The sequence below is a fragment of the Trematomus bernacchii genome, unplaced genomic scaffold, assembly GCF_902827165.1.
Source record: "Trematomus bernacchii unplaced genomic scaffold, fTreBer1.1, whole genome shotgun sequence".
NCBI lineage: Eukaryota > Metazoa > Chordata > Actinopteri > Perciformes > Nototheniidae > Trematomus > Trematomus bernacchii.
This window is the reverse complement of record NW_022987573.1, coordinates 784,889-856,977: the sequence shown is the minus strand read 5'-3', so window position 1 is coordinate 856,977 and position 72,089 is coordinate 784,889. Positions and strand designations below refer to the sequence as shown.

Sequence of the window (72,089 nt, the reverse complement as noted above, 5' to 3'; positions counted from 1 at the left end):
ATATACAAAGAATAGACACTGAACATGTATTGCGTGTGCCAGGTTTGATCAATGTGGGGGGATGGGCACACAAGAGTGGGAAATGTATCAAATTGTTCTGTGTGTGTGTGTTTGTGTGTGCCAGGTGTGATTCACATGGGGGGATGGGCACATACGGGGGGGGGGGGGGGGGGAAACACATCTAGTGTATGTGTGTGTGTGGGTGTTTGTGTGTGTGTTTTATCTGTGTGTTTTATCTGATCTGGATGGTTACTAATTCCATTTATTTATGGTGGTCATTTTTGACCGGGAACACCATGGGTGCTACAAAGTTGACTAAATCATCCAAAATTCAATGAAAGTGGTGATCAGCAATTTTGTATGTTCAAATGTCTACTGTGAAGGATATCATAAAGCTTCAATGCAATCGAATGTAAAACAAAAAAGTTATGATTGATGAAAGTAGTAAATCGGTCGGATTCGACCCCAACACAACAGGAGGGTTAAGACTCTTAACCTTGTTAACTTTTGGTTGCCTATAGTGTGTCCACAGTGTATGTGTGTATATTTTAACTGTAACTATTAGGCTCATTGTCTTACATGTTGATTTGAACTCACTTCTTTAGCTATTGACGGTGCAATTATTTATCAAGTATTTATTTTTACCATTTTAAAACTTGTTTCTCTCTGCATTGAGAGACCATTTACAATTAACTGTTTGAGCTCTTTATACCTTTTGAAGACTGAAAGTAAGTGGTTGGGTGTTTGGAGTTTCGTTGTGTTTGAATGACACTCCAAAGGGCTTTTCACTCGAATGGGCCAAGAACAAACTGTTGGCGCCAGTCATTGATGCTATGGAAAAGTGAAAACTATTTGTGATTCCCGGTGCATGGTCTCACTGGGAGGGTGGTTTTGTGCACCATTTCAGACGTTGATGACACTGGCACCAACTGCAGTGAACACACTACAGAAATCAGCCCTGAAAGAATGCCAAGCTTCTGCTACAACACCCGGCTGGTCTGCTCAAGAATTAAATCCCTCCATTATGATGGAGCAATGAAGGAGAAAGGGGTATGGGAGTCGGTAGGCATCTGAAGGATGGAACAGAAAGAAAGACTACTTTCTGTGTGCTATGAAAGTTGTGGATTCGTACCGTATTTTCAGACAGATGCGTGAAATTCAAGAATATTGGCAAGGAAAGGCAATGATGGCTTTAGTGATGTGAGTTTCTGAACCTCACATGAAGTGGTGACAACCCTCCAGTGTGTGTGGGAAAAACACACACTTTACTACAAATGAGGGCACACACAAACACATATCTTTACCCACCACACACAGTTGTGAGAGTGATTGACTAATTTCTGTTGTTTACACCACAGGCCACAGGAAAGAGAACAAACCTAAGAACACAAGGCTGCTATTGTGTGCTCAAGCCTCTGCCGCAGATAAGAAAAGGGAAACAGATGAAAATAACTAAAGCCTAATATGATAGATTGAATTATTTCCTTTTCAGTGTGATAACCCAATCTTGAGTAACATGGAGTTGCAGTACAGAACAGCTGTGCAGAGTTTCTGCACTACTTCTCGTACCAAACTATGAAAATAAAGAGAGAAGAAAAGGTTACGGCCGGGTCTTCTTCCAGCCCATCACCCACTTAAGCCACAGCAAAAATCCTAAACCCTCTGACCCCGAGTGGGCTAAATCATCATGTGTGTCTATTTTGCTTTTGGAGAGGTTTCAGGGGGAGTGAAAAAAAAGTAAAGACCACGTCTTTGGCACATGGAGAAAGTTATACCCGTCCACACACCCTGCAGGGCTATCACGAGACACATCAGCCTGGCGTGGTAGATTCTCTGGGAAGAAAAAAAACACACAACCTGTACAGTACATACCAGTCTGAGCCCTGGATACTGGCCGACTGACAACTAATAATATTTATCCTCACAATATAGCCAAAGATTTGCTTTTGTTGTAACCGAGAGCACTGTTTAACCTTTCTTGTTTAAAGACGGTGATTAAAATGATCACCGGCGACTTTGAATTAATGCTCTGCTGACGTTATACCCCAGAATCCATCCATCAGTGGATAAAGGAAAGCTGTAAAACGTTGTATCTTGAGGGGTCACAAACTGTTTTCTTATAACAGGGCAGAGTAAAATGAAAAATATGAACAATGAGTTCATTCAAGAAATATTGTGGGGGAGAAGAATTGCGTAGTAAGCCCAAACCTTTTCTGTTTCCTTTTTTCTTTTTCTATTTAAAGAAAAGTTGACATCATCAATATGAACTTACTCTGCATTTATATATTTTGCTGTGTTCAGCGATTCTATGTTGAGTCAACACATTAATGACTGTGACTTCACTGTAAAGATCTGTCACTCATGTAGATTTATTGTCATTGTAATGTCCATAAAGTATGAGCCTCAGACAGGGCATGCCTTGTGCTGCAATAACGTAGAGTGTTTACCTTTTGGCAACTCTGGCTAAGCTTCAATTATGTGTATTTTTGTTCATGCACTAACATGTGTGTTTATGTCTCTCCCTGTACTTGAATGCACATGTGCATGTGCTTGTGCTTGCCAGTGTGTGCATGCCCATCACTCAGCCTTCAGCTGGGCCAACCTGGAGGGTTGCGTCACAGGCAGAGAAAAGAGCAGTCCTGGCCAGTAAACTAGTCTTTAATTGCTTTGCAACTGGGAACACATTGCTGAGGAAACAAGGGGCTCATTGTGAGTGTGTGTTCAACGCAACACACCTCATATTTTCTGCAGGCCGCTGACCCCCACCGGCTCTGCTGCGTTTACAATAAAACACAAAGCCAGCAATTAAAGTACTAAGTGTTTGCATGCACAATCCTATGCTGACACATTTAACACGTGTGTCTGCGCTTCTTTATGCTGATGTATTCCTACAGCAGGCCAAGATGCTGGATGTTGTAATCTATAAACACTGGGGATTAATGTGAATCAGCCTTCTTGCTGGAGGGTGAAGAACAACATTGTGCTTCTGTGTTTCACTCCTGAAGAGCTGTGCATGATGAGGTATTAAAAATGAGTGAGATTGAAATGCGTGTGTGCGTCTCATGATAGATTTAGGTTGTGTGGTGGTGGTGGTGGTCTAGCTATGATGTAAACCAGATGTGGACGCGATGCAGACTATTGTACCCACTGGAGGGAGAATGGTGTGTGTGTGTGTGTGTGTGTGTGTGTGTGTGTGTGTGTGTGTGTGTGTGTGTGTGTGTGTGTGTGTGTGTGTGTGTGTGTGTGTGTGTGTGTGTGTGTGTGTGTGTGTGTGTGTGTGTGTGTGTGTGTGTGTGTGTGTGTGTGTGTGTGTGTGTGTGTGTGTGTGTGTGTGTGTGTGTGTGTGTGTGTGTGTGTGTGTGTGTGTGTGTGTGTGTGTGTGTGTGTGTGTGTGTGTGTGTGTGTGTGTGTGTGTGTGTGTGTGTGTGTGTGCGCGCGCGCGCGCGTGCGTGCGGAGCGCCAGCATTGATTAGAAATCCCATGTAATTTTGCGTTGCACCAACCACATTTGGCAGAGTGATCTGGCTTGTATGAGATCATGCTTCATATTACTGACCCATAAATCATATAGACTGCATACAACCAGTGAAGTTTGCAGTTTGAAAATTACTTTGGTAATTTGAAAGCCGTGTTGACCACTTTTTCAAGAAGTCCAGAAAATCTCATCTCTGAAAACTGTCTGCCTAAAATGTGATCAATTTAGCTGCTACCGGAGTACACATGCTACTTGTGTATATATTAATTATTATATGAATATAAAGTCTATACTATTGTCACGTACGGCTATTATTTGGAGTCTATTCTCTGACCTCATCACTCTTAATGAAGCTAATCTTCTCTGTGTGGCCCTTCATTATTTCGCACCTCAATCTATGAGGAAAATATACTGAATAGAGAATTCAGATATACTGTATCTATACTGGGAATCTACTGACTGATCCACAACATCTGTCTGAGATACACAAACAATGCTGCGTTTGATTATTAACTTGTTCATATTAAAGCAGTCTGTTCCTATTATGTCTCATTCAGTCTTATTCTAGCAGCGTAGTCTGTAAATTAGGAACAATAGCACATGTATATCAAATCATAACTTTGAAGGCAGGCTGTCAAATAGATGTTTCTGAGTTAAAATGTGTATTTATGAATGGATACCCGAAAAGGAAATCTGTGGAGAAAATATAAATGTCTACCCGTACTGAGTGTGACAGGGTCAGGGACCTGTTAGATTTCCAAAAATATAATATAACAATGAAAAATGTGATAATGGGCTGTGTGGAATACGAAAGTCATGTTTATATTATCATGAAACAGCAGCCTATGCTGGAGTAATACTCAACCATATAGATCAATAAACCCATGATCAATTCAGTTCACAAGAATACATCTTAGCACTCATACATAACAAAATCCAAAAGAAATACAACCTCAGCCACCAGTATTGATGGACTTGTAATGAGAAATAGCCGTGTGCCTGGCTCAACAACAGCTCACTCATACATTGTAGTACTCTAAAGGGGCCACTATAGAAAAGTATTCAATTAATGCCATTCTAAATAAGTGCACATAAGAAGATTAAACTGTCTTAAAGCAGCAGACATGTAGCAGGCCATTCTATTGGCGAGCAATAAAACATCTTAACAAATCTTAGTTATCTTAGTTGCCATTAGGTGTTATCAAAGTCCTGCAAAAATTATCCAATATTGACATTCTTGCCTGATGACATGGTTGGTGCAGAAATGTGATCAAAACTTTAAATTATGAAGAAAAACAGTCGGGTCATGATTGTAGCATGAACTGATTGACCTGATTGTAGCTACCCTGTTAGTTTAAGATCACTTTTTCCAACAAAGAGCCACAGATATTAGTAGAAAACCTCAAGCTTTCTCGTCTATCAGATGAAACCTCCAGGAAGTGTACAGGTCCTCTCCAGCTCACACTGGGACTCTGTTTCAGAAGCAACAGTTGTCACATTCTTACAGCCAGGATGCTGCTGCCACCACAGACTCAATGAGGTGCCTCTTTGTCTCACACATGCCCCCCCCCCCCTCTCTCTGTGACCCATTCGTTTTCTTTGGATCTTGTTTGAACAGACCTGGACAGTCGGTAAACTCTTGCATACCTGACATGGAGCGACAACGACATGGAGAAGTGCTTTGGGGCTTGTGTGGTTGCAAAGAGAGGAGGAAGAATGGACTGTTGTTGAGTTCAGTTGTATATTTTGAAAGGCCATTCCATTTCCAAACCTACATCTTTATGGGTTCATATCCTCGTGGTCCTATTGTGAAAAAATAAGCTGTTTCCATCACAGGAAGGCCCCTTTGACCCTCGTGAGAATCCTGTGTTTGTCCCCCTTATTTGGGGGTGTGTAACAGCTCAACCCACAATGACCACTTGATGTATTTTTCTTTTTAAACATTCTTTTTTTTAACTGCCCTCTTCAAAGCAGGGTAAATAGCATAAGGATACATACAGGAACAGACATCTTGTGATCGTGAGTTTGTATAGGTCTCATCACTCACAGTAAATCTGATGGAGAAAATGTTTTTTTCAGGGCCTTGAAGTCTAATCTGTGCTTGTGATAGTGGACTTTCTGTGCATCCCATATAAATCTTACCAACCCCATGCCAAAACGGAATACTTCCTCTCTCTGGTTAAAACAGCACCAGTGGCTCTTTAAAGCCCGGGAAGTGGAGAGAGTGGGTCATTTATCACTGTCCATCCTGAGCTGCTGGTGTCGCATGTTAACGAGCATTTTATAGTGAAAGTGATGGAGGGTCATAAACACCAAGTCGTTAACACAAGTGGTTTAATTGCAGGTTAATTTCTTTATGTTTCAGTGTTCCTAAATAAGTGTGCTAGTAAATTCCTTTTTTGCATCTTTTTATCGCATCTTTTCCGCACCAGAAGTGCCTCGCTCACTGGCTTTCCCATATCATTGACACTTCCATTTTGTACATAAGTTGACTGATTCTCCTGGTCTTACCCTGAGAATTAGAAAAATAAATGACGGCTACTTGCCTTGTCTTCAGATTGGGTCACTTCCCCGGTCACTACTGTTAGGAAGGATCAAGTGTCATCCTCATTGCCGAGCTGTTGATGTCACTAAACTGGAATCCATCAATTTTCTCTCCCTCACTATGTCTGTGCCCCCTGTCTCTTAATCTGATAAAAGTCTGTCCTGGAAGAATCCTGGAAAAGGCCGATAGCAAAATATGGACATGGTTCATGGAGAGGTTAGGGCAATGAAACTAATTGAGTGGTGTCCTGTTTCTCCAAAGTTGATTCATTAATTCTGTGTCTCTTCACTGCGGGACTGTGCGCAGAGACTCCACATACAGATGGCTCCTAGGGGCTAAAGGGAAAAACTGGACACGGGTAGTATGTCACTTGGAACATGATACAATATCCAAGTCAAAAACAATATAACGATGAGGAAATTACACAAAGTGCAGTATAACATGTTTGGTCATAGTCACTGCAGTCAGTGAAAAGCAATATATTTGCCAATGCCCAGAAGGGTATAGACTTCAAAATGTTTTTCATGAATTTCATCTCAGATTTCAGAGTATGGATTCAGTCAGGAACAGATAAGGATACTGAAACTACTCCCAGATGTAGCACCAAAGACAATGCATTATTGGCAGAATGAGCCATATATCATACATGAAACACAAGGAAATGGAATTGGGAACAGAACAAATTGAGCAAACCAGACTCATGATACACAGATAATTAATTCAAACATGAATTCAATTAAATGTGTTTTTAAAGCTGTAAATAGACCCAAACTTGCAGTGAGAGGATCACAGATATATCTCATTGCTCTCTAACATCTGGACAGTGTGCTGGGGCCGACATCTGCTTAAAATTGTGCCAGTCATTTCTGTGAAAAATGGTATTCAGTTCTGAGCTGTCTGCCAGAATAGACAAAGATTTAGAAATAGTTTCCTTTTCACCGTCTTCCTGCTTTTGCAAGGCGACAGTTTCTGGTGCGATGGGGTGAATCTTCAGCAGGAGGCTTAACACTTCAGCAGCTTTACACATTGTAGGTCTTTAAATCTTTGCAGCACAAGCAGACGAAAGGAAGCTAAATGAGTCCATACTATAGTGCATACCATGGAATAAGATGAAAGGGTCTAAAAATATATAAACTACACACTCTATCATCTTAGAGCACACTTGAGTCTGAACTATACGTATTTTGGAAAAACTCTCCCACCTGTGTGATGTGGCTCTGCATACTGTGAAACTGTGTTTTTCTTTCACACTGACTTGTAAATGAAGAGTAAATACAATGGGGTTAATGGTGTGGGCTCCACACACAGGTGTGAAGGACACTGCAAACAAATCTTCTAAACAAAGAGGCCACTTCAAACTCTGTCCTCTTCCTCCAGGTCTTCCTACTCAAGAGCCGCGTTCACACCGGAGTACTTTTCCCCGTACTTTTCGCGTTTAGTCCCGTTAGTAGTAGTACCCCTTATGTCGCGTTCACACCAAAAAGAGTACTTAGTGCCAGGAACTTTTACCCCCATTTTTAGTGCCTGCTGAGAGATGGTACTTTCCTGGGGGAAAAAAGTGCCCCAGTTCTGATTGGCTGGGCGAATTGCAAACCACGCCCCGTAAAACTCTGAAATGTTTTGTAGAGCCGCCATTTTATTATCCTCGCATTAGCATTATTAGCATTAGCATTCGCCCAGCGCACAAACGCAGAGAGACTAACGTATGGCAACACAAAATAAAACATGGGAGTCGTGGAGATGAGGAGGTGTCGGCGTTCTGGCGATTTATTCGGAAGGCTTCAGTAGAAGCTGCTGGGAGTCCCAGCAGCTTCTACTGAAGCCAGTCCCCAACTCCGGGGACTTCCGGCCGGGGACTTCGGGTGGCAGTATACGCCGTGAAGTTGTTTGCGGCCTGCCAGTAAACCCAAAGCAGAAGAAGACTAAGTGACGTCAGCGGCTCATTTGCGTAATCTTCCCTCAGGGAACTTATTCCGGTGTGAACGCGATCTGTACTAAGTGCCCTGGGGTAATAAGTGCCGGGGCACTAAGTGCCGGCACTAAGTACGGCAAAGTACTTGGTGTGAACGCGGCTCTTGGTGGATTTTAAAATCAACCGCACTCACTGAGAAGTCATGGTTCAGCAGGCCTTCTAGCTATCATACTCCTAGTGATGAGGAACTATGAGAACTAGACAAGATAACATTGTAATTGATCCGGTGCCTGTTTTGGTGTCTTGGTCAGATCAGAATTTATAAAGGCAAGATTGAAGAGGCTTTTAAGAGAAACCACTGTGTTTTTTTGTGAAATGTTGTCATATTTTTCCGACCCAAGAGTGCTCAAACTGCCATGAGACGTTAGAGCTATCAATCATCCGCGTGTGTTGGAGTCTAGTTTAATATTTTTGTTATGATTCTTTATTTTCTTTCATATTTTCTATGGTATGCACAATTGGATGAACAAACAATCCATTACTATCATTACGAAAGTAACTAATGCAATACAAAATTGACAAAATAATCTGAAAATATGTTCTATCTATACAAAGGGAAGAAAGTAAACACTTTTGTAACTATAGTTTGCTTTTGTGCTTTTAATTTCTTCTGATAAAAGAACATTGCATCTCAAAATTGAGAAAAGAAGCATCCACAAAAGATTAGGGACATTTTATAGGGCTCAACAAACCTCAATTGAGACACTGATCAGCCACTGACGCTCTCTTATTAAACTGAATTAGGAAACTGAATTGATTTGAGTTATTCCCAGGGAAAACCTCCTGAAAGACACAGGAGGCAGTTATGCATGAATTCAAGAACAACATGGAAGTGGGGAAAGACATAAGCAGGGGGTCGGGGTGTGGATCGCAACTGAAGCTGTGGCTGGGATTTTTAATGACTGACCGCGGTGAGAGCAAGGAGGAGGTCCATTGTGTCCGGATCTGCAGCGTCTGAGCCGGCTGCATGGCACTGCACACCGGGGCTGAACTTTGATGTCCAACTACTCCCAGAGCAGATGGAGTAAGAAAAGGAGAGGGAAAAGGAATAAAATGTATCAGGAATTAACGAGAAAGAAAAACGTATATTGTTGGAGATTGAAGAGAAAGGGGTACGGAGCGGGAGATGTGATGGCAAATGGAGCTAAATCAGAATTAAGAAATAGACCAAGTGTTGTTTGTGTGAGTGTGTGTAAGAAATACAGAGATGGCAAAAGTACACACAACCTTTACTCAAGTAGAAGTACAGATACTCGTGTTTAAAAATACTCTGGTGAAAGTAGAAGTACTGACTAAACTTCTTTACTCGAGTAAAAGTAAATAAATATGGGCTTCAAAATGTACTTAAGTAAAAATTACCCATAACTGCCAACTGTTTTAGTAACTGGACCTCACTTAATAGAACAATAATGTCATTGTTAGCTAATGAATGCTTCGATGCTGAACAACGGCAAAATGACAACGTTTTCATTGGTCCCTCTTCTTTAGAGAAGACCAGGAAATGATGGATACACGGATCGTGTTCAAATCAATAGGCACGCAATGACTCTAAATAATAATGATCATGCCACCAAACACAGATTAAAACTAAAGTAACGAACCTGTTTTGAAAATGTAAGAAGTAGAAAGTATATCTATTTGTGTTAAAAATGTAAGAAGTAAAAGTAAAAAGTCGTCAGAAAAACAAGTAGTGGAGTAAAGTACTGATACCAGAAAAATGTACTTAAAGGTCCCCTATTTTACACATTTTCAACGATATATTATAGGTCTCAGATATATATAAAACATGTCTCTGAAGTGTTTGCCTCGAAATATCAAACAGATCATCCCATAATCCCCTCTGTTTCAGCCCTGTTCCAAAAGTGCCAATTCTGTGTCTGTTACTTTAGATGAAAATAAGGAGCCACTCCCCACGCCCCTCTGAGAGATATTTGGTAGAAAAAAAACACAAAGGTGCTCTAGGAGGAGATTCAGGTGATAAGGGGGGGGGGGGTTACCTTGGTTGGTGATTGGCTAATGGTTAAGCCTCTTACACACCGAGCCGATGTCGGGCCGTCGATGAGCGTCGTGTCGCCCTACTCAGATTGGTGTGTACTGCACCGTTGTGTCTTTTCGGCCGTGCCGACACCTTCCGCCGCCGATTCGGTAGGCCTTTGGCCTTTGACATGTCGACATTTCGACATATCAAAGAAATCACTCTGATTGGCTGTTCAGCTTAGCGAATCAGTGCATGAGAAGCGAAATGGAAGTGAGGGACCCAAACAAACTATTAAGAAGGCAAATCTGAGATTTCATTTAACTCCAGCTCTCGACACAGGTTTGGGAAAGCCCCATGAGCTTCTCGATGTAGAGGGAAAATGGAACGGACGCGCTATTTGTTGTTTGTTTATATCACGCAGTCTGTTCTTCTTCTCTCTATAAAAGAAAAAAAAAAGTGGATTTTGCATAATAGGTGTCCTTTAAGTAACACAGTATTTGTACTCCACTACTTCCCACCTCTGAAGAAACAGTAAAAGGGAGAGCCACCAACTCATATTAGCTGTCAGTCCCCCTCTTGTGCAGAGCAGCGAGGTTGGGGTGGGATATGCAAATAGAGGCTGTCTGCCGGCCCCTTCAGAGGCAGAGAGCGCTGCTGCTTGCACACAGCCTCTCTCCTGCAGAGTGCAGAGGACTCGGAGGCTCCAGCCTAGTCAGCAGGTCCCACCAGTTGCATGTGTATGTATATGGAGCTGAAACTTTCCTAGAGACACTCTCTTCCCTCCTCCTTTCCTCTGTCCTGCTCTCCTCTTTCTCTTTACCCCTCCTCCAGCACACCTTTGTGTTGTTTTCCTTGCCCCTCTTCCTCTCCCCTCCCTCTTCAGCCTCACTAGTTTTCCCTCTGCTCTGTCCGATGTGCTCAGACTGTGGTTAGTGTGTGAAGTGAAGGCGTGCGGCGTGAGATGCTGCTGATGCTACAGCTGTTTGGGCTCCATGTCTCCTTCAGGGCCCGCTGAGAAAGACAACACTGCACGTGAGCCGGGGAACTTCAACCCAACACTCTGAGGAAGCTACAACTATCACTTTTTACAACTTTTTCCTCACCAGCCAGTTCAAGACTGTGGGATAAGTTGTGCTTTTAAAAAGTCTCAAAGAAGAAACATGGAGAAAACAATGAGGACCAAGTTGTGTCATCTGGTTGCAAAGCTCTTTCTCTTAGGAGTGTGGCTATCTGTGGCGGACAGTAAAGGAACTTTCTATGGAGGCCATGTCAGTCCTTTCTATGGGAACAGATTCAACCTGTACAAGGCTGGACTCAACCCTCACCATTCCCCAAACAAGCCCATGACCCGTCACAAGTAAGTGCTCCTTTTTGGACATGTCAGAGGCGCTAGTGCAGGTTTTATTTCCCTTCCCACACTGCAGGGTATTGAATTCAAAGAGGCATTCCAAGTAGCTAGAGTGCTTCAAGCAGGACCCACCTCATACTGTATTCCCCCTGAGAAACACATATCACCAGCGAGTATGCAGAAATATGGTTTTAGTTAGGGCATCGTCTTGGTAACAGATCCCTGAATTGACTCTCTGTTTCTCCCTTACTCACCACCCGCCCTTTTCTGTGGTTCACACCTAAAACCATCTGTGATTAACAATATAGAGAAACAAGTACATGCTGCATTATGAAAACAGCTGTCTTTATTGCATTTATGATTTAGTGAAGGGGGTGATGAGTTGATGACAAGAGTATTGATCACTAATTCAGCCAGTGTATGTATCAGTGTGGTTGGAAAGGGGGTTCATAAAGAGACAAGTCTACAGTGCAGCTGGACACCCGCTGACAGAGGGGAGTGGTACCTCTTATCTCCAATCAATACTTGACACAGTCTCAACAGAGTGCATTGAGATTACTGTTGAAAGCTTGATTTTGATCTATTAATTTTTTTCTTTCATTTTCTTCTTTCTTCTGTCAAACTCTTCCAAAATCAACAAGTAGAGGTAAAAGGATATTTTCAGTTTGTATTCAGTGATCTGTGATGTATGTCAAAACATTGGAATCATATCGTCAGAACAGTCAAACTACATGAGCAGTGAGGAAAACCAATCCTAAGCAACGCATAATGCACTTTAAAGCCATGAAGCTGTGCGATGAAACGGAGTCTTGTGGATATATTTTGCCTGGATGGCTGATTTTTGGACTGTGGGGCTCTTTCACTCGGTCCTCCCTTTCCCGTCTCTTTTGCTTGGCTTCCCCCGAGAGCTGTTATGTCTTTGGACAGCTCCCCAGCTACCTGCTGCTTCACTCAAACTGCCACTGAACACTGCTGATTGCCCAGCCCTGCTCCGTCTGCCATGTGCACACACCTCACCAGAAACAGGCTCTTCAGCATCCCTCACCCCGAATGCAACACTAATTTTTGGTCTTTAACCTAACAAAATAACTCTTATCTATCTCCTTACCTTCATTTCTAGTTATCGTGTCATCATATGGTTACAATTGCCAAAATGCACTTCTTCTCTTATTGCCTCTACTGCATGCAATACATCTTATTATTCCTTATATTTAATATTTCAAACTTTGCTGTTCATGTCTTGTTGAAGAACTGCATGCTTATGGCAGTAGCATCCAGTTATTTTTTTACAATGACACCAGAGAGGTCTATTTATATTCACGCATGCCAATTAATGCCAAATAAATGTCCAAGCCTGAAGCCCAAGAATGATTGATAGACCAATAGATTAATTGTTGTTTTAGATTGTTCTATTTTAAAGTAGCTGACCAGTCATTGCAAATGGTCAGTATTTGCTGGTAGCTGGTCATATTTCCCCACATGTGTCTGCTGCTCCAACTATAGTGTTTATACAGGAGTTGCTGACCCACCTTGGACACAGTGGGCCCCGGGGACGGGTCAGTGTCAGACCACCACCACAGATATACGAGCAAAGCTGTTTTAGTCCTGGACTGGCCACTGGAAATAGACACTTAAAAATAACACATGTGTGCTCTAACATGGGTGTGTGTGTGTCTGTGTGTGTTAAGTGTGTGTCCATGTATGTAAGGTGGAAAGTTTGTTTGTGTGTATTTTTGTGAAGGATTACACTGGTATGCTTTCACAGCTTGTAAATACGAACTCTTGTGTCTTACCGACTGCAGTCACAAGGAGATACTAAAACAATTCTCAGCTGTTGGAGCCTTTTTTACTTCGTGTTGAATTATCTATGTTATGGCAGCAGAGCGAGTTATTTGATTTCACACTCTTTCCTTTTACTCAGTGCAACTGTTGCTTTATTGATACAAATATACGGCCCTGTAGTCACCGACTGTGACATTTTAGAAAGTTACAATACTGTACCTGTCACAGCTTTATTGCAAATAAGCCTACACGGGCTATGGCTAAAACTGTCCAGGCTTAGCTCAGATTTTCCAGATTGTAATATTCTTCCGAGGCTTTGGCAAGGTTGCAAAGTTTCATGATGCTCATGTTTTTTACATTATATACCATTATTTTCCAAGAGCAAATAAATGTATCTCTGGTTTTATTATTATTAACTGGTTAGGTTTGGCAAGTCCAAAAAACAGATCTACTTCTATTTGTTATTCTGTGTATCAAATTCCTTGCATAGTTTTAATAATAATAAAGGAAACAAGCTAACTAAAATTGTGTATAGCATCACATATAATATTTCTCACCATGTTACCATGTAACTACCACTATAACAGAAAATATCAAAACAACAGGTGAAACATAAACACTGGGACATTAGTATAAATCAATTAGGATCCCAGCAGATGCCACATGCCTTCACTGATCAGATTAGAGAGATATCCCAGGGCTTTTTGATGATAAATTGGACAGAGATCAAGGGGGTAAAGGTCAGTGAGTTGGCAGAGGTTAGAGGTTGCTGTTGTAAGTTTGTGTTGAGTGTCCAGTGGAGGACAAGACTGGAGCCAGCCTCCTGCTAAGGGTCACAGAGGCTGGGCAGTGAACTACAGAGCTCATCACCAACATGCATCTGACTGGCTTTCACTGACCTGTTGAAATTGAAAGTGAAATGCGAAAGTGAAATCCCAGTTCACCATCTACTAGGCTAATGCATTCACAATATTACATTTTCCTTATAACTGTGATGATTCAATATCAACGTTAACATGTTTTAATATAATTATGATCATATGATGTCATAGATGGACCAAAATCTGTTGTCTATCTCCACATTGCCCATCAAAATGTAGACACATTCCTATTTAAACTATAGAAATGAATAGCTTGACATTTAGTTAATTAATCTTTAGTAAAGAATGAGAAAAAGGTAATCATGTTTGAGCTTTAAAAGGGTTGACCTGGTTTGCCTTTGGAGAGAGTCAGGCTAGATGTCTCCTCCTTCTTATAATCTTTATAATTAAGTGGCAATCCTTAAGATTTTAGTCCTGGTTGATTCGGAAACCTGCTGGCTTAAGCTTCAGCTAACAAACAGGAGTCGTATTGATCTTCTTGTCACATCCTCTGCAAGAAAGCAAACGGGAGCAATTTCTCACAATTCCTTCACATGTGTGAAAATATCAAAAGTTGGATTTGGCAGCTTAAATTCAGGCATTGTACCAGACCATTGTGGTGAAGAAAGAGCTGAGCCGTGTGGCAAAGCTGTCGATCTACAATCCATCTGTGGCCATGAGCTTAGAGTTTTAACCAACAGAATGAGTTCTCTTCCTTGTGGTGGCTGGGCTCACCCTTAGAACTAGCTTAAGGAGCTCAGACATCTGTAGAGAGATTGAAGTAGAACCACGGCCCCTTGGCCACTTAGTCAAGTCCTGACATTTAACCCGGCAAGGTCTAGCAAAATGGTGTTAAATTAACAAAGTTTAAACATTTGAAATTAGGTTTTTTAGCTCTCTTTGAATAATAAATGGGTCCTATCAGTCCGAAAATGTGTCCTTTTGGTTTGCACAGCAGCTCTGTGTAACACATTGCTTTTGATTAATTCCCAGACATATTCAGTGCAATGAACCTTACAATTCCTTTTAAAAACCCTATTATTTCAAGAACACTGAGCGCTATTCTTACACAAAGAAGATTATGTGCTTTGGGAAATGCCTGAGGATAAGTTATATATGTGTTTTTTCACTACCGGTGTTTGAGCCTCTTAAAGTACTCCAAGAGAGAAACAGAACATAACAACTTAAAAAAGTATAGGACTGTCCATTAAAGCAAGCGCAAAATGATCTATAATGAATAGAAACTAACAGCTACAAGTTGTAAACATATTTGGATGGTTTCATAGCTGTCGTGAGAATTAGAGGCAGAGTGCCAAAAGTAAGCACATGTGAAAGTAATGGTCTGCCTTAAGGCTATAATAACTAGAGCTGGCATTGGAGCTGACTCTTTCTTTGCATGTCAGAGTGATCCCATTGGTTCTACAGCTGGGAGTATCACGTCTTTCCTTTAACCTTAATCAGTAGCCACAAGAGCAACGTCAATCAACCCTGCACCATGGGGCCTTCAAGTCCTGCCAGTTGGCTAGAAATAGGTTTCATTAAAAGTGTATACGGAAAGAGATGGGCCCTGGAGGAGAGCGGTTAGCCTATAGACACGGTTGTTAAAGGTGCTATTAAAGTGTGCATGGTTTTCTATCTGGCCTTCTCCAGTCATAAATCTGTCCGAGTGAACAGCAGTGGCCTGGGTTCAAACAGTCAGGAACCCTTCAGGTGAAAGAGCGGTCAGTCAAAGCAACGAGGGAAAAGTGGCAACTTTAGAAAGCCGGGGATTTCAGGATCATGAGGCAACACAGAGGGGCTTCTGGAACAATCTTAAGAAAGTAAAAACGAAAAAGGCAGACATATTAGAAACAGAGAAAGGAGCGGGACTGGTATGCTTATAAAAGTAAACAGAGATAACCTGCACTTTGCAGATTTTTCTGGAAAAATGTAGAGGGAGATTTTGAAAAAAAAAGGGGGATAGAAAGGTGAGTTGTTTTGGGCCCAGCAGCGGGTGGAGGTCTAGCAGCAATAATATTGACCAAAACGCTCCCCATGAGAAACTGAGATGGGAATTCTGCTTTTCCCATAGGGGGATCTGAAACGATTTAGGAACTGTAATGCTATACTGGAAATATTTACAGTGGGACCAGATTTGCAGTCAAAAAATGACACGCTCTAATGACAGAAAAAAGACAATATTGTGGTGTTAAAATGGGGAAGTGTATTAGGAGTGGGGCAAGAGAAACAGTAAGGGTGGCTTTTGATATTTATTGAGACGTATGTCAGATAAAGGTGAGAGGAGAAAAAGAGAGTTTAATACACAGATGAATTTGAAACTATGTAGAGTCAATTGGGGTTGGGTGGTTCAGTGAGGGTGTGGATCAATTGGAGACTTGTTTTCCTTCGATTTTGGGTGTTTTTCTTGATGTTTTCTGTGGAATTCTACTTGTTTCCCTTAACAAAAAATTGTTTGAAATATGTTCATATTATCAGAAATCTCTCAAATACCATTTACTGTAGTTTTAGATCATACAAAAGAAACCAATGAGCATTTTTTGAATATGTACAGTGAACTAGTTAATAGGCAATAAGTAACGCTTGACTCAGACCTGGCTCAACATTCTTCAAGGCATAATTCAGTCTTAAACTGCATACCAGACGAGTGGAATATAATCACATTAGATGCATTACATGAGGTTGGTAAATTCAGTCAAGAAAAGCATACTAATCAACTGCTACTACAAACTGTTAGCCGTGTTAAGCGTCATTTGTTAGCCTGCTTACACACTGAGACGGTGAACATGTAAAACATGACATTATACCATCAGCATTTTAACAATGTCATTGTGAGCATTTTAGCATGCTGGCATTAGCATTTAGCTCAAAGAATCACTGTGGAATCTGGCATTGTATAAACTGTAAGGATTTACAAACATATGTTGACGTCTTTCTTTACCTCTCACTTTACACTATTATTTTTCTAGCTCTGGTCCTCCGTCCAGATGCTTTTGTCTGTCCTTGGGGCAACGTTACATTTTAAGGCTCATCATGTCTGAGCTGTTTCTGCCCTAAAGCCAAGGAAAAGTTCACCTGCCCTCAGTTGACATCTTTAAATCATGTTTGAACACTAATTTGTCACTGACTCATAAATCAGATTGAGCTCTAACCATGATGCCTTAAAAAATGTAAAACATGTAGATGTATGTTGTGTTTTTATTAAAACTGTTGATGCTAATTATCTTTTGCATGGGTATGGTATGTTGCCCAATGTTATTTGAGTTATTTGAGTCGTAAATAATGTTGTTTCAAACTACGCAGCTTTTACGGTCTAGCACTTACTGGGTTATCTTGTGTGGTCAACCGCTCCCATCTGTCACTATTGAGTGCTAAACATTGGAAAGTATATATACGCTTTGAACCAGTATCTCTCTGCCACTGGCTGAGAGATGAGGCGTGAAAATAGACCAGAGGAGGCTCCTTTTTCTCGTTCCTTTCCATAATCCTCGGATGTTAGATCATAATAGATGAGAACTTCTCATCCCTTTATCCTCAAAGTGTCCCGATTAGTGCTGTCATCTCCAGACTGGAGATCATCCAGACATGCATTAGCAGACAAAACAAATGTCTCACCTACCTGGCAACATTTCAGACGGCCTGTTTCTTCTCACATATGACCACTTGCTCATTATGGTTCGTATTTCTCTCGATAAAGCTCATGTAATCCTTATCCTGAAAAGCTGTGTGTTCTCTGTGGATATGAGATAAAAGGGCCATGCGGTGTGTATTATATGTGCACATGTGTTAGAGGATATCAGTGTCGGTGCAGCTGACATACACTATCACGATCTCTCAATTGGAGCCTCAACTTTCATCCAGTAAAGATTCGTTTTTACACAGCAAAAGTAGTGACCTTCAGTTGCACTGGTCGACACTGCGGTGCAGAGGGACAGGACTTATCTCGGCGCTTGACTTTGATTCTCACAAATGCCAGAACCCCTCTGTCTGCAAGACACTGAGGATAAAATATCACTCTTGAACCTAAATGACATTGACAGATCTGTTAAAACAGGCAAAAAGCAGACTGGGGAGAGAAAGGCAGAAACAGACACTAGGAGAAAGTCTTTTTTCAACCCATGTACATCTGGATTCCTGAACTATTCGGGCATTGTAAGTAGTTTGAAAGCCATTGTCCACCCCCCCCCCCCCCCACCCTGATGTGCACCTGACAACCAAATATGGTGATCATTTTTCACTCCACTGATTTGCTCGGCCTATAACGGAGAAGGGGTCCCGTACTTACTGTATTGAATACACAGACATATTTGTGTACTGCTCTCCATCAACGGTCATAAGTCCTTGTATGCTTGTAAACGTTTTTCTAATTCTCACATTCATAAAAACAAAGTCATAAAGATTCGTGTTGCATTCAATACATCTGTCATTTATGAGGAGGAAGCCATTTATTTTAGATAATATTACGATTTTACAATATAAAACTCAGAGCTTTTTAAGCTACTTGTGTTTAAACTTCTCTGGATGAAGTGTCATCAGATTTTCTTAATCCAGGAATCCCTTTTACTGTCACCACCTAAATGTGATTGTCAACATATGTATTTTTCATATGTTAGAAATGAATTTATGACGTTTATTTTGGCACAAAGGCTCTGTGTAGCAGCAAATGAGAGCAGAGGGAGTGATCAGTGTTGACCCACCTCCAGGGGTCGTAAAGAAAAGAGCCTGCAGTTGGGGTTGTGCAACATAAAAGCATGAAAGCAAATTGTTTGCAGCATTGTAACAGCGGCAATACACGACTGGGCGGGGAAATACCACGTGAGTTTGTTATGAGTTTTAGTGAGAGAGAAATTGTGCCAGCAATGATGATGCAGTGTTGGGCTTATGGTCTTCATTTCATTTACTTAAGCACCACCTGATACATAAAATAACGTTCTAACCTTGTGTCTTTAGCTAAACTGCAGCAGCCAGTAAATTGCCTGTGTGGGTTTAAAGTTGTTTAAGAGCTCCCGTCATACCACATCAGTTCAGGTCATAACTGCCACTTCCTTAACAACCCATGACCTGGCAGCAGGTTGTCCGGCTGGTATGAAAGGAGCTCTGTCATTTTGACTCCTGCCCTTTTCCTTCCACCGCTATTAACATATGTCAACACGCAGAGAGTGTGACACACACACACAGACACACACAAATGCTGTCAACACAGTCAATGATTTGTATAAAGCAGCAGCAGTGCAGCGGTTTCTCACAGTTTCTGACAGGCCGCCTGTAAGCCCTCTGAACCTGTTAACTTGGCATGCAGAAGCTCCTCAGCCCCCGCCCCGCTCCCTGCTCCTCCAAAAACCTCTATTTGTCCCGAAACAGCTGTGGAGCAAACGTAAAGTACTGCATGTGTTGCTAAACGTTCCCCTCTGAATGTAAGAAATGCTTCACATGTGAGTCTAAAGAGTGCAGATCATCGTTTCCTGTGTTGCGCAGCGGCCAGGGGAACATTTAGCAGTTGCTATAGCTGCACTGGCAATGAAGAAGGAGAAGAAGAGAGAAGGTCCAGCTCCAGCATGATGCAATAACTACTCAGTTATTGTGAAGTTATTATGTGTTGGATAATGGACATATCTGAGAACTCCTGGGGATGAAAACAGTCTGGCTAATATTCCATGTCTTTAAAAATGATGTTGGCTCAAATAACTAAATATGTCAATAATAAATGTGTTTTGAATTGCTAAATCACCATTTTTAACTAAAAGGAAACATAAGAACCATTCAGGCAAAGCTCAGCAGAAATCTTCTTTCATCACGCTGATTAATGCCACAGGGATCCATAAATATGAGACTTTTTAAATAAAACAGTGGAAGATCACTTACATTTATGAAGCTCTTCTTTGAAAACTACTCCATAGCTTGTAAGTTCTGGTTATAATTTGCCCCTAAAAAAGGCAATTTGAAATTGATATTATTAAAATGTTAGATAGACAAGTTGTGTTTATGAAACACTAGGGTGGTGATGAAAAGGGAGGCTTCATATCTGAATGACGTATTTGTCAGTAAGGAATAATCTCATCACCCAGCTGGAGGGGGAGTAGCAGCAGTGCTTTGTAGGGACATATTACAGGACACAGTTATTTAAACAAATACTTGTTTGCTTAAAGTGAGACATTTTTGAAAGAAGAAATTACATATTCTTATGTCAAAAGTGTAAATGATAAGCAATAAAACAGTCTAACTTTTTCGGCAAAGGCTAATAGCATTAATACACATAATTTGACAGGTATGGAGCCGAAAAAGTCCCTTTTCATCTTTTATATGAGAGAGAGGGGTATTGCCAGTTGATATGTCAGTGCTGAAACTAATTATGATGTCACTCTACTGTGTCCACAGAAACCACTGTGCCTTCGTGGTCCAGAAGAACATCACATGCATCATGCAGGATGGAGTGTCCACCTACGTGAAGGCCGAGTACACCACCAAGTGCGTCTGGGGTCAGAAGTGTTCTGTTGTCATGTAGGTTTTCCAAAAATATGTATCACAAAATGCAATACAGGAGACGGTTAAAGTTACACCAGAAACCTTTTTAAGTTTAAGATGTAGGAGTTTTGTTAAACTGCAGCATGTGGAACATTGGAGAATATAATCTATATCAATGCTGCCCTCTGGTGTTCATATCATGTGATGTCAGTATGACTGCAGGTCTTCAGCTGCATGAACATCTGTGTTATTAAGAGTTATGTTATCATGCCAATAGGGGCTAAATACTTATATAATAGTCAAATGTATGTACGGTCCTACAAAATGAGGTCTGGAATAATACTTTAACTAGACTTTAACTTTATCCACTGCAGATTTACGAGTGTGTTTCTGCATGTGTGTGGGTCCATGTAGACATACTCATTAAGCTTCTAGATGTGACTTAAAATATCCAATACACAGGAAATTAAAGGGGGGCTTTTCCCTTTTCAAAAAAGTGTGGATGTTGGTGTGTGTGAGCGAGAGAGAGAGAAAGTTGGTTCAATCCTCTGATGCCGCATCATTTAAATGACTTTGTCGTAATCTCATAATCTCCCTCTAATCTGTATTTGATCCCATAAACAACAACCTTCATCCCTTTATCTCTGATCTGCACCTCACACCCTCTGACCTGGCTCTGTGATCCTAATTAGGAAAAACAAATGCTTCACTTCTGATATCATTCAATCATTGTTCTGTCCCCTTCAGGTACAGGACATTCTACAAGCCAACGTACAAGGTGGGTTATAAAACAGTGAGTGAGCTGGAGTGGAGATGTTGTCCCGGCTACTCAGGAGAAAACTGCTATGATGGACCCACGTCGTTGCCTGACGTCATGATGCCACCTTTTAAGGGTGGGGGTTTGCCCCACCGGCCAGGAACGAAAGGCTTCCCCCACGGCCCTAGACCCCCTGTGGACCACAGGCCTGGAGGAGGCCAGCTGGAACCTGGTAGACCCTTCCCCGGTGTGCCTGACCTCAGACCAATACCCTCAGGACACCTTCCTACTGGTAATGGAAGACCAAACTATGGTGAGAACATAAAACAATGTATTGTAAAGCCTGGGGCATATCGTTTTTTTTCTTTATTTAAAAAGAAAATCCTCCATTGTCCTTTCTGTTTTATCCCTGGAAATACAGGAAACAGATTTGGGATTTCAGGAGTGACTGGTGAACGTTTGGACCGTATGGAGCAGGATCTGCGGCGCCTCACACAGGGTCTGGACACTCTCAACGGGGTGGTGGTCGGCCTCGAGGAGCGCCTGCGCACATCTCTTCGGGAAGATACAAACAAAGTGTTGCTGTCCCTGCTACCAAACGCTCCCCGGCTGCCTGACTCTACAGTGGGATTCGGAGTGATCCCAGATGGGACTCCTGACGGACTTGAAGGAGAAAGCTTCAATGGATTTGGAGACTTGGCAGGGAGGGTGACGGAAGTGAAGGATGAGCTGCGAGCCAAAACTCACATTTTAGAGGAGATTCAGGTACTGGTACCATTTTGTATGTCCAAAGATGATGGAAACAGATCTCTACAGATGGTTCAGGTCTCAGTTCACCTTCACCCTCCTTTATTAAATCCAACTTGTCTTCCCTTCTCCCCTGTTTCTCCTTAGGGGATGGTGCTGGGTCATGATGGCCAGCTGAAGAGGCTGTTAGGCGGAGCTGGAGGCAGGCCTATCTCTGGCTCCTCTTTTAATGTGGAACAGATCCTGGACGCCAAGCTGGCTGGCGTACGAGCTGAGATCCTTGATGGATTTGAGCTCCGTCTGACCAACCTGGAGACCCACTGTGACGAGAGGATTGGGGCGGTGAAGAACCAGTGCCATAGGGAGCACATGGACGGCCAGGAGCAGATGCAGCAGTCTCTAGATGGACGAGAGACCGGGATCAGGGAGGAGTTGGGCACTTTGCAGGCTCAGATCCAGGGCCTCACTCTCACTGAGAGCTGCTGTGGACAGGTATGACATTGATGTGATCACCAATTCGTCAAGTAAATAGTCCATAAATAAATATACTTGTTAGTTTTTAGTATAGATACATTTTTTGGCCAGAATGCTTGATTGATTTCTTACCATTTCTCAATCGTCTCTACAGATAAGGTCTAATTTAAATTGTATTGGTTTGTTAATGAACTAATAAATGATTGTTTTTGCAGGTAAACAGTTTGTCCCAGCGTGTGCTGCTGCTGGAGGAGTCTGTGAAAGGTTTGACAGAATCTCAGAGACAGCTCCAGACTGCTCTCACTGACCAGAGCATTCATGTGGAGACACTGATCGAGACCCGTCTGCTGGACATAGAGGTACGCCTTAATTCTACAGAGGGTGGATTTGATGGTGGGCTGCCCGGTGGTCTGGACGGCTTCAAGAGCATATTGGAGGACAAGCTGAAGACCCTGGAGGAGAGAGTGTTTGTCGCCGTGGAGGGGCTGAGTAATGCCACTGCTCCGGCCCTCCTGGAGGGTCAGGTGGTCCCAGCACTGGAGACGGAGATCGAGTCTGTGAGGAGGAGAGTGGAGGGAGACCTGGATGGCATTCAGAAACAATTAATAGATCTGGAGCTTCTCTGCACCTCCTCTTGCGCGCCCTCCAACCAGCCAGCAGGGGGTGTCAGTGTCACTGAAGTAGAGGAGGTGTGTGAAGGGATGGAGAAGAAGATGACTGACCGTCTTGATACACATTCCAACCAGCTAGACCGCCTTAACAGAACCCTGCAGAACATGCTCTTCCACATCGCACAGGCGGAATCAGAGGACAACGTCCATGGAGAGATCACCCTGCTGAAGGTCAACATCAACTCTGTGAACCGCACTCTGAAGGGCCTGAAGGACTCTATCAGATTCATTGCAAGTGAAGTGGGCAGCGCGAACGCCTCCTGGGAGCAGAGAGAGCACCAGATAGTCAATCAGGTGCAAGGAATCACCAGACTGGTGGGCCACCAAGCCTCACTCCTGGGGTCCGGGGAGAGGAGGTTGGCCCAGCTGAAGGGAGAGTTGGTTTCCCTAAAGAGACGGCTGTCTGGGGAGCTGCAGGGCTGCCGGAGCACAGCCATAGAAGTGCAAAAGGAGGTGAAGGACGTTGACAGCAGGGTGAGCCAGGTGGAGGGGCAGTGCAGCAGCCTGAGTGAGCTGGCAGAGCACCTGGAGAGGATCAGGGCAGAGCTCGAGAGACACTCAGACTCCTATCTGTCCGAGGTGAATGGCACCCTGGCCGCCCATTCAGAACAGCTAGCGGAATTGAAAGGGGAGGTCAAAGACTGCCAAAAGTAGACAGCCAACCAAAAAGGAGACCAGTAGCATCTGAGCTACAGAATATTTTCAAAAAGAGACTTGTGTGCGATCGAGTGACTTCCTCTGTTTCTCTCCTCTGCACAGATGCAAATGAGCTGAACCGGGGAAAATCCTTTGCCAAAAGTTCCCCCACCCCCTCCCGAGGTTCTGGGTGTTTAGTTCAATGAAGTGAGGAGAGGAAGTCACACAATACAAAGACACACTTATGGTTGTATAGCTGGGCAATATGTTCCCTTGAGATTGTATTCTATAGGGCATTTGATTTTTTCTCTAATCATGATTGTTTTGTTTTACATTCTATCTTTTTTAACTTATATAAAGTGACTGCATTGTTCTAATGTCAAACTGTTGGTATTAGAGAAAAGGTACAACAAAGTGGATGAAATGGGACTAATACGCTGCTACGGGTTTCTACTGACAAGCCCACTTGACATCCTGTGTGTGGACACTTGTTTGGTCTTTTTTTCATACTGTATGTCCATTTGGTGCTATTTACGTTTTTGTAAACTTCCCTGTTACACATTTAAAATGATATGTATTTCTGCTTTGACAGTTGTGTTTGTGTGTATATGCCGCAGTGCTTCAAGTTGCATGGAAATTCCAAAACTCACCTTTAGGGGACAGTGACAACACATTATATGGCATGGTAAAGATTACAATAAATACAATTTAAAACACTTCCTGGTGGCAGTGTTTTTAAGACACAGTGAGGCAAAGTGGGATTTTTCGTAAATTATGTTGCCAATTATACTTAAATAAAAAGACAACTTTATCTCAGTAAGAGGAATTGTTACAATTATAATTTATTTTATTTGTGAATTTTTCCACATATATATATTTTTATTTATTAATGGTCGATATTATCTCTATAATATCAACCCATTTATAAATAATCAACTGACAAATATGAGAAAATAGAAAAAACAAAACAATATGTGTGACCAGATTCTGTCACACAATTAGGATTTTATGACTTTTTGGATTTATTCTGCAGTATATTACACTGCAAACCTTCTTAACATCACTGTCAATACCTGCATTTGTGACCCTACCTTAGTACTGTGGAGGCGCCATGTTTGGTAACAGCTATTCAAATAGGCCTGTGACTAAGTATCATAAAAATATCTGCCATAGCGAGCTGAAATTCCTAATAAGGTAAAAGAATCTGACTAACATTCATATCATTTACTTTCTAGAGGCAGATGCATATCAACGTCCTATGAGCAGTAATTCAAATGAACTTGCTAAGATGTGGTTTGGTGGGTTAAATATGCTACTTGATTTACTTAAAGAACTCCTTCTGTTTCAAACAAATACTCTTTAAACAGATCCTTAAATGATTGCCAAGGCTGTTTCTGTCCTTACCCAACCAGCAAATGTAAGAAAGCAATCTATGTTCAAAAACTACACCTGCTAATGGCCTCACGTTGAAGCCCAAATGACTAATGAGAAGACAAAGGTGTTAACCTGAAATAATGAACTTCTTAAGGGGTTTATAAAAAGCTCCAGTGCATTTATTCCTCTAAATATCAGACTCATGACAGCAAACAGATTTTGAATTATGACTACGCCTGCATTCAGGTTGCACTGTCGGCAGGTTTCACAGAATTTCAGCGAATAGTTCAGGACAGCAACATCTCTCACTGATTAACTGGCTGTCGGCTTGTAATGTGGACCAAAAATGGTATTATTAATATCTGCTGTGCAGCATATTGGGTGGATGAATCTGAGGTGTGACTCCACAGAGTAAGCAGTTTTCTATGAGGGATTCATTTTTGTACAACATCCCTGACTTTACCAAATGGATTCATTCATGGATTCTGTGCTCATTGGTAAAAACGTAATTGAAACAGAGTGGGTACATCAAACCAGAGTTGCAGATCCACACCAGCTCACAAGACTGTGGTCACATGAAGCGGTCAGATGATAAGGTGAGGTCATTAGGTGAAAGTGAGGAGGATATGTCTGTGTTAGTGTAGCCGGGGGGGGGGGTTAGAGTTCGACTCAATGATAATGAATGAAGCTTAGTGAAATGAGCTGTAAAAAATGAGTTGACCTTGCACCACTGGGGCCCCGTCAGCAGGTCTTCTGCACAGCATCAGCACATAGTTTTTTGAAGACAACATATCTTAGTAACCAGAACAGGGTGGAGCAATCATAGCATAATGAAAACCAGAGGCTACATATAAAACTAAGAATGCTTGAGGGCTAATACATGGCAAATGGAGAGGGTGGAGGTCACAGGCAAAGTATGCTCTATTGGGAGATCAGAACTGGTTGAGGGAGGATGTTGAGATGATCAAAAAGCATGTGGATAGAGAATGGATGTAATGACTAGTTTGTATTAAAAGATAGTACAGTGAGCAGATGAGTAGGGCAGTGTAGGGAAGAGGCAAGCTGAGAGGACAAACCTGGCTCTACTGAGGAGAAAATGCAAGCTGATAGACAGCGATGTGACAAGGGCAGAGCAAGCAGGAGAGCAGAGGATGGACCGTGAGTCAGAGAGCACGGCCGTGTCAAAGAGGATAAGGAATGTGAGAATGGGAAGCAGATGTGTGTACAAGCTCCTCATCCTTCGCCTGCATCCTGACAGGGAAGCAGGCAGGAGTCACAACATGAGCTGGGGGGAAAACATGCCTGCTCTGATGCACAGGCGCATACTAAAACACAAACGCTAAGCAACAAAAGGGCAAACGGCAGCAGAGGAGTTTAAACCCCTGGGCTAGACAGCAGATGAACGCTTGGCCGTCCCTCGGGAAGCTGCACTACACACAGGACTGTCCCATTGGTAACTTATAGAATATACACAGGAGGGGAGCTCGGCGAGAGAAAATTGAATAAAGGAGAAGGAGGAGGAGGAGGAGGAGGAGGGAGCAGGTTGCTGCAACGCTGGGTAATGCTCCTACCAACCTGAGACCATGATAAAGAGTTATGTAACACCAAGCAATGTTACAGATTCATTTGACGTTTGAACATGTGCACTAGTGGTTTTTCCTCTGCTTTTTTCATTTTTTGCATATGCATGAGATGGCACACACGACACCACACACACACACACACACACACACACACACACACACACACACACACACACACACACACACACACACACACACACACACACACACACACACACACACACACTATCCCATAAGGCACTGTCTTTCTCCATAACTCAGACATCTGATTTAACCAGATATGAAAGCATGGGATGTAATGCATGATGTCAGTATGTTACATATCGAAGAGAACACACAAAGCGAAAAGTTGTGCAAAGCTATAGGGCATGTCTCTCTGGTTGATTCCCAGTGATGAGCCTGTGTGTAGAGGAGGCAGAGAAAAACACATACATGTACTATATAAAGACAGGAGCATAGAGGAAGTGTGGATGAACAGTGTAACATGAGCGGATCGACTGAGAGCCACACATTTGGTTATTCAGCTATTTCCTGATGCAGATTCCAGTTTGAGATACTCCTCTGTAGGGAGGAGTGCACTGACATTGACACACAAGCAGCATACAAAGGCAAAGAGGCAACAAATGACATCAAAGCCTTTGAGTGGCACAACACTCAAGGGGTTGCGTGTGAATGAATTAATATCCGATGTGTGTGTGTGTGTGCATGCTGGCGTGTGTTGTATACACATCAAGAGACGGCTCTTGAGATGTTAAGAGCTGCCCTCTGTGAGTGTCTGACAGCCAAGTGACACTGGTGTCAGCATACCAAAGCCTTGTGTTTCCCGGGCTCCATTAAGATGTGGCTACTCCAGCCGGGCTCTGTGTCTCTGCCAAGTTTCTCACACACACTGCAACTACTGTTACACAGCAGGAGAGAAAGCAGCGGCATTTTCAGTGAGGATGAATGGAGTTGCACGCTGAAAAGCAGTGCATTGCATGAAACACTCTCATAGTCATAATTCCCCTTACGTTTTGCTGAGGATAACCAGTGTGGGAAGTGGTGCTCAAATTGTCTGGAATACATTTAAAACCCCATCTAGATTTCTCATCCCGGCTGCCACTTAGCATTTCTTTTCCTGGCAGCATAATTAAATGATCAGCTGTCACTTCAGTTAACTAGCAGAGATGCAGAGTTAATGTGCTAAATGCCACAGGGCTGGAGCTGCTCTGATTCAATGAATCTTAAGTGTCCTCTCGTCAAACCGTTTCATTCTACTCTCTGTTTTTGTTCTCTGGGTGACAGGCTGCACAATCCCAACAATAATTATCGTTGTCTCAGGCACCGGATATGTACATGCACACACACTTACAAACTGTCAGAGGGATAAGAGAGACTATTTAAAGACGTGTACAAAAAACTGAGGAATCTGGTCCCCTTTTGGGATTTTGTTTTTGACTGTGGATCACAAGAGCCCACACACAATAATCCTGTGTGTGAAAGTGTTTAAGAGGGGGCATGATGCTGTCTATATTCCTACTTACAGTGTAGAGCCCCTCCTCTCCTCTGCTCATGCAGCCATTCAGGCTTCAGAAAACTTTGTTAAAGGGGACCTATCATGCAAAATGCACTTTTGTACGTCTTTTATACATGAATATGTGTCCCCGGTGTTCCAGGGAATTCACCAAGTGTCACAAAACACAACCCTCTCTATTTTCCTCCATACCCAAATCTCTAAAAAAGGGGCTGCAACGGATCTGATAAAAACTGATCCAGATTTGAACACTTTACTGACGTCAGGACAGTGGCGCTACGGCTATTGGGCCAACTCCACCAATCAGGAGGAGACAGCCACGGCCATTGCCGTTCGAAAGCGCTGGAGACGCTGTAGTACATATGCCAGGCCTGTAGGTGGTGCTGTTCTCACAGAATCAGCCCTTGCAAAAACAGGGCTAAAAAAAGTGCAAATTGAGCGAAATGAGGCATGGCTAAAATGCATGATCTGTTTGGTATTTTGTAAAAAAAAAAGTATAAATATGCCTTATATAGGTATGGTCCTACACTATATTATTAAAATATAGCATGATAGGTCCACTTTAAGGTTATATATTTTTAGAGCAGATTCTCTTCTTATATACAGCCCATAAGAGAATATCCTGACATTATTTCCCATAGTTATAACCTCCTACAGGCTGTGCAGAACACTTTGAAACTAAAGTATAATACTCCCTGCAGAGCCCTTTCACTGGCAGCTCCGTCAATGTCTCTTCACAGTAAGCATGATTGTCTTCACGTTTGCATAATTTGGTATATGCAGTACAACCACATTATTATTCTGAATATTTAAAGTAGCACCATGACAACACTGTGAGAAAAGTTTGTGAAAAGGCAGCAGTTCCAGGCACACACACTAAAAGTAGATAGACTTTACGCAGAACAAAAACACAGGCAGGGACATGATACCGTATCTTTACAAGTTTCATTTTATTGGTGTACTTTGACAATAACATTGATGGTATAAAAGAAAAATCTCCATCATACAAATTTCAATAATCAAAAGATAATATGCCGATACACAAACAGATCCACATAAGGCTGACATCAAGTTTTGACAAGTGGCTTCAAATGGCTTCAATTCAAGGAGAAATGCTCTCCTGACAATCAGAGAAGATATATATGTTTAATTTAGCAATCTGTATTTATTTTTCTTATAATTAGCTTTCATACAAAATGATGAGTATGCAGATTTTGGAGTGGATTGTGTTGCTGGTTCGGGTGCCTGTGTTGCATTGCATTGTAAGCATATGGTGTTTATGGCAGACACATCTCTATTCTGCAGTGCTTTCCTCAGACCTGCACCTTACCCCGACTGCTTTCACTATCAAAGAGACATCACACAGAAACAAACAGACTTAACTTCAAGTGATGCCTATATGCGTGCTGTGATATGTCTCTTCTACTGCTACAGCATGTTAGGTAAAGTGAGGCCTGTAGATCACCTCAGAGATTGTGAGAGAATCTGAAATTCATGGAGTGAGGACATTTTAAGTTTGAATTAAAGACAAGGCTGTATCCCGGGGAGCATGGATGAAAAACATTGATGTCACTGTGTAAGCTTCATTAGCACTTAAATGGCACCAGATAAACCCGCAGCCAAATCCCTCCAAAGCCTTGTTCTTTATGCTAGCATTTGTAGTGATTTAAGACCTTATAGAATTTCTAAAACACTACACACAACTATATTTACAATGATCATTTTTATTGATATGCACTTTTTTAATTTAAATATTTTTGCTTATAAAAAAACTCAAGTGAAAAAACACTGCAATAAATTAAGAAGCTTTAAGGCTGCCAGTCTTGTCAGATGCCCAAAATATGGTTTCTTCATTCAAACTGGTACAGAATGGATCAGAGCAAGTGAGATTATGGTACAAAGTAGCCTCATTAGTGAGCAGCACGCTTGGTCTTGGTCTGGACTGAGACCATGTACAGTAAATATATATATATATATATATATATATATATATATATATATATATATATATATATATATATATATATAACAGGGACAAGGTAAGCCAGCATGCTCTTATCACAACCTGAAAACCATTATTTTCTTTTTTTTTTTAAATAAAAAGCAAGAGAGCGCCGACTGATTTGCCCGTGTTACTTCATAATGGACAAAGATGTTTAGAAGTCAGAAAACCCATCTTGTTGATTATGGTGTTGGCTGATGAAGCTACTCATTCTGCATTGTGGAGTAAAGAGCCTTGACTCTAAGAATATCTGAGTCATCCAGAGGTGCTCTTGATATTTAGAGGTCTGAATCTTCACCTGAACACTCAAACTAAATTTGGCTTTTGCTATATCTCCATCTAGCTTTTAATTTAAAGCAAAGACATAATATAATATAATATACAGTGTATCATGTTTGTGTCAAGAACTTTAAAAAAAAAAGGAACCTGCGAGTTGTTCACAACCGGGTCACTATAAATCATTTTCATATCAGTGCTGAAAAACAAAATAAAAAACAATACATCTGAACATTTAGATGGATGACAGTTAGACCTCTGAAAGGTTTAGCCATTTCAATCAAACACACGTGGAAAAGTCAAACTTAACACAAACGCTGCTACTGTTCATGACTTCCACTGGGCACATCCCGAGTGATTGGCTCGGAGGTAAACACGTACGTCTCTTTTGGGCGATTAACCAGTGCAACAAAAACACCATTTTGTTTCACCTGGCAGGATGAGAACAGAGGCAGGCAGAACGTGTGGGTGTAAAGATACTGAATATTTACGCCACCTATAGGCAGGATTAAGGGGTGATTTTTCCTGGCGATATTAGTCTTTATGATGTTAAGATTGGTTTCAGTAATCACATAGAGAGAGACTCCCACAAAAGGAGCTCTGGTCGGTCAGCACCATTGATTATCAATAAATATAAAAGGAGGTGCCCAGTGAAAGGCAACGACTAATAGCATTTTCTGATTAGGTGTCTTGCTCTTCCTGTGGTTGTCACACAAAATGGCCTCTTCAAACCTGTCTGTCTAGCAGATTAATACACACCAGGCCACAGGTCCTGTTCTATCTCACCAGCTATTCATTTCTGGAGAGTAAATCTGCATCTAAATGAAATGGAACATCTCCCCTTTTACACAGACCTGTGCCTCACAATCCCACATAAATACACATAACTGCAAGTTTCAGTGCATCTAACACAGTCTGTCTTTTGTCACCTACTAAATCATCACATCAACCGCAAGAAAAAAAAAAAAAACAATTACAGAAAATAATCCATAAAAGATCAAATAAATAAAATGAGGTCCAGCCTCTTTACTTCTTATTTCATTGTGGAAACACAGTTTGTCAATTAACCACATTTTCCCCAAAAGATACATCTTAAGAAATGCATACAAGGCGATTTGTGTGAAATGAAGTAGCTGCATGACCAGAGGACAGACAGTGAGTAGAGTGTCTGCATGTTTTTTTTTTTCTTTGTTTATTTTAAAAGGAACTACGTTTACAGTATTGGGATATTTTACTCAAAATCAACACTGTCAAACTAACAAATTAGAGAAGCAACATTTTAGCAACTGCTATGTACTGCCAGAGTGCTGTAAGTCTGTCTCAATGCACAGTGTTAGGCTGCATGCTACCAACTGGAAAACTTGACTTAAAACCAACATCCTGAAGTTTGATTTACTTACAATCACACTGGCCAGAGCCTGACTCAAAGCAAACAAAGCTAATGAGTGGTTTATCACGTGACGTCCAACATAAGCAGATCTGCTCTTCTATAGCCACGTCTAGAAAAGTGAATTGAAGTATTAGTTAAAAAAATAAAGGCAGCCATAGATTAGTTGTTGAAGAGATACAGTTCTCACAGCACCCAAAGTGAAGGAGGGCTGGCTAACAGTATAACAAACACTAGACAATCTGAAAAATAACAAAAGCGAAAGCCTCTGTAAACACAAGTGACAGTGACAGCAATCAAGTATTCTCTACCTCCAATTCTCTTTTGTAAAAGAAAGAAGGTGAGTCAACATCAAGGATGTGGGATCTAAAAATAACAACTGTTTATCTCTCCCTGGCTTGGACTAGCACTTAGCACACAAAGTGAGGTCTAATGTCAGTCAGTCACAGTTTCAGGGGTGAAGCCTCCTGGAGGTCACCCTGAAGACCTTACACTGACAATAGGAAACATACAGGCCATTTGCATAGCTCTCCCTACCCTATAAACACGTACAAACAAGCACACTGACAAGGGTGGCATGTTTGCTTAGGCAAAGATGTTGTGAATGTGAAGTCTGCATACACAGCCACTCCTTTTCTATCGTCCAATAAGGGCATGCTAGCATCCGTGCTATTGCATCTGTATCAGGAGGAAGTCAGGTGTAAATTCTGCTGTCTGATATTACAGCTTATTGCTAACAGGCTGAACATACAGCCACTTGCAGGCAGCCAGAACATCCAATGCAACTATGCAAACACTAACGTCACAGTCTTCAAATGGTACGTTCACAGGACAAAATTAAATTCATGAGAGATGATAAAGGTATTCATATTCTTGAAAGTTAGGTTAAACTATTTCACATACAGTTTACATGACTGAAAACACTTACGCTTAATATAAGTTTCTTTTCAGATTTGGCAAACCTTCTGCAGTACCAGCTGCAGGAGTCCACTCGGATTGAAAGTTGATGTGTGGTCGTGTGTGCATGCAAATGCTTTCACAGGCTTACTTTATTTCTGAAAATAAGTAGTGCAAGAGCAAAGAAAAAAGAAAAGCCTCAGGGACCAGTCAGCACGTTTAAGTGTTGCGTGAGTATGTGTGTGTGTATCATGGCCTATTATGATAAACAAGCACAATAATGTAGGGCTGAGCTCATAGTTGACTGAAAAAGATATGAATGAATGAATGGATGCTGAAGGCCAAAATGGTGCAAAAGGCATGTGGAGACTGAAGACTAGATAAGCCGAGATGAGAGGAGTGATGGACTGTGGCACAAGCAAGTGCAGCATTTATCCTTAATTCTGTATATAATTTATCCAACATACTTATTTGAGTCTCCTTTTTTTTTTGCATACAAACAAAGAAATAAAGCAAAGAATCAATCAACTTAAAAGTCCTAAGCAGTGCTGCAACTGGTGAGATATGGCTGATGTCCCGGAGGACTTTGATTCCCAGGTGTTTTGCAGTCCAGCTGATCCTAGATCAGTAGTCAGCTATGGGTGCAAGCTTTCTGCTCAAGCTGACCGTGATGTTGGTGAAGAGAGGCCTCCTGGACACTATGGGGGAGTAGTTTAAGTTGTTAAGACCATCCACTTTCTGTCTCTCCTTTGAGTGGCGAAGTAAACTATATCTGCAAGAACAAACAATCAAAATGTCAACAAGGTGTGGAGAGGAGAGATAAAAACATTATGCAACCCACTGCAATACAAAGAAGTTCAAGGTTCTGGTTAGACAAGTTACAATGAGTGTTAGACAAGACTTAATTAAACAAAAGGTGTGAATTGTAGAAGAACAGGTGTTATCATCCTACACACTGTTAGTAGGTACATTGAAATAAAAGCCTCATTGTCTGTGGATTAGTCAGGAAAGTGACAGTTTGCTTTTTATTCTCATGCGATGATCAAGTTGTGAACATAAATAGACTCCATTAGAGTCGTATAAGATTAACATAGGCACATTTATTTTGGAGAAAATATTTGGAGTATCTACTAAATATCTTATTAACAAATGAAAGAAACATTTATTCTTCGGCCTATTTGAAGTTACTCAGGAGGTGAATAGAAAGAGCCTGATTGGAATTCCAGCCCTGAAGCATACAAGCAAATCACATGCAAAGTCTTTAAAAGAGTTAGAATTATCTTAAAGTCAGCGCTCTGGACTTTCATGTGACTGGCTTACACCACATGAGCCTAAGCCTTATTCAAATGATCACCCTCCCCTTTTAACCAAAGTGTGTGTGGGTGTGTGTGTGTTTTTGTGTGTGTGTGTGTGCGTGCGTGTGTGTGCGTGCGTGTAAACACTCACCTTCCTAGAAACTGGACTTCTCCACGATGGTGATGTGGAATTGACTTATAGCGTCCCTGGTCTCCATGCGGTCTACTTACTGAGTAGTTGGCAAACCGCACCCTAAACAAACATATTTAAGGATCATTTATCCAAAGTGTACACAGCCGGGCAGAACAAGCAGTGCAGTTATGGCCTTTATCGTCATATTACCACAGAAAGAATTGTCATACTATCTTATTAACAGTACGAGTAACATGATATAGGTATGTAAACAATACAAGAGGAAAAGGTTATACAACATTCTCACAAAAGGGATCATTACATACTGAAACAATCAGAATTGTTTCAGTGTATACAGAGAGGCTTAAGTGTGTACAGCTGCCTGTGAGCTGTGTGGGTGGGGGGGGAGGATCAACAACGCCAAATTGCAAAGGCAAATGAAAGGAAAAAAAAAAAAAACGATTACAAAAGCCTGTTGTATGCAAACTGACCATCCCATAGCTTGATCATACCTAAAGTCAATGATACTGAAAGCCCTAGCTGCAGCTGTGTGTGTGTGTACTGAAAAGCTCATGCTGCAGCCGTGTGTGTGTTTGTGCATGCGTGTGTGTTCCCCTTACCTGTTCCAGAGGTCATCGTCCTCTCCTCCCCAGCCCCAGAATGCATTAGGAAATCCATTAATCTTTTTGAACTGCTCCACCGTCAGGCCACTGACACCACCATAGAATTCATTATACGGAAGCCTAAGAGGGAAATTACACTCAATTAACTCAGAATAAGGAAAGAAGACATTTACTGTATATGCCCATGGAGACTGACTCAGGACTCACATGTAGGAGTACTTGTCAAGTTTGACAGCAAAGTGTCGGGGCATGTCTGTGCACCCATAGTAGTTTCTGTCATTCTCCATGAGGTGGTCCACATCGTGGAAGACAAGACAGTCCCAGTCCAGGTCCTTCATGGCCTCTTTGTAGCCCACGTTGAACAACATGGCTCGGTTAAATGGCTCTGTGCCCTCCTAAAGAACAAAAAGAGACACTACTTTTGTAGGCTGGTGTGCAAAAGATTGTTAAATGTAACCATTTCAACCCTCTATCTAGTGTAAATCACAAACATTTCACCACCTGAGTGCAGTTATTTGGACTTAGTTTACACAGGAGAATCTGTCAATCCCTGCCAATGACTGTGAATAGGTGTGTGCATACCTGTTCTATGAAATAAAAGGCAAACTGGAGTCTCTGTTTTTTCAGCACTGGCACCAGGTGTCGCAGAAGAATGGGTAAGTGTTCATGTCGGTTCCTGAATGGGACTAGGATGGCCACCTAAGGGACACAAAAATGGATTATAATACAATATATACAGGATGAAATGAAATTTTTAAGACATGTTAAAAAAACACAAAGATGTTTATAAATGTATTGGGACACGGAGATAGTACGCTGCCTGGTCTGCTCAACATAGTTAACTATGGCACAACATGTTTTTGAGAGCTATAATTGGTAAGGGCAAAGACAGCACCAAAAACCACCATTTGCCATGAATACTCTCATTTCCACAGTGAGAGCTGGCATGCATCAAGCAGAGAAGCACTAAGGAGCTGTGTGACCGAAAAAAATTGTTTTCATGTTGCATGATGTTTACTTCCTAGCTGTGACAGTTCCTGTATTTAAGTTTCTTTTGAAGTTCACTAAAAATCAAACTGTCACAGGAAGCAACACAATACAAGGGAAATGGAAAACAATGAGTGGCTAAGAGAGGAACTAAGGAGAGATTGCTGGCTAATAAAAGAGAGGGACGGAGAGAGAGAGCGATAGAGAGAGAAAGAGGGTCAGTCACAGCCCCTCAGGGCAAGTGAATGTGAGACAGACACACAGATGGCAGGAAAGCTTGCTCTGTTGGGCAGAGAAAGAGCACATAGTAGGGTGCAAGAATGAAACAGTACTGCAAAGCACATAGAAATGGTTGGATTCATTTTGCCTGCTTCTTGTTCTTACTTAGTGGGTATTTCAGTCAATATGTGTATTATTGTATTTAAAGCTCCCCTATTATACTGATTTTCATCAATATATTATAGGTCTCAGATATATACTAAACATGTCTCTGAGGTGTTTGGATGAAATACCAAACAGATCGTGCATTGTAGCATCCCATAATCCCCTCTGTTTCAAAAGTGCCGATTCTCTGTCTGTTACTTTAGATGAAAATAAGGAGCCACTCCCCACGACCCTCTGAGAGATATTTGGTTAAAAAGAACACAATGGTGCTCTAGGAGGAGATTCAGGTGATATCATTATGACATCATAAAGTGTCCAAAATCTGTTCAGGCAGGTTTTTATATAAATGGATCAGAAGAGAGCGAATCTTTTTTCCTGAAACACAGAGGGGACACATGTTGATGTATAAAAGACATGAAAAAGTGGATTTTGCATAATAGGTGACGTTTAAATATCAGATAGATAAACCCTTTATCCTGACGTTAGATGTTGGATTGGTTTGTCATACTAAATCAAGTCATGACCCATCATGCCCTGTATGAGGGAATCTGCAGTGTGCTCCCCTCTCCCCCCGTGTGTGTATACAACAGTGCTTTTCTGTTATCAGATCCTGTATCACATCCACACTTACCTTCCAGCGAGGTACACAGTCTTTGGGCTTCCAGTAGCCTCCTGAGGCCATCTGAGGCTCTCCCTGCAGCAAGAGCCTCTCCACATCCTCCAAAGACACTTCACTCATATTCACCTCTAGCCTGCCCTCTGTGTGAGGGGGGGGGGGGGGGGGGAGAGAGAGAGAGAAAAAGAGAGGCACATTTTATGAGTCGGAGAAAACAATAATGGTGAGGAATAGACAAAGTGAAATCCATGGTGTGAATGTGAACAGGATGAACTAGTACAGATGGAATGAGGAAGAGGATAAGATAAGGGAAATGTTAAAGACAATGGAAACAAGTTAAAAGATGGAGAGTGAAAGGAACAAGACTAGAGGGAAGGGGACAAGACTTGTCAAAGGCATTCACAGTTGAGCAATCTGGCAGATTGAATTATCGAGTGAAGCTATTCTGTGCCATTACAAGATATTTGCACGCATCGACTCTCAAAGCTGAAACAAAATGCGAGGTCTCTCAACCAATTCACTACTTATTTTTAGAACACATATTCATGGCAGCACAGTAAAGTTCACTTAAGGGAATATTTTGGCCAAGAATACAGCTTTTTTTACGAAAAGGTCAACCTAGGATAATGACTGACATTTTTTCCTATTTGGTACCATACATAACCAGCCAAATGAAAACATTCCATCATATAATTTACAGTGAACTTACTCATGGAGGACAGCCTCTCAGGGCAAACCTGAGAAGGGAGGTAGGTGAAGCCCTCTGGGAGGTATGTGGGGGGAGGACCGTCACTCTCACTGATGTTGAAGTCATAGACATAATCTGGAGTCACACACATACAATAGACACAATCACAAATCACAATCAGAAGCGTATAAATCAAGTCTTTATCAGCAGTTGTCTAACTGGGTGGTCTATCCTTTTTGTTTGAATGCTTTCTTACATTGTTTTGCATAAGCTATATACACGATTAAAAGTAAGGCTAGAACAGCTACTTTTCTTTCCCCTCTTTATTTAAGCATACATATCATAAATAAATAGCAAGCATATTAATTACCAGTGTATGAATTTGTGTATATTTGTACCTGTGCCATTGTTGCTGTAAGCCCCTCTCACCACCTGCTCTAGAACCTGAGCCCCGATGTTCTTCACGTTCTCTCTGATCTGGATCCCTCTGGCTTGGACCATGAACACATACTCATTCACTGCGGAAACACAGGACAAAGGACAGAAAGTTAAGTTAATGTAGTCTTCGACACATTGTTATGGTCCCAATATTGTTTTTAAACAACACACTTGGGAAGATTTTAGAAATACAAATGAAAGCATGGAGGGAACACAGCTCAGAAATACATCATCAGTTATAATAACCAAGATAATTCAGCAGAAATTCAGACAAATCGTTGAACTCATGACCAACAACTTCTTAATTTCATTCCAGCTCCTTTTTAGGAAACAAAATAGAGCATGTTAGAGGAAGATAAATATGTAACACATGAAAGTTAAGTGTTAGCATACTCTTCCACCTGATCTGGCCCAAACTGATTACGTGCCATGGTGACTTAATGAAGGGGGTTTCCCTGCCACACATCAAAGGGCTTTCATCCCAAAGGAGCCATATATTAGAGTGTTAATCTGTGCTGAAGGGGGAGGACAAGGGAGGAAGACACCACTTATATAGAAAGGAGGAAACTTGAGATAATGAATTTGAAATGGTTGGTTGCTTTCTGCCATTCTTTGTAATAATTGCAATGTTGTTATAATGCCGTATTATGCTGCACTCATTATCTATTGCACTGTTAGTCATGCAATGTCATTTTTTTATGATGCATTTGTTAGTCTAACAAGAGGGCACACAATGAGTGGGAGTGCAACAGACAGCTAATAAGTCATCTAAAGAGGAAGCCCCAAGTTTCTGGATATTTCTGTGTGTCTGCAAAACGCCACAATGACTAATTGTCCTAAGAGGATGCCGTGGTGTACATCTCAAGGAGGACTAGCAACATCATTCAATGAAGCAAGAGACCTCACGCCATCATTGCTGCATATCATGTGGGAAATCTCTCTTTTTTTAAACTGTTGAGTAGATTTGTATGATACACTAGATGCTGTTGTGAACTTTACCAGAGAAGCTTAGTGCCACTTCTGCTCTGTGAAGGTTGACCTAAATTAAACCAAACAGGGGCAATAGACTGGAACAAATAGAGGGGATGTGGTCTAACTGTTACCTGAGCCCACGTCATACACATTCAAGTCACGGATGTGCACTTGCATTAGGGTATGTAGTAAATGGCTGTGTTCCTGATCTGCTCCAAGACTCAGGAACAGATTATTTGTCCAAAACTCAGGAAGTAACATGCGGAATAGTGGTTTGCATGCCAGCACAATGCTGCAAAATGGATGGACCCCTTCCTCAGTGAATCTGTATTCAACTGCATCATTTCTTCCCATCAATCCAATCAGCATTTATCTTAAAGTAATCCTAATATGATCCACATCCTCCTGTGGATGCTGAACTGTCTGTGTATGTGCTGGTGTGTGCATGTGTAATATTGCTGAGCTAGAAGTCCAGGGAATGTGATTTGTCATTAGTAATTGTATTACAGTTTCCATCACATTCATCTTGTTTTATACAAACTGCCTGGCTTGCAGGACTAGAGACTAGCGGCAACTGAAATCAATGTTCTGGTTTTACTTCTGCAAATCAGCAAAGGATAACATTAATAAAAAGGAAAATATGACACTGACTTGATCCTGTTCACTCTCACTGTAATACATGCACACACGCATACACACACTAACACACTTACTGATGCCCCTCTGAGGCACCATATGATGGAAAAAAGCTAAGAGGCTTCTTGAGTGTGATGCAGTCCTGCAGGCACCAACATATTTTGACACGTTGGCATCTCCTCCTCATTTCTACCAGACATATGGAGATATATTATCTATGCATATATTTACAAGGACACATCTGAACACATGCACTGTACATATAAATATATACACTGAACTGCTTCAGCTTGTACAGAAAAGCAAACCAGAGCCTCAGCTCATCTTAGCTGTAAAATATCAACCGTGAACATTTGTGGCTTTAAAAACAAGAGTTGTTTGGTTCTTCCATAGGTCAGCAAAAGTATTTAAGCACAGAGATGGAGGATGTTAACACTTGATCTACTGTACACAAAGCAGTGGGCGTACACTTCTGCACTCGCCAAACCTGCATTCTTAATACTGTGACAAATGCTATTAGGTAGAAGAGACCTGGAGTTTAGAGGAAGCAAACGAGGTAGGCTATGAAACAAGGCCATTAGCACTTGATATGTAAGCAAGGGAATGCATGTGAACACACACAGCCTTCTGATGTGTCACTGGCAAGGGGCATTGCATGCATACATACACAACTATATGATATGCAGAGCAGAAGGACCCCATACACCCACCCCCACCATAACCCATGAAGCATAACAGGAGACCTTGAAAGACCTTGTCCTCTATAGCTCTCACAGAACACGCTGTCCGCATGCCAAGCCCAGCCCACCTCTCTCTTTCTCTTTCTCTGTCTCTATCCGTTCCTCTTTCCACTTATCTGTCCTTCCCTCTATCGCCCCTCTCCATCTCTCTGTGATGCTGTCTCTGTGTAATGTGGTTTGTATCAGTTGCTGTCAAGTTCGTTTGTTCCTATCGTTTAAGTAAATAATCTGAATGATGGATTGCAGTCTGATGGGGACAATTCCAGTCACTGCACCATAATGTATTGTAACTTGGGTTGATGGAAAAAGAAAAGCTAACAAACAAGCAGGGAAGGAAATGCACACACAATCCCCCACAACCCATCCAGCTTTGCCTCTGAAAGGCAATTAACTCCACATTGATAGCTCAGCAGTGGGAGGTGATCGGCCCCGTTGTGGTTGCTCCCTGATAAGAGCTGAAAGGATGGTTTTTTTTCCTCCTCGCAGCAGAAATGGTTTCTGCATGCTCACACACAGTGACACACCCATACACTCGTAGCTTACAGGGTTTAAAGCTGTCACTCTCAGAAAGGGTCATTTTCACTACCACTGCGTATCATTGACACCCACATGCATACATATACCCAGGAAGTAGGGCACTATAGGCACAGATATCTCAGTGAATGCTGAATGTGTCTTATGCCTGTGTGAAAGCTGGATTAATGACACTATTGGGAATGTAACAGTCTTAATGAACCAAAAAGGATTTACACAATCCAATATCTAATTGTTAAGTAAACATTCCATTACTCATTGCATTAGCACTAAATCCCTCACATTTAACGAGAACAACCACCGCAATTTGTGTAGATTGACCTGAGGATGTATAGGATTGGCATGATGCTAAGAAAATAGATTTCTGATTGAATATGGATTTCTTAAACACTTATGCAGGGATTTCTTTAACACATAAAGCATGCATGTTCTTTTCTAGCCATTATTGGACAAGCGTGTTATTAGCCTCCTTTGATCCTTTGTAAGTGATGCCGAGAAACCCTGAGGCTGTGTTAGATCAATAAACACACACAGCCTTTCAGTCAACACACACGCACAAACACACTGGGCAAAGCCGTGTGTTACCATATAGGGAAATTATATTTACATTTTTTTCATTTCTCCTCAACAACCACTAAACTACGAGTTTCAAAATTATTCTAAATGTCAATCTCATCTGCACAAACAAACAACTGGTGAAGTGAATCCTGTCTGTAATCTGGGTTTTTTCCATGCTTCCTTTGATTTCACATTCTGCTTATAAACAACCAGTGTTGCAATACAGAGACAACTCACAATGTGTTTTCTTCTTGTCAATCAGACTCACAGAGATAACTAAACTCACTTCCTGCTTGCCGCCCACCCCCAACAAGTTCAAAACCTCTCTGTCTAACACAAATACATGCAAATGCACACACTCACAACCACACAGCCCTTCAAGATCAACTTATACTTCCTCTTATTCTTTGTGTGACTCATTTTATGCTATTTAAATCTACGAACACATATGTTGTGAATTACGAGAAGAGTCAGTTCCTTTGAATTTTTGAACAAACACAATCAGAAGCCAACTTCTTATGAAAGTATTTTGTTACAAAACTGAGCAAAACCTCAGTGAATACTATCCTGCTTTGCAGAGAGTTTTACTACATGAGTATAATGACTAAAGTACAGCTGGTGTTGTGCGTGAATCCAATTATTTTTAGTAGATTCTTCTGATGTTGTGCCATGGCAAACACAGTGAGACTGAGGCTGTTACACATCTGTAAACTTGTAAACAATGCTTTGTTTTTTATACATTTCTGAGTTTCTGTTTGGAGGGCATTTTTTAAGCAACTTTTGTGCTGCTGACATTGGTAAATCTTAGTTGTGTAATTTGTGTTAACATGGAAGAGAATGAACTACCTCAAACAAACTTAATTAATCTTATCTTACACTTTCTAATGGAAGAAACACTGCTCTCTAATGGCGCAGTTCCACTGCAGCGCGGAGCTCGCTTTAAGCGTGCCGTGTCGTGCCGTCCCCTTTTTTGGTTGTGCTTCCACTAGGCCTAGTTCCGGCGCGGCACGGCGCGGGGCCACTTTTTCACCTCTTTTCTGGCCCTAGAAAATTGTGGTTCTATCGGGGCCAACAAACAGGGCTGAGTCGGGCTGAGTATGCTAAACTAGAGAGAGGAGCGCTGGCAAGAGGGCTAGAACTACAACAAGATGGACATATTTGACCGTGATTTAATTGTAATACACGTTTCAAAATGATGCCGAAGTAACAACATACTGATACCGGTTAGTAAAAACCATGAATTAATGCTTTGTCAAGTCTGCAGACAGACGGCAGGCGAAAAACCTTTTAAAATGCGTGTTTTTCTAGATGGAGATTGGCTAAGCTAACGCAGTATATGCTTTGACCGTCCACACTCACAACAACGGCCTATACAGACATAAATAAAGCAGCGACTGTATTCACCATGACACAGGCAGTCTGTGGTTTGTACTTGTTTAACTTTTGTCGAGTTTCTGAACATATATAAGGAGCTGTGAGCTCTGAGTGCTAACAGCTAACGGCTGTGTTGTGTTTCTGGAGTTCTCAATGAAGATGACGTCACGGCTCCGCCTACACTGCGTTACTATAGTAACTACCCCAGTTCCTAAACTGTAATGGAAGCGCAGCATGAAGTGAGTCGGCCCTGTTAAGGCCCAACGCGGCCAGTGGCCGAGGCCGACCGTGTAGTGGAAATGCGCCATAAGGTAAACTGTTTCACATCCTTTTTCATTTATCTGTGGTCGGTCTCACTCACTGTCTTTTGTCTCCCCAGTAGTTATTTATCTTTCCTATATATCTGGCTATGTCCTACCTAGGGTTGCAAAATTCCGGGAATTTTCAAAGATGGAAACTTTCCATGGGAATAAACGGGAATTTATGGGAATAAACTGGGAATTTTCTAAATTGAAGGTTGGGTCTTCATAGGGAACTTAAATATAGTTGGGGAAAGTATATTTTAGCATAATCTTGACTAAAACAAACAGATGCCATTCAAGTACACTTGAATATCCATGCCATAGCACACTGCTTACTGCATGGCTATTGAGACCACACAAAGGTTCGCAACAGGCTCACAAATGTGAGAGTGGAAAAACTGGTTGGCATTCGGGCAAACCAGAGCTATCCTCAACAAGGCTGGACAGTGACACTGAAGAGGAAGACTCAGAGTTGGATGTTGATGAGGCCCAGGAAGAGCCCGTTGACTGAAAGGGTTTAGCAAAAATGCAGAGGATTGCTTGAAGGAAGATGTGCATGTTTAATGGGACTTTTTGGAGGGAGAAGGGCTATTTTCATTTAACATTTTGAATGGGACTTTGTGGGGATCTTTGGATGGGGGGTGCATTTTTCTTCATTTTTTAATGAGTGGGGTTGGGGGGGATGAGTAATATTTAACTCAACACTCCTGTTTTCGTTCTTCAATGAAACAAATAATTGTTCAATAAAATAATTAAAACTTGTTCCGTTCTACTTAAAAAGAAAGAAAATGTCATGTTTTTTGTTTAATTTTGCATCGAATATTTCCAAAATTCCCCAGCTTAACTTACCATGGAAACTTTCCGGAAATTTACCGGAAATGTTCCGCTCCTTTGCAACCCTAGTCCTACCCAGACCCCTCCCCGAGCATCCATTCCCGTCATGGGTAACCTAAGGTTATGTAAGCAGTCATGTGCAATGTTTTCCTCAGTGTCAACACCTCAAGCGACATATAAAAGGACGGATAAAGTTGCTGCAACCTCTTGGTAAAAAGTACAAACCAGTGTGAGGTAAAGGTGCTGCAACATGCCCCTAAGGTCATATACTGTCACACAGAGCTCGCTTTTGTTTTCTTACAATTTAAATGCATGTTAATAAAACAATTGGATTAATTGAATCTTGCTTCGGGCCCACAGTTCTTAGAAGAGAAGGATCAAAATGGCCAGTTGTCGCAGATGTCAACTCTTCCTCTATGTTAGTGAATAGGACGACAACAACCCACTTATTGAGGATTATTGCATAAATGTTCTTGTCATTGAATATTTTTTGTACATGTTTGTTATTTATGGGGAGAAAAACCAAATGGTATTTTATATATAAAGATATGCAGAAGAGAATAACAACCCTTATGCAAAAAGATTGCAACCTAACAGTTAGCAAATGTTTTTCTTTACGTTTCTTAATAAAATTGCGATGAATTATTTTCTTCAGTTTGCAATCATTTCAACCTTTGTTTCTCATTTCTCATTTCATTACTCAGCTCACTACAGGGAGAAAGAAGAGGAGGTTAAAGTCCAACATAAGCCAGGGGATGGATGTATTGGTGCTGACATTCTGTCTAAAGGCAGAGGGAGGTTTGGGGTAAGTATATAGCAAATAAAAATGTAATTTTGCTCTGTTAATTGGTTTATTCAATCATGGAAGCAAACTCACATGAGCATGCAGCTGCGGCTGATAATAAGGACAACATTAGTTCAGTGCTAGTTATGGTCATAAGGCACTCAGTCATAAGTGGATCATGAGGCTTCCTCCAAACCTACAGCTGCCCTGCAGACACACACACACACACACACGCACACCCACAGCCCCTTTCACACCACACCCGAAGCTCCGGAAAATAACTCTGTGTGTAGAACTACAATGACAGGAAAACCATTATGGCTCCATTAACCAGAACCTTCGTCATGCGCAAAGGAATTCAAATTTTTTTACAAAAACTGCATTTTCCCGTCAGACTAAAGGACATGAACAGATTGGCAGACATGTAACAGGAGATAGAGAAACCAAGAGTCCATGACAGCAAAAAAAAAGCAGGGAAGACGAGACTCTCAGAGCAGATGTCTCTTTGACGGGATGAGTACTCTTCATTTCCCGCAGTAAAAATGACGTCAGCACTTATTACAGTCTCTGGCACCCTGTCCGCATCCTGAGAGCATGCTTGCATTCCCCTCTCCTATGCTTCCCACTTCCTCCCGGCCAGTCAATTCCTTTTATTCATTCACTTGTCAGCGTTTCTTTCCTAAATCTATGGTTAAACATCTGCCTGTAAAGAACATTCTTTAAATATCCTCATCAAGACATTAATATATGGAAGTCATTTAAAAAAAATATTAAATCAGAAAGCCTTTATTCCACATTTTATTATTGGGAAAACAAAGTATTATGTAAAAGCTGCCATTCAGATAGTCAGACGAATGCGGGCAAAGCTACTGTAGTAGATCGTGATAGAATATTCATTCACTTTAAATATTAACCACAACATATATTTTAAAGACGGAAGTGATACATGTACGTACTACGTAGGTTGTTATATTGGTTCTGCTATTCAACCTTGAGCACAGTAAGGTGTGTGAACATGCATTATACTAAACTGTACTTCACCTATTTATTCTGTGCTATGGTTACAGCAGCTTCTGTATTTAAAAAAAGGAAGAGGGCCTAAATACTCATATCATTTCCCGCACTTTTTACGGTTAACAGTATTTCGTAAGTGTCAAACTTTTACAGAGATTTCTTTCTTTTTTAATCTCTCAGCTTTAGGGCTGTTGTGAACTCCCCCGGTTAATCAATGACACTAATCGATTGATTAACCTCCAGATAGAGAGGAACCAGCACTGCTGTCAGAGCTGATAAATGCAGCAGGGCACGTCACAGTAAGAAATGTTGAACTGTTTCCACTGATACACCTAAATACCTAGATACAGAAGGAGTGGCACTGATGACATACATGTAGAAGATATGTTGTAATGTATCATTATGTGAGGTGCAATAAGAAACTATGTGTAATGGAAAAGGTGTGGTAAAAGATAACCTCTTTAGAAAAACATATCACATACCATGCCAGCTGGGACAGCATGGGGTCTAGTTTGAGTTCATTTTTTGTCTTGCACTAGCCACTCTGCCCATCCATCTGCTTTGGTGTGTATGTTTTATTTATTTATATATATATATATATATATATATATATATATATATATATATATATATATATATATATGTATGTGTGTGTGTGTGTGTGTGTGTGTGTGTGTGACCCTCCCCTGAGTCCCTGTGTCTGCCGAGCCACTACATGGCAGAGAAACACAAGGACCAGACGCGGCGAGGAGAATTACATAAACGACACAATGGTGCCAGGACCCCTTGTTTTCAGTCTGCTGCAAGCACATACTGGGAAACAGATCTGAAGAAGGGAAAGTGAGGGATGGATAGTGGGAGAGGGACACTCTTTTCCTGGCACACTGTCAAACCCCTCATCTTCTTCTCTCTCTCTACTGCGGCCTGTATTCTTTTATTGGTGGCTAACAGAATATGCAGCTAAGCTTTGAACCGTTCACGACAGTTGGAAATCCCAGTATATCGTAGGTCCTATAGCTTTGGTCCGGTCAGTGCATAGATGGGAATATAGATCAAGGAGGAAAGAATGTTGTGGCAGTTGGATTCTGAATTTGAGGGAGGCAATGCCAGTGTGTAAAAAAGAAGAAGATATTAACAAGAGTGTGAAGTTATGGGTATGAAAAGTGCCTTTATCTTGCACCAACAGTGGTTGAAAAAAAACAGAACATCTTATTGGCTGAGGTATTGGCTGAGGTGTCATCAGGGTGTCATCTCCAGCAGTACACCATCATCCTGTGAACTGCCAACATTTATAAATGTGAACTGTTACAGTTCCAGATTTAGCACATGTACAATCAATATTTTTAAAACTGTAAACGCCTACAGCAGTTCAGCAGGACTATGTATCATTCACTTCCTGTTTCGTATTGTAGGAAGTTGTCAGTTCTCTCTGGATCTAACAACTGGGCTACGTTGAAAGCAAATCTTGAGTTCAAAAATGTAAATGACTGGGGGTCAGAGTTTCTCTTTCAAAAATCCCCTGGAATTGGAAAAATAATCTAATGTTAAGTATTAAAACTGTACATGCAGGACTTTTAAACAAGATTAGGTGATCAGTGGCAGAGCTGGGGGGTGGCTGAATCCTGGCCACCCCAAACACCCTCACCACGGGGGCCCAAACAATTTTAGAACATTAAGAAAAAAATGTTTAAGTTCATCATTCATCAATAATTAACATTAATAGAACGTTATATTGATAATGTACTCACTAAACTTACAATTCATTTAACTTATTTTCTTCCAAAAGTTAATTATCCAAAGCCTCTGTACAACCCCTTCTATTTACATGTAATGGTTTGGTCCCGCCTCCGCCTCCAAACGGCACTTTCTAGCAGAGAGTGAGAGCATGTGAGGAGCAGGGATGCTAGTACTTACGTGTGTACCATGTCTCAACGACTAACAAAGTCAGGCTTTCAAAAAGAAAAGAAAGGAGAGAAAGAAAAGAGAGAGGGACTAAAGGGCGACAGTATGTCACCCAGTTTTTCAAGAGAAAAGGTGGGTGTGGTCCATGAGTGGTGGAAATTAGTCTGTTAGCTAAGCGTAGTCCATTTTAAATAATAATTGTTATGTTTTTTTTTTACTAAGCTGACATTAAGTACTGTTAATATCTATACAGGTTTTTAATTTCACTGCTCTTTTAGCTGACATTTAATACATGCAGGTACATTTTTAGCAGCTATTCATACTAAATCAGTTGTCCCTCCCCCTGGTGCCAGGACCAACAGATCCATCCTTAGGCTCAGCAGCCCTGTCCCCCCATAATGCTGAACCTGAACCAGCTTTTCTCCCAACTGAAGGAGGTGAGCAGCATTGTGTTGAATGACATGCCACTTAACGAAGGGTGACTGGAATACAAAATATATATATATATATATATATATCAACACAAAAAGCTAACATCTAATTTCAATTATACATTTCAAACACAGTATTTTCCCACATATTTAAGTTATATTTATTTGGATTTATGCATTCATGTTGAATGTTCCATTCAAAAATGTTATTATTAAAAAGGCATTTACACCATAAAAGATGACTATTGAGATCTATTGTCAGGAATGTTAGTCTTATATCAAATAGTGAATTCTACTGCAGCAGAATGTTGCACGTCTGCACAGTGTTATATTTTCACAGCTCAGTGTCAGTACATATTGTGCGGTTAGTATTGGACTACAAGATAGATGCAAGCCTGTACAGGTAGAGTTATTTTAAGCATAAATGAGTCGGTTGGGTTCTGGAGGTGTGGTTACAGCAATTGTGCTCGGTTGGCGTGGCCTGTGCCTGGCGATGGGGCCCAATGTGATATATTTTCATGGGGCCCAAAATCCCTGGCGGCGCCCCTGGTTGTGTGGCAAGAAGGCAGGACCTATAAAACACATTTACTACCCAATAGCATTGTGAGGCTGAACAAAAGGACCTTTTGACTTTGTAAATGTAGTCTTTAAAAAAACAAAAACATTTACTGACTTTTTTGGATAGTAATGTTTTAAAATTACAACCGGGGGCCTTACAGGGTTAAGGTCTATTGTTTATTGTTATTTACTTTAAGATGTTTATTCTTAACCAATAATTTAATTTAAAAACTCTTATTTAAATGATGTGTGTGTGTCTCTGTATTCCTGATGATACACTGAGAGAATGAGCTCATAGGGCTGCTGATCACCATAAGCTAAACAGTCTGTACAGTATATTGCACTACATTTGTATAATGTAAGCTTCGTTGTTACTTTGGCATGTTGGAATAAGAACAAAATAGTTAGATATACTGAATCTTATTTGATCTATTCCACCACTAGCTTAATCCCAAATAATGTAGAGGTGTGTTGTAGGTGCCTTACTGTAAATAACCCCTTATTTTCTAGTGAGATGTCTTTTTATGTTCATATAATAGTGATTTCAATGCCAACCCAAAATGATCACTGGTTCCATCCTGGCCACCCCACTGAAAATGTCCTGGCTCCGCCACTGTAGGTGATTGTCTGACCTATGTTGTTTTCCAGTTTCTATAAGTGGCTGAGGCAAGTGTGCCTCCAGGTGGTGATAACCCTTCCCAACCTCTCTGCTCTCCTGTCCCCTGTCCACTGCTGCTCTCCATGCCCCTTTAACAATTGTTTCTCGTCTACGGAGAAGTATTTAAAACTGCAGGATTCATCACCTTTAAACTCCTGCCTCTTGCCAAATGCAACTACACTGCAGGTCATTAAATCAACTCAAGATGCATTTCAGTGTCTTCCCCTCATGAGCCCTGTGCGCTTCCTATCTCGACACAGCGTTTCAGTGTTTCTCTTGCCAAAGAACTCATACAATTACCCAGACTAGGTGCATCCTTTCACAATCTCTGATTTCAGAGCATTGACGGTTTATTGCTTAATTAATGTTGACTTGTGCTTGTTTGATCTCGAAACAGGTTATCCCCCTAGCACTATGTAGCAAGTACACACTATGACACAACTTCCTGTCCCAATCTTTGGGTTTACAGTAAATTGGATGCCAGCCCATTTCCGCCTACTTTTAAATTTGGCAGCTTACCAGAACATTCTTGTGTTATTGCAGTGGCTCAGTGTGCAGTGTCTGATGAGGAAATACACAGACAGACAGGTACACACATCTCACACAGACATACATAGGCACCTAATAACATACACACACACCCACACAAACTCACAACAATGCCTCTGCCTATTTTTCTCCTGCTTACTCTATTTTTCAACCCCCACCCCCCTCCCCCAGGCAGAAAGATGAGGTCTCCTCACAGCTGGAGGTTACTCCTGTTGACTGAACAAATGGGCCAGAGCAGGCAGCTAGCGCACCACGCTGTCACAGTTGCTACATACTGTACAGTTGAGCCAGATGCAGGAAAACCCCACATGCCCTTCCCCATGTATTTCTTCATCTTAATATCTGAAGGACCTATATGGCTGCCTGTATGCGTATTTCAATGTGGTCTGATAGACAACTAAAATCCCTAAGACACAAGGCAAACTGGCTAATCTAATTTAACACCAATGCTAAATTAAAATCTGTCAAAAAAAGCTGTCAAGTGACTGTCCTTGAGAAAAGATTAGTTTATAGTATAGGCTAAATAGAATAAGTCACAATACTGCATTTTAACTACATGTGTTGAATATTAATTCACTGGGAACATTAGGGAATTGCCCAGGCTTGGTAGCTGCAGTTGGCGCAGTTAATATTTCATCATGAGAAAGATCAAATGTATCGCTTGAATGCACTAAGTGTTGGGTAAACAACTCAATTGGTAGTAAACTGATGAATTATTTTCAGATTTAAGCTATAAAACCAATTATTTTACGACAACATTAATAATACAGGTCATAACACAGACTCAGTTGATACTCTGTAGAAAAATGTGTTTTACAAGACTAGCTTGTAGCAGATCGTGGTAGATATGCTGTGCGTTCAGGAAAAGATGTGAAGCCGGTTTTGACGAACAGATTCAAATATAGATGCCGGCGTCTAGATGAATTGATAAAAGCTAGTCTAAAGAGGAAGTTCTGTTCCAGTAAAAAATAATAATGAGAACAACTTTTTATCTTGTTTAATTACTCCCCGCTCTGAACTATTAAGTTAAAAACTACATTTTGTGCAGAGGTAACTTAACTTGAGAATCAATTAAACGTTGTCTCTGCTGGCCACTAGGACCTATTCGTAGAGGCCTCACCAAAGTAGAATATAAAAGCAGCTGGTAATTTGGACTATTATCACAGAGTGGACATAAATCCGCTCTGCCCGCAGCTATGGTTTGTTAATCAACTAAGCTGCCCTCCTGAGGTTTTATTAGAGGAGCCTTATAATGAAGCTCCTACGTAGTTTCTTTGCTAACTGTTTGCTGCCATGGCCAACCTAAGATGTTGATCTGGATACCCAAGAAAACACAAGACAGGTGCATGTTAGAAGGCAGCATCATGATATCTAAATTGACAGCTTTGTGTTTAGAGACTGACAATAGCTGTGCATCAAATTACCTTGCCTCCTTGTTTTAACGGGACTAATTTATGGTACAGTGGGGATGCGTCACAGAGGGGTTAGCTCAAAGACACAGTGTAAAGTACATAAGCGCAGTGCAATGTCATTCTCCAACATGTTAAAGTACATTCGCCAAACAAATATGTGCAAGCCCAAATACAGACTGAGTAGCATTGTGCTAGAGAAGCCACTTTGATAACTTTGCAGAGATGAGAAATCCTGTCTCAAAGGATAGATGTCATTGTCAAAGCGACACCTGTAGCAACACACCCAACACCACTGAAGCCTAGGGATGGGTACTGAGCCCCGGGGCTGAATTTTACACACACACACACACACACACACACACACACACACACACACACACACACACACACACACACACACACACACACACACACACACACACACACACACACACACACACACACACACACACACACACACACACACACACACACACACACACACACACACACACACACACACACCACACACACACACACACACACACACACACACACACACACACACACACACACACACACACACACACACACACACACACACACACACACACACACACACACACACCACACACACCCACACACACACACACACACACACACACACACACACACACACACACACACACACACACACACACACACACACACACACACACACACACTTTAGCATGTGAAGGCGGTAAAATGAGCAATTTGTCTAAACATTTAGCAAAAGTGCTCCACATTCAGACGGAGAAATGCACCTTTTTCGACTGTCTTTCTAGTAGCTCTGTAGCCCCATCCACGAGTAACGTTTCCACGTCAGGTATATTATGTATGCTAGCAGCAACACAGAGTTAACTCAATTATTCAAACATGGGTTAATGATTAGAGGTAACTGAGTTATTTATTTTGTTAAAGTTTCAGCTATTCTGTCTACAGTTCTGTCATCACATTATTTAATTCGATTTGTTGAAACACTGTTATTTCTTTTGATGTAAAATATTATTTATTTAATTTAAATAAAAAGCAATGTTCATTTTGTTTACAATTTGTTTAGTTAATTTACCTTTTTTTTTTTCTTCCAAAAGAACCGATAAGAGTACCGTTAAAAGACCGGATCGATAAGCGGTATCGATAGAAGTAGTAGTACCGTTAAAACCTTAACGGTACCCATCCCAAGCCACACATATTTGTAAGCAAATGTTAGTGTCACCTCTTGATTTGGCTAAAGCAGACTCCTGACCCTAATATCAGCTTTGACAACATTTAAAAATGTGTGTGTTTAACTTCCACAACAACTGCCGATTGTCTAATCCTTCACTTTCATTAAAATCACATATTGAAGGGATCTCTTCACAGTCACTCAGTATGGCCAGGAAAATACTTTTTTTTATTTGTAACCCAATATTACAAAAGATATATTTTTACAATCTGTACGGGATGCGACCCACTATGTTATTTAACCTCAATTGGAGGAGGGATTTCTTTCCCCCCTGACTGATAGACTTCTTTAAGATTCCGTAAGATAGCAATAGGCTTACTTTTTTTGCACTTGACACCATTGATTTGGTGTTCATCCCAAGAATCCAGGTGAGTCCAAAGAGATCAATTGCAGATGTGTTTCAATCTATTCGAGCATCATTTGAAACCTTGACATGTACATTACTTAAAGGTAGGGTAGGTAATTCACTTCAGAAACACTTTTTGTTATATTCCATGGAATGCTCTTAACATCCCGATAGCAATGAATACATTAAATGTTTTGACAATAAATACATAAAAAAATGTCATCTGTGGAAGCTGTGGCGCTGTAAAAAGCACGACCAATTATCTGAGCCAGCCCGGGTCAGATAATTGGATGGCCTACCTGCCTGTCAGCCTTCCATCTCGTGCCCTCATTGGTCATGTGCGCGTTCGTGTGTGTTAGAGGAGGGGCTCTGTAAGGAAGTCTGAAGGAAGGGGCAGATTTTTTTCGGCTGCGTACTTTCATATTCTAGCGCACTCAAGTTTCTCCATTCTTACCTACCCTACCTTTAAGCAAGGTGATTCATTTAGAAAGGATTACTAGGAAAATGTATTATATGTCCACTCCTTGTAAATACAATCCCTGGCTGTCCACATCTAGGTGATTCATTAATTATTTTGACAAGGAAAGAATAATAGGTGTAATATTTATGCTTTTAAATATATAATCTTTGTATGGGGTGTGTTTGTAACACAAATACTGCCTGTCCCAAAGTAAAGTTTAGACAGAGTATATTTGCTCTAATCAAAGGCTTATTGTGGGCAAACTTTAGAAACGGGTACAGTCATCACATTATCCCAGCCACCAGCAGAATTACCCCAGTCATCAACATTGTTATCAACATTTGTGTCGTAACATGATGGTTACTCAGCAGTCACCTGCTAACCCTAACCAGCTCATCACAAGTTACAGTTTGACTGCCCTCTAAACACATCCAAAGTAACCATGGTAACAGTCTCAATAACAAAGAGAGGCCTAGACCAGGTCAACAAAGACTGGGATTCTCCTCAGGGTGATTAGGTTACATAAATGATTAGTGGCTCAACACAAGACATTCAGGCTGCCTCAGTAAAATGGCTCACAACTCTCCATCTCAACATTGGTACACCTCCACCTTCCCCTCGCCCCTCTGCACTCAGCTCCACCATCTGTCTGTGGTCAAATATCCAGTGTGTTGGACATGGGTCATCTTACAGAAAACAGAACAAGACATAAGACTTGTGCATATAATATGTGTGTAGTGTTCACCAATGAATACTTTGCCTCTTGTGTCTTTCTAAACCTGAACCAAACGGGAAGTTACAGGATCAGGAACTTAGGATTCTGTGTCCAATAAATTAAACTGAAAGGGGAAGTGGATCTCACCAGTCAGAGACATGTGCCTGGATTGTACCATTTCGAATATATTTAACATTTAATTTTTGTAATTGACTATCCCAACGTAAAGAACTTTACATACACGGATCTCATGAAAGGGAAGGAAAAATCCAATGGTATTCAAATGTGCATAAAAACAAAGCTGCTCACAACGTTTTATTGAGTATGATTAGATCATTCTTTTCTGTGGAGATGATAAAATGTAAATCCCTTCACTTAAACATGAGACTCATGATGATTTCTTTATTATACCCAAATAAATATGCAGCTTTGACCCATCTCTTCCAAATAGAGCCTCAATAAATCTGTGCATAGCATGTTTTCGCCCTTTAGGTCAGACTAATCTCTTGTTTCCTATTGGCCCTGGCAGAATTATGACAATCCACAAACATAAACCAAATTGTCTTGAAAACACTAGATGAAGTGATTTCCTCTAAAACCTGGGTGTTAAGATAAAAGCAAGGCCTTAGTGTGTATTTTGTTCTGCAATCATAGGACATCTTTTATTGTATTTTACAGTGTCAAAGTAGTTATGCAATCTGTGTCCTTTCCAGGTTAGCACCCCTATACCTACATATTCTTCTTAACCATATTTGGAGTGTACAAAGGGTGTGTGTGTGTGTGTGTGTGTGTGTGTGTGTGTGTGTGTGTGTGTGTGTGTGTGTGTGTGTGTGTGTGTGTGTGTGTGTGTAATGAGGGATAGCGGGTAGGGTATCACACGGTCAATGAAAGGCTTTAAGAGGATTGCTCATGCCTCTGACTGACTCACAAGGTGCAATGAACTCCCACTCTATTGATGTTTAACTAAATTCCTTTGTTAATAGAGTATTTAGAGTCACATGTCCTTGGACTGTGCACACACATTTCAACACAGGAATGTGGCAAACTACCACAGCAGATCTAAGTGTTAAAAGTCTAGACGGAATCAGAAATAACCATTTTGACGTTTTATATAAATAATGGCTAAAGTGTTGTTCTGAGCTGTCAGAGGTAAGGAGCAAGAACAGTTTGCCATTATTTGAAGTTATTTACACTAGTTGTAATGACTTTTATTGAATGGTCTCCTCTGTAGTGTACAGAAGTCCCAGACAAAAAGACGGTCCATGGCTCTGTCCCAGATAACTGTAATGACTGTATCCTTGGGGATTTATTGTCACCCCAATCATCATGGGAACAAAGAGGGCATGTTTCTGTGGTTGCCGTGACGATAAAAATGAGTCAGTCCTGGATGGGAACAAGCCCTCTGGGAACCATGGCAACAGTGAAAATGTCAAACGCCAGATCTTAAGTGCTCCAGCCGGAGGAATTTCAGTGATTGAACTGCTGTGTATCCAGCTTTCTCTGTTTTCCTTTGATGCTGAGTTCTTAAATGTTCATATTGTTTTATAAACTAGAGATGTTTTTAATGTTTAAATTGCTGAATACATTTCAGAAGTTAAATAGAGAAGGTGAATAATTTATTCCAATGCAGTTTGATTGTTCATTCACAATGGAATCTATCTGAGACAGCTTGGCACCAAGTTAATATTTCACCAAGGCTATCCCTAGCCTCTGGAAATTAGCCTGAAGAGGATGGCTGGATTGAGGGAAATGAACGGATCAATTAAGCAGCAGAAGGTGGTGTGGAGGTGGGGTGGGGGAAGCGTTACAGTGGGGGACTAGAGATGGGTGGTTTTAAAGTGCCAGAGAGGCACTACCGCATTAATCAAAGTGGGGCATTAGAGTAGCAATAACACACATCGGCAGAACCAAGCCAGACACTGTATTTTCCTACACCTACTGTAAATACAAACAAACTCATTCACCACTGCATTGCATAAAGACAGACACCATTATTACTACAGCCAAAGGATTTGTGTCTGACTGGTAAATTCACAGCAGAGAGCACTATGGTTACTACAAACAATGCTATAAATTATGCTGATGCCTACAAACTTAAGACTAGAGAGGCAATTAAACTAGCGAGTTTCTTTGGCATCCATATATTCAAATTAATCTCATCTATGAATGATGAACACATTTAACCACCATGTCTTGCTGCTCCTCAAAAAAAGATGTAACCACATTAATTCAACCAGGTTAACGGGTTAGCATCAAAAACAATGCTGCCAAAAAGCCATGGTAATCTAGGCTAAAGCTAGCAACATGTCCATTTTTTTAATTTCCTTTAATGCAAAGCACCATACTTCCTAGCACGAAATACAATGTGTCTGGTGTTTACAAGCTTCTTCCTTCTTCAGTACTGCTTCACCTAATGTGCCAGTGTTTACCCAAAATAGGATTAAAATGTTCCTGGGGAATGGCAACTCGCTGTTACAATGTAAAGTCTGCTATGCAGGAAGTGGCTGCAAACATACAGACATAGCAGTGGATGGACAATCTATATGTGCAGACTGACACACAGCTTGGAGGGTGTGACCAGAGGAAATGTAAAAAAGTGCTTTGGAAAAAAACAGGGAGAGACCTGCATTATCAATAGCAGTGAGGAGTGGGGGTGCTGACAGCGTCAAAGGACATCCATTACAGCGAATACAGCGCACAAGGCAGGCTTAAACCAAAGGCATGGTCCTCAGCAAGTCTCCAAAAATCAAGCGTTTAAATAACTTGAGGGTTGGAAGAGTGGGATTAAAGATAAGACATTTAAATACACGTATAACAGCATGAAAAAACATGACATAATTTTGTCAACTATAGTCATAGACTCACAATAGGCTGAAAAGCTAGTAAGTTCAATGTAAATGTATTGCTATACTGGTGCTAGTGTATTTTAAATGTCACACAATAGACTACATTGCGATAATTTGTCCCATCCCTGATTTATCACACTTTTGTTTAATAAAGTCTTCATTAAGCATATTTTACAGTTTAAAGAAAAATACATAAAACAACATATAAACAATATGTTTTTGTAATAGCAAGCTGTAAAAGCAGTTTAATGTTTTGTCTGCAGCTGAAAGCCTGAGGTTTCTCGGGTAGTTTACGCATTACTTAAAGTTCCCATGTCATGGCCATTTCCACTGATCATAATTCCATTGTTGAAGTCTACTAGAATAGATTTATATTGTGCAATTTTCCAAACTCACATTGGTTTCTCATACAGCATCTCTGTAAACTACGTGTATTCACTGAATTTCACTCTCTGCCTTTAACGGCTCGTTGGAGCTCCAATAGCTCCAGCCCCCACCCTCCCTGTGAGCCCAGTGTGCTTTGATTGGTCGGGACGTTGTGAATCGCGCTGTGCTCCGTGGAGGTGTGGTTTCCTTGTTTATATATATATATAGCGATACACAGCGAAACACAGCCAAAGTCATCCTGAGCACACACAAACTCACAGCCGAAGTAAAAACAATAAGTGTGGCTTGATATTGAGTAAGAAAAAGGTTGATAAACGCTGTGAGAATGGGTCTGCAGAGAGAATTTCCAACTGTATGTTATCAGCCTGCAGCCAGGGAAGAGAAATCAGCAGAGCTGCCTGCACTGAGTGTGTGTGTGTGTGAGGAAGTCCGTGGATTGGTCAATTTGGACCAATCAGCGGGGGCTTAACGTAACGGCTCCACGGATTGGTCCATTTGGTTCCGGGTACCGCATGACCGTATCGCGTCATAGCTCTGGGCGTGGCTACTGGGTATCCAGACGTCACGATGCCCAGGAAGAACATGAGAAATCTCCAACGAGGCGTTTTGGGGAGGTCTTTTCTGTGTTAGAGTTTTACTCGCTACAGGGTGTACTTTGAGGGTTTTTGACTCTGCAGACCGTTTACATGCATAAAAACCTTCATAACACACAAGGGGACGGGTAATAACCGGAAAAGCATGACATGGGACCTTTAAGAAAGCCAAGTTATTTTTATTGGAAAAAAAATTACATTCGCAATTTTCTATTTTGTGATATTCATTTTCTGATAACATATTCTGCAAACCAATTAATTGATGACTGAATTTGCACGAGGCTTATCTTTTTTATATTTACAATTAGAGTCTCTCAAAACCCAACAAACTTGCTCTGGCCAGTGGACTGCAGGTGTGAAGTTATTGTGTGGCTGTTAAAGCAGAAGGTTTATTTAAATGGTAAGGCTTTGGCTACTTTCTTCGTGTACTTACTGGTGGTGTGCAAGCTTGCTAGAATAGAGGAAAGGATGACAGGTAGATAAGGAATGTCAATAAACTGAGAAGAAGCTACAAAGGTAAGGTCACTTCAATTGTGTAATCATTAAGCACATAAAAACATGTATATATTGCGGTTAGCAAATTAGTTGTAGCCTTAAGGCCCCTACACACCAGGCCGATATCGGCCGTCTTGCGTTGTTTGGCGACAACGGGTTCCTTGTCGCCCAAAGTCAATTTGGTGTGTCCCGAACCCTCGGCCGTGACACGCCTTATTTGGCCTTTCACGGTCGACACCCGGCCGATTCTACATGTTGAATCGGCCGGGTGTCGGACACAAGCTATCGGGCCAAGAAACCACTCTGATCAGCTGTTCAGCTAGCAAATGAGAAGCGAAACGGAAGTGAGGGACGTAAACAAACGATTTAAGGCACAGGACAGCAGCTAAACACCAGCAGGTGATACTTAAAGACATCAAACATAGCCCTTAAATGTCCTCTCTTACCTCCCACACATAGCAGGGACATCTCTGATATCGGCGGGAGCGTCCCCGGCTGTCCTCTGCTGAGAGCTCCGTGATTTGTTTGGTCAAGTCCGGTTTTTCATCTCATCGTAAATTTAGCAAGAAGTGGCCATTATTACATTGCTGACTCAATAAACTACACACCCGCCAGAACACTGCGATCATCAGGTGCAAGTCTATTAACTGTGATTTTATAGTATGTCTGCACTTTATGTGCTCATTTCATCATTCATGTATTTTTATATTCTAAAACATGTTTTCGATGGACGAGAGTGAAAATGGAACGCACACGCTATTTGTTTGTTTATATCAGTCTGTTCTTCTTCTCTGTCTTCCGGTTGTTGCCTATTTTGAATGACGAATACACACTACCGCCGCCTGCTGGTAAGGAGAGTTATTGCCACTCACGCATGCGCAGTTCGTACGTGCTCGGCTGAAGTCTTTGCGGTGATTTCCAGTGCGACACACGGCCAATACGCAGGAGAACTCGTCGATGGAACTGTCGGTGTTTGGTGTCGGCGAGTTCTCTTGTGACTGCCTGGTGTGTCAGGGCCTTTACAGTTACCTCACCTTTGTATTGCTTCATATTTATACCTGAGGCTCTGAAGCAACTCTTAAATCCCCCTGATTAACTTGTACAGTACTTGCCAACTGTCTGACTGCATTGCTTCACAAGAAACATACGACACACACACACACACACACACACACACACACACACACACACACACACACACACACACACACACACACACACACACACACACACACACACACACACACACACACACACACACACACACACACACACACACACACACACACACACACACACACACACACACACACACACACACACACACACACACACACACACACACACACACACACACACACACACACACACACACACACACACACACACACACACACACACACACACACACACACACACACACACACACACACACACACACACACACACACACACACACACACACACACACACACACACACACACACACACACACACACACACACACACACACACACACACACACACACACACACACACACACACCATCTGTATACTAAACGTATAAATAGCCTGTCTCGTCCCAGCCTAGTCAGTGTCCATGCTGGGGGGCAACATAGAGGCTGGGGTGTTGATGCATATGAGTACATAGAGACAGAGAAACCAAGAGTGAGACAGAGGCAGATGGGAAGAGAGAGTGTGAAAGTCTGAGAAAAGACTTAGCTGTGAAATTGGGGCATTCTGCACTGAAGCCACCTGGGTATCATAGGAAGCCCTGCTCAGGTGTTATGAATGGGTTCCCCGATGTGCAAACCAGCAGAAGGAAGAGAGCTAGGCTCATGCCTTTCATCCTTCCTTCTCTATTTCTTGCCCTTTCCATCTTTAGGTTACCACTTCTTGCTCAGTTGTTCTGCTAATTATTTGCAGTGTCCCATCTTATATGATCCCTTTAGCAAATCTTCAAAGTGTGGGTGCCATCATGCAATATTATATTTAACACATTATTGGCAAAAAAAAGATGTAATCCAATGCTAAAAAAGACATCAAATGGGAGAATGTGTTGTTAACTTTCATCTTCACATGATGCATAAAGATAAGAAGGGCAATAGGGAAACCTAGAATAATACAATACACTCTTGCTTGGATTATAGAGAATGTAGCTGCAACAGTAAAGGGAAATAATGTGAAGGCTTCTTTGGCATCTCTGAGGCCCACTATAGAGCGGATTTTAAGACATACAGTATGATGGTTTACATTTATTTTAGGAAGTTATATTGGTGCATAAGATAAGCTTAGGCTGTGATCAAGACGTCCCGGTGCGGCTGTTTTTTGTCAGATAAAAATTAAGGGTAGCCAACAAAGGACTCACACAAAAACAGTACCCAACACCCGATGCTTGATTTGTCTATCAAATTGACAGTATCTGCATCAAGGAAGTATTTTATTTGTCAAATAGGTCTGATAGGAAATGCTATATTCAAATTATGTATACTGTTGGTGATTGTTAAATCGAATGCTAATGCGCTGCGGTTCAAAATGTTTCTGTGGCAACATTTGCTGCTGTCTGTCTTTGTCTCACAGGCTGCAGCCCACTTGTGCATCTCTGACCACAGCATCTGACACATTAGCTCATGCCCCTGCATCAATATCACTAAAAGAAAAACACACCAACTTTTGTCAAAGAAATTAGAACTATTTATTTTACGCACCATCATCCTACGCCCACCTGGTGTGCCCGTTTTGGCCTGCTGCTCCACTAGGCAACCTAAGTGTAAAAGACTAAATTGTAGCTTTTAGTAACAGCAGCAGAAGCTGGCTTGCTTCTGGTAACCATCTATAATTAATGGACTTGTGCTGCTGGTCCTTGTTCTGTTTCTGAACTAACCCTTAGTAAACCACGTGGGCATTACAGCCCTACAATAGTCAACACCAGGACAGATATGGCCAAGAGCAGCTCCCGGTCAGTCACCAGACACCATCACAGGAAAAATAGTGAACAAGTGAAAGAAGGATTGTGTTTTAACTGGCAGCTCAATGATTCATTTGTTTATTTGTTTCACATTTCGAGAAATCATTGCTCACTATTACTGGGACTTACACAGGTTATTCCTGACAGTAATGTGTCCTCCACATGAGAATTGATTCAATTATTGATTAAGTTGTCCACAGCAGGTAAAAAGCGTGAATGGGTCAATAACCATTTTGATGAGAAAGAGCAACCAGCTCTCATTTATGTTTTAGAAAGGCTGCACTTGTAAACACAATGGCTGCACACATAAACACAATTTCATTTATACATACATTCCCCACTCCATTAATGTCAGGATCTGATGTTTGACAGAGAAAAGCCCTTAAATGCTGATTCCAAATGTGTGGAAAAGTGAAAGGATTTATCTCTTGTCTATAACATTGGTCTATCATTTTGTGAGGGCTCAAATGATTAAAGCTACTTTGGATTTGTATGGATTGGATTGTTTTTCATAAATGTTTCAAGGAAGCCCCACCTTACCAAGCTGTCTGTTAAGCAAGCACAACAGGATATGTAGGCTAAAGTAGTGAATAGGAAAAGGTACCAGAAGCCAACTTTTACTGCACCCTATGTTTCCAGAAATTGTTCCTTTTGAACTTTACCTACAGTTAAAGAGAATAGGTAACCATGTTATTGTTACTAGTTTGCACTTTCTTCAAGTTTACACCCACTCAGTGGAAAGTTAAACAATAGCAGAATTGGTTGGAACAGAGTCAAGGACAAAGTTAGTTGAAAGTCCAAATGTTACAATAAGTGCTATGGATCATGATAAGCATGGTCAATTAAGCTACGATAAGTGACTGATGTTTGGGCATCACATGGGTGATAATGGCTAAAAATAGCAAGCATGAAGGCCCTACATATCGAGCCAGATAGGATAAGTGGACCACTACCCTGAGCTAAAAGGTCTTTAAGAAAACATGGGTGAGACCACAGATAATAAAGAAAGACTGAGGTGACACATGTCCGCACACACTTTCAATAAATAAGAGGGGATGGGATGGTGATGAGACACATAATGAGTTAATGATATCAGGGATTCAAGACATGTGATTTTGCACAACAGCATGAGACTTACAGGTAATAATGATGATGAGGGATGTTTGTCGCTGATTTCTATGCAAATGTCATTTAGGCCTATGATTCCATGACTCATAACGTGACCTTTGCCCCCACCAAAAACAGACAGGGGGAGGATACTGAAATCAACACAACTTTGACTATTATATGGATGCCAACGATAAACCTAAAATCAAAGGCAAAATGCCACATTTCTCCTGTATCCATAGTCGTTAGTAAAAGCACATAATCATAGCTGTTAGGCCTGCTAACACCAGCATAATAACACCAGCCATGATGCTCACCAGTGGCCCTATTATTATCATGGTCAGGTACATGAATATTATAGGATAGAGTTCCAGCATCCAGTTGAGTCTCATCATCGATTGGAAAAGATCCAGGCTCAGCAGAGAGGCGCATGGCCCCTCTGCCTGTCTACACTCCCAAGCTGTCACACATGACCTCACAGCCCATACAAACACCCTCACTTCATCCTAACGTTTTTAAGTGTTTAATATAATAGCATCAGCGTGTTTTCACTTACCGATTCCGGGGGCGGAGTAGATGAAGTACAATGCGGAGGTGGACAGCGAAAATAGGAATAAAAGCCCAAGGAATGACCTTTTCCGGAATCGTAAATGTGTCGGCATTATACAGGCAAAAAAACCCGCACACAGGCACGTTCCCGTATCTTCAACGACGACAGACCCGTTTCGATGTGTCCAGATGCCGAAGCCAGTGGTCCGCGGACAGCCTGTGTTAAATGAGCCGAGTAGAGTGGCCGGTCTGCGGCAGCGATGAGGATACAGGCGACAAGGAAGTCAGTCTATTTCCGCGGCAGGTCGAGCACAGGAGAGTACCTCCAGTATTCAATCAAGACATTCAAATCTCATTTCTGCTTACGATTTTGGTTGGGGTGTGTCCGATTTCGGGAACGGCTTCCAATGATAGCGCAGTTTTCAACCTGGCCTGGTATTTTCAGTGAGAGAACATCATCTGTCTCACACACTACGTCGATGATGGTATTTTGGCCGCTCCTGCGGTTTGCCTGCCTGCTTTCTAGCCCTATGAGTGGGGCAGCCGCCTCTCCGCAAAATGAGCAATATCTAAAGTGGGCGTTAACGGTACCGGACAAAACAAGTACGTGCCCACAACGTTGAGAACGTAACCTTAGGAACGTTACTTTTCCAACCGTTGCGACGTCTAACGTTGTGTGGCCTGATCATAAACTAGCTAATTAGCATTACAGGATAACATGGGGTAAGATATAATATGTGACCCGCTCTATCGAAATCAGTCGGAAGTAGCAACGGCTCATTTCAAAATAAACGTGGATTTGGATTTTTTTCTGGGTTTGGGTGTTTTGTTTGATTTTAAATAAACAAAGTCTTGGCTTTCAGAATATGAAACTTTTATTTCCAAAATCACACTATAAATACATATTTGAAGCTTGTAAAGGGAAGATGACAGGCACCTCTCACTCGCCACTCTGCTCTTCCTCAGCGCCGCCCCCCTCCCTCCGGCTGAAATTATGAATGTAAACGTATAGTAATCATAGTCTATGATTGAAAACAAACTGTAACAGACCCTGCCGTGTTATCTATCACGGCAGGGTCCGTTACAGTTTGTTTTCATCTGATTTCAAATAAACAAAGTCTTGGCTTTCAGAATATTAAACTTGTTTCGGCAAATTCAGATGATAAATACAACTTTGAAGCTTGTAACGGCATAATTACAAGCGGAGAACGGAGTAATTTAACGTCACAGCAGGCATAACAACAGCCGGTGTTTCTCGTGAGTGTTTTCCCCGGTAAACAAACACAATACACACAAACGCAAAAATACACAAACACACACATACATACACAATTACACACACACTCGCGAGCTTCCCCCATACCAGTAATCATGCCAGTAATCCAAACGAAATTATTTCCCCTCCGTACTACTTTGATCATTTGCTCCGCTAATAATCAATCAGATCGATGGATTCCAGAGAAGAGGAAACTTTGAAGGCCTTTTTCTCAAAATGATGACTCGGTGATATAGTCATTATATAATGTGACATATTTCGCTTAATATTTGGAGTAGCCTACAACAACAATCCTGATAGTGATATCATTAGAAAGCTAGGAATCTCCTCTTTCCAATAGTGTATAGCAGGGGTACTCAAATACAAATCTTTTAGGTCCAAAAAAAATGTTTCAATAAGACAAAGGTCCGTTTATTACGGTCATTCAAACTTTTAAACAATTGCAACAAGATTCTTAACACGAGGTTGCAAAAACAAAAATAATCTGTATGCAGCAGTTTTCATTGTTATTGTGTCTGTGCTTGATCCCTCAGAGTCGCAGTGTAAGAGCTGCACAGTTATGAATAAAGGCAGCTGCACCCTCTTTCATTCAGCATTCCCATTATTGCTTTATAAATGTCTTGCCCCCTTGTGTGTACTCTGAGGTTCGTCAGGCCCAACACATCTTCAACAAACTCCCCCTTTGCCTCATCATAAAAACTCACAAACACCAGCAACTGAGCATTGTCAGTGGTGTCAGTGGACTCATCCACAGCTAAGGAAATGCACTGTGCATTTTTTATTCCATCACAAAGCTGATCAAATCACCAGCCAGTATTTATGTTCTTCTGGTTGCTGTGGAATCTGAGAGGGGGATTTGCTTGATTTGACCTGTTATTTCCTCTTTTTGTTTGCCTTCAAACATGGTCTCCATCACTTCAGTCATGCATTCTTTTATACTTCAGTTATTATCCAGTGGAATGTCCTTACCTACTGGCCTAGTTAAATCAAAGTGGTTACTTTTTTTTGGCTGGGCAGTGTAGTTTTACACACCATCTTATTTGACTTTCTCAGGACTTAAAACTGTTTTTTGGGGTCAGACCCCCACAAAGAAAAAAAAATATTTACACACGTAAGGTCATCATCTTAACAGTGTTGTATGCTCATCCGTGAGCAGAGCATCAAGTTGACATGTCTATTACAGCTGAATGCGGCGATTACCATTTTGTTCAGCAAAACGCCTCACAAAATTAGTAAGATCCAAAGCTTTAGTGCGTTTTGATTCAATGCTGAGTACAGCCACACTTGACAGTCTCTTCTCTGTCATTGTAGACCGCAAATACCTCATTCCTTCAGTACTTGGGTCAATCATTATTTCCACGCTCGCGCCAGGGCCGGGGGAGGGGACGTGCATCTTGTGCTGCATTCACTTGCACTCGGACATTAGACACTTTCTCTCATAAATGTCAGATGAGCCACAACTTTTCTTTCAAAACAAAGCTGCCAACTGGGGTGGCAGCTGGGGTGCCAAGGCCTATTTTTAGGGTGGCAGTTGCCACCCCATGCCACCCCGGTAGGTGAAACTAGGCTACTAGCTACAGTACAGATGCAACTAGATGAGCTGTTAACTCTCGCTCTGACTCAGACAGGTTGAAAGAGACGACACACGCATTTTTCCCACCCGCATTCCGCGAAGACCCGCCCTACTGTGCCTCTGATTCGCAGACTGTTGGTGGGGGGAAAAAACGCTGACGGGATGCTGAATGTGATTGGACCAATGCGTTGACAGACACACACAGACAGTGGAACAGTCGGAGATGCAGAGCGCTGTTTGCAAGTGGACATAGCGGAGAATTTTGACTCGTTGCGTTGTGGCGATGTCTCGCAGATAACACAGATAACACAGATAATACAGATAATACAGATAATACATATGAAAAGTATAATTTGCTCAGAGTCCAGAGACGGTTGTGGTTCGGTCCGGATCCGGACCGGAGTCCGGACTTTGAGGATGCCTGGTGTATAGCCTACAACTCAAAATGTGTCTTCGGGTCAATGCGACTGATTTCGATAGAGCAGAGGCCTGAGGCCTGTACTACGAAGCCGGATTTTCGCTTAGCGAGCTAACTTCAGGGAAAACTCTGGGTTTCCGGTCCTACGACGCTGGTTCTATTTTTAGCGGGCTAGATCTCCATGGTAACTTATGCTGAGCGGCTAACCAGGGGTCTATACTACGAAGCAGGATCTTCGCTTAGCGAGCTAACTTCCTGGATTTCCGGTCCTACGACGCTGGTTCACTTCTTAGCGGGCTAGATAACTTATTCTGAACGGCTAGCCTCCGGAGCAGGATAGGTTTCAGGATAAAAGCACTGCCTGCTGACCAATCAGAGCTCAGTGTGCAGAGTGTAAAGCGATCAATTCATATGACAGGAGAAAGGAAATACAGTTTAAACTGCCGTTGCAGGAAAGACGGCCGGCAAAAATCACCGACTGTGTGAACGTAAACATTAATAGAATATCACCTCCCATCTTCAGAGCAATCTGACTATTATAACATTAGCGTTAAGAAAGCTTAATTAAATATCTGCCACAACACAAGTAACCGGATCAAAGTAACATTACGTACAGTCCGCGACACTGTGAGTGCAGACGTCGATGTGTCCCATTATCATTCATATCACATCATGTCACATCATAATGTATCATATATTTCCTTATCTGAGTCAGCTTCTTGAGCCGTATCTGGCCGTGCAACACTCACAGTGTCACATACTGTATGCAGAAGTATTATTTTAAGCAACACATTAAGTTGACGAAACACTCGAGTCAAATGTAATTAAAGTCAGATCGTGATATCATAAACCTGTTAAAGGTAGGGTAGGTACGTTTGAGAAACCGGCTCGAGATACATTTGGGAACACATTTGCCTTTTTTGTATCCTGATGACCTAATGCCGTTACATGTAATACGTTACTCCCTAAGCCTGATTTCACCCACTTGCAACCGATTCGCTAATAATCACAATACATTTTTTGTTATATTCCATGGAATGCTCTTAACATCCCGATAGCAATGAATATCTTAAGAAAAATCCATTAAAAAATGTCATCTGTGGAAGCCGTAATACTGTAAAAAGTACGACCAATCATTTTAGCCGGCCCGGCTAAAATAACTGGATGGCCTACCTGCCTGTCAGCCTTCCATCTGTGCACAAACTTATCTCGTGCCCTCATTGGTCATGTGCACGTTCGTGTTGGAGGAGGGGCTCTATAGTTGTGTATTTTCAAATTCTAGCGATCTCGAGCCGGTTTCTCAAACTTACCTACCCTACCTTTAATGTACGCATTCAAACACTTTTTCTTTTACCAGCTGTATTCACCTTGCAGGTGCAGCTATGTGGCTTTTATCCTGGATAAAGTGTTTAAAGTGGACCTATCATGCTATATTTGAATAATATAGTATAGGACCATACCTATATAAGGCATATTTATACTTTTCTTTTTTCAAAATACCAAACAGATCATGCATTTTAGCCATGCCTCATTTTGCTCAATTTGACATTTTTTAGCTCTGTTTTTGCAAGGGCAGATTCTGTGAGAACAGCACCATCTACAGGCCTGGCATATCTACTACAGCGTCTCCAGCGCTTTCGAACGGCAATGGCCGTGGCTGTCTCCTCCTGATTGGTGGAGTTGGCCCAATAGCCGTAGCGCCACTGTCCTGACGTCAGGACAGTGTTCAAATGTGGATCAGTTTTTATCAGACCCGTTGCAGCCCCTTTTTTTAGAGATTTGGGTATGGAGGAAAATAGAGAGGGTTGTGTTTTCTGACGCTTGTACGGCTTTCACACCGGCGCTTTTCACTTTCTAGCTCCTCGCGAGAGCTTTTCTGGTTCAGCTCCCGTTTCCCTTTTCAGCTCCCGCTCTGTTCACACCGCTCACACCGCTCAAGAGCCGGAATGGTACTGCGTCATTGCCTCATCGTTTGCGTCATGACGTAACCGTTTACGTGCCTGCTTCCTAAAACCCAAACCGTGCGGAAATCACAACAACAATGGCCGATTGTATTGAAGCGCTGTTCGCTGTGGTTATCCTCTTACGAGACGAAATGGAAGGCATCGGACGACTTTTCAAGGGACGACTGAATATTGCCATGAAGTTGTGTACAACCAACCCCCTTTACACCCCTTTCCAGAGAACGGTAGACAAGAAGGAGCTGACATTAGATCTGCATTGATGGAGTATTTCAACATGGGGGACCACTAATATTACTGCAGTTAAACCTGATCTATTTTGTATCATGCCTCTTACAATAAAATCACTGGATCAGACTTGAATTGTGTTTTCTTTTGTATACAAATCACAGAATGTAAACAGATAAACAGGTATGAACAATATTCTTATAAAAATAGTGCATACCCAAAAGGTTGCCCCCGCCTCCGCCTCGACGGACGTAAGCGACGCCGCGTCATAGCTCCAAAGCTCTTGCCTCTGGACCGACAACTTTTTGGAGCTGGAAGTGAACCGCATTCCGGAGCTATGACGCGCCGCCGCTGCGGTGTGAACAGGAAAAACCGGCGCTTTTCAGGCTCTAGCTCCCAGCAGGAGCTGGAAAAGCGCCGGTGTGAAAGGGGCATTGGTGAGTTCCCTGGAACACCGGGGACACATATTCATGTATAAAAGACGTACAAAAGTGCATTTTGCATGATAGGTCCCCTTTAAGTCATGGATGTTTAAAGTTTAACTTCTTCATATGTCTAATATTATAGTTGACTTTTCATTCAGGAAGTATGACGCGCTGCGCTGTCAGTACGCTTGTCCATGTTTGTGATTGGTCGAATGCTCCAAATACCACCCCTTTCATGTGAACGCGCACCTAACTAGATAGGACACGGCTGGCTTGAGCGATCCACTTGATAACCCGTGTCGTAGGACCGTTTAGCGAGAGTGGCGCGCGTATGATGAAGAAGTTAAACTTTAAACATCCATGACTTAAACACTTCATCCAGGATAAAAGCCACATAGTTGCACCTGCAAGGTGAATACAGCTGGTAAAAGAAAAAGTGTTTGAATGCGTACATCAACAGGTTTATGATATCACTGCCCCGTCTAAGACACGAGTGGATCTGACTTTAATTACATTTGACTCGAGTGTTTCGTCAACTTAATGTGTTGCTTAAAATAATACTTCTGCATACAGTATGTGACACTGTAAGTGTTGCACGGCCAGATACGGCTCAAGAAGCTGACTCAGATAAGGAAATATATGATACGTTATGATGTGATATGATGTGATATGAATGATGGGACACATCGACGTCTGCACTCACAGTGCCGCGGACTAGGCTACGTAATGTTACTTTGATCCGGTTACTTATGTTGTGGCAGATATTTAAGTAAGCTTTCTTAACGCTAATGTTATAATAGTCAGATTTCTCTGAAGATGGGAGGTGATATGTTAAGTATTACTTTGTAATAGCACCCTTACTCCATGTTTAATGGTACGTCCCGTTGTGACGTCATAAGCATGATAAGCGCGGAGCGCTATATGTCTCATGTTGATTACGCAGCACTGCCATGCTGGTTCATGTCCCTGAATAAATGGATGAGAGAAGAAAAATGACTGCGCATACTTTATTAGTTTAACAAACGCTAATGTTATAATAGTCAGATTGCTCTGAAGATGGGAGGTGATATTCTATTCATTTTAAGTTCATTGAAAACGTTCATTGAGGCCTGTTCTCTGTACTACGAAGCCGGTTCACCATAACCTGGATATGTTTGAGTTAGCCGGTTGGCCTAATCCAAAACATACGCGCTCTCGCTAAACGGTCCTACGACGCGGGTTATCAAGTGGATCGCTCAAGCCAGCCGTGTCCTATCTAGTTAGGTGCGCGTTCAGAGGGGTGGTATTTGGAGCATTCGACCAATCACAAACATGGACAAGCGTACTGACAGTGCAGCGTCATACTTCCTGAATGAAAAGTCAACTATAATATTAGACATATGAAGAAGTTAAACTTTAAACATCCATGACACTTTATCCAGGATAAAAGCCACATAGCTGCACCTGCAAGGTGAATGCAGCTGGTAAAATAAAAAGGGGTTGAATGCGTGCATTAACAGGTTTATGATATCACTGCCCCGTCTAAGACACGATCTGACTTTAATTACATTTGACTCGAGTGTTTTGTCAACTTAATGTGTTGCTTAAAATAATACTTCTACATACAGTATGTGACACTGTGAGTGTTGCACAGCCAGATACGGCTCAATAAACTGACTCAGATAAGGAAATATATACATTATGATGTGATATATGATGTGATATGAATGATAATGGGACACATCGACGTCTGCACTCGCAGTGCCGTGGACTGTACGTAATGTTACTATGATCCGGTTACTTGTGTTCTGGCAGATATTTAATTAAGCTTTCTTAACGCTAATGTTATAATAGTCAGATTGCTCTGAAGATGGGAGGTGATATTCCATTCATTTTCACGTTCACACAGTCTGTGATTTTTGCCGGCAGTCTTTCCTGCAACGGCAGTTTAAACTGTATTTCCTTTCTCCTGTAATATGACTTGATCGCTTTAAACTCCGCACACTGAGCTCTGATTGGTCAGCAGGCGGTGCTTTCACTGAGTTGATCTCTTATCCTGGAACCTAACCTGCTCCGGAGCAGGCTAGCCGTTCAGCATAAGTTACCGTGGAGATCTAGCCCGCTAAGAAGTGAACCAGCATCGTAGGACCGGACATCCAGAGTTTTCCCTGAAGTTAGCTCGCTAAGCGAAAATCCGGCTTCGTAGTACAGGCCTCAGGTCACATATGACTAATTATGACAGATAATTGTGTTAGCTGTAATTGGCCCTTTTATAAAGTATATTTTACATATATATATATATATTATTATAATATATATATATATATGTAAAATATACAAATATACATATATAAAATTATGTTGTATGTTTTACTTTTTAATTCTGTTTTATTTTTAATTTTTAGATGTTTATATTTATGTTTGTTTATTTTCTACTCTTTTTTTCCTTTTCAAATGATGTGCAATGCCTTGTTTATATCGAAAACAATTCCCTAATTGAGATCAATAAAGTAAAGCTAATCTATCGAATCTAAAGCATACACTTAAATATTACCAGCTAATTTATCTACAGATTGACCATATCTAATTTAGTTTTAGATTACCGACGATAGGCCACTCAGCACCCTATTACATTTTGTCCTAATTATTTTATCCTGAGGATTATTCAATTAGACAGTAAAAGACAATCCCATTCATGTCATAAAGTTTATATAAGAAAATGTAAAAAATTAACTATTATATTGATTTGTATTTGATTCATAGCATGTATTTCAGGTTGTATTTCCCTGTGTAAGGTTTACATATATTAACAATGGAATTCAGACAATTCCAAAGCTTTGGTAAAGGTATACAATGAGAAATGTAAACCTGCCCATGTATGATTAAGATTTTGAAGTAGAGGCCTATTTATTTATGTATGCCTTCATAACAATGAATATGTATGTTACACGTTTACATTTGCCCATTTCTTTCTTTGCACCTATCTAATATACCTCATTACAAGATGGCAGGTGTTTTTGTGTTTCCTAGATCTTCAAGTTATTTAAAGCTAGTACAGGGTACAATAAAACCACAATTTCCTATGTAACAGCAGGTGTACTTTACACCATGGATGTATAATAAGCTTTACACCCTTCATAAAACCAAAAAAAAAATAGGGAGAAGAAGACTGAGTGGACGGATGACGCTACACTACAATTGCTCATGGGAAATGGAGTACAGAGAGATAACTGTAAACCATCGACATTCGAAACATGTTTCATACCATTAAAATAAATATTATCCACTGTGACATAAATGTGTATCTATATTTGCTTAAAAAATTGCAACTAACTGCATCCCTTTGTTTATTTGCTATT

General features: G+C 41.4%; 2 protein-coding genes across 2 annotated transcripts; one reads left to right on the top strand and one right to left on the bottom strand.

Annotated features, from left to right (window-relative positions):
* The first annotated feature begins 20,337 nt into the window (after positions 1-20,337).
* Positions 20,338-24,418, top strand: LOC117479550 (EMILIN-3). Its single transcript, XM_034126607.1, has 5 exons — positions 20,338-20,455; positions 21,167-21,489; positions 21,598-21,941; positions 22,071-22,415; positions 22,613-24,418. The coding sequence occupies exons 1-5, from the start codon at positions 20,376-20,378 to the stop codon at positions 23,720-23,722; spliced, it is 2,202 nt and encodes a 733-aa protein (XP_033982498.1). The 5' UTR covers positions 20,338-20,375; the 3' UTR covers positions 23,723-24,418.
* Positions 24,419-30,171: 5,753 nt separating this feature from the next.
* b4galt5 (UDP-Gal:betaGlcNAc beta 1,4- galactosyltransferase, polypeptide 5) lies at positions 30,172-63,574 on the bottom strand. The gene is made up of 9 exons (XM_034126409.1): positions 62,878-63,574; positions 37,861-37,980; positions 37,484-37,597; positions 36,790-36,917; positions 35,370-35,486; positions 34,995-35,182; positions 34,785-34,907; positions 34,183-34,284; positions 30,172-33,508 (listed from the first exon to the last, which is right to left on the bottom strand). Exons 1-9 carry the CDS (start codon positions 62,981-62,983, stop codon positions 33,361-33,363), a joined length of 1,146 nt encoding a protein of 381 aa, XP_033982300.1. The 5' UTR covers positions 62,984-63,574; the 3' UTR covers positions 30,172-33,360.
* Positions 63,575-72,089: the final 8,515 nt, after the last annotated feature.

Coding starts and splice junctions, on each gene's coding strand:
- LOC117479550 (XM_034126607.1), top strand. CDS start 20,376: ATGCAGGATGGAGTGTCCACCTACGTGAAGGCCGAGTACACCACCAAG. Junction 21,490..21,597: donor TAATGGAAGACCAAACTATG/GTGAGAACATAA, acceptor CTGGAAATACAG/GAAACAGATTTGGGATTTCA. Junction 22,416..22,612: donor CTGAGAGCTGCTGTGGACAG/GTATGACATTGA, acceptor TTGTTTTTGCAG/GTAAACAGTTTGTCCCAGCG.
- b4galt5 (XM_034126409.1), bottom strand. CDS start 62,983: ATGCCGACACATTTACGATTCCGGAAAAGGTCATTCCTTGGGCTTTTA. Junction 35,487..36,789: donor ACTGTGTACCTCGCTGGAAG/GTAAGTGTGGAT, acceptor TGTGTCCCTTAG/GTGGCCATCCTAGTCCCATT. Junction 34,285..34,784: donor GACGATGACCTCTGGAACAG/GTAAGGGGAACA, acceptor ATGTTTGTTTAG/GGTGCGGTTTGCCAACTACT.